This window comes from Carcharhinus amblyrhynchos, chromosome 5, assembly GCF_965287045.1.
Source record: "Carcharhinus amblyrhynchos chromosome 5, sCarAmb.v2.hapA, whole genome shotgun sequence".
Lineage (NCBI taxonomy): Eukaryota > Metazoa > Chordata > Chondrichthyes > Carcharhiniformes > Carcharhinidae > Carcharhinus > Carcharhinus amblyrhynchos.
The window spans coordinates 27,348,650-27,420,738 of NC_137328.1; positions in this window are offsets into that span (position 1 = coordinate 27,348,650).

A 72,089-nucleotide genomic window follows, 5' to 3' on the forward strand; every position below is an offset into this window, starting at 1 on the left:
TGGTGGATTGGTCATGCTAAATTGCCCCTTCGTGTCGGGGGAACTAGCTAGGATAAATGCATGGGGTTATGGGAATAAAGGCCTGAGTGGGATTGTGGTCAGTGCAGGCTCGATGGGTTGAATGGCATCCCTTTGCACTGTAGGATTCAATGATTCTATGAATTGTTGAGGAGAGGCCAGCAGCAGACAAGCATCAGGCCATGGATGCAGGCAAGCAAAATGATGTAAAGACTAGCATAGAAATTGGCTTAAAAGCAAGGTATGCTAGGATTCCTTCAATCTAGAACAGTCTGCCTGCAGACAGTCCTTGTGTAAAATTCGAGCTTAGACAATTGAAAACCAAAGATGCATGAGGACATGTTAGCATGTGTAAAAGAAAGTTGTACATTTCCTGAGAAACAAATCATCACAATATACATGGGGCAGACATGCATCCATGAAACAAAAGATTAAGTGCATATTACAAGCTGAAACTAGACATTTCAGTGTGTAGCACACAAACACAAAGGGTCCATCAATGAAACTCATCCACATCCATTGAAACTCATCAACGATGATGACTCCCACAGCTATCTGGACTACAGCTGTTCATATCCTATATCCTGTAAGGGCTCCATCTCTCTCTCTCAGCTCCTTCGCTTCCATCGCATTTGTTCTAATGATGCCACTTTCCACTGTGGTACTTCTAATATGTGCTCCTTTTTCCTCAACAGTGGATTCTCAGCTACAGGGCCCTCAGCAGCATGCAGTCCATCTGCCACGCCACAACCCTCATCCCTCCCCTTCTTCCCAGAACAAGGATTGAGTCTTCCTTGTTCTCACATTTTGCCCACCAGCCTTCACCTGCAAAGCATAATCCTCTGCCATATTCATCAAATCCAGGGTGATGCCACCACCAAACACATCTTCCCTTCACTCTCTCTGAGTGAGACTGTTCCCTCTGGAATAACCTAGACCACTCTTCCACTACCCAACACCTTTCCCGTCACTCATGGCACCTTCCCATGCAATCACAGAAGGTGTAACCCTTGACCCTTTACCTCTTCTATGTTCACCATCCAAGGTCCAAAACATTCATTCCAGGCTGAGCAGTGTTTCACTTGCAGTTCTTTCAATTTGGTGAATTGCATTCGCTGCTCCCACTGTGGTCTCTCTATATTGGGGAGACCAAGCATAGACTGGGTGATCACTTTGCACAATCAGGACCTTGACCTTCCGGTTGCTTGCCATTTTAATACACGATTCTGCTCCCATACCTACATGTCTGTCCTGGGCCTGCTGCAATACCACGATGTGGAGATGCCAGCGTTGGACTGGGGTAAACACAGTAAGAAATCTCACAACACCAGGTTAAAGTCCAACAGGTTTATTTGGTAGCACAAGCCACTAGCTTTCGAAAGCTAGTGGCTTGTGCTACCAAATAAACCTGTTGGACTTTAACCTGGTGTTGTGAGGCTTCTTACTGCTGCAATGCCCCAGTGAAGCTCAATGCAGACTTGAGAAACAACATCTCATCTTCTGGGTAGGCACGTTACAGCCTTCTGGCCCCAACATCAAATTCAATAATTTCAGATGATTTACTCTAGCCCACCTTGACCCATTTGTTTTCATTCTATACTGTTCTCTACCTTTTATTTCTTTCTTCATTTTTCTTCTCCCCCTTTCCCCTTACTTTATCTGCCTTCCCTTACCTTTTCTCTCCCTTTGCTTCCCCTTTTCTAAATTTTATCTCTGTTCCTGCCAGCTCCCCCCCCCCCCTCAACATTTTCAACTGTCACAGCTTATCTTCTCATTTTACCTTCTCTGCCGTTTGGCCATTCACACCGTTTATTCTCTCTGTGGACAGCCATTAACAGTCTTTTCCCCTGTTTCTGTGGCTATGACTCATCTTTCATTCCCTCACCCTGCAGTATAAATATCTCCCACTTTCTATGCCTTTTAGCCTTGCCAAAGGGTCATCTGGACTCAAAACATCAGCTCTTTTCTCTCACTACAGATGCTGCCAGGCCTGCTGAGATTTTCCAGCATTGCTCTTTTGGTATCAGATTCCAGCATCCGCAATAATTTGCTTTCAACGATGAAGTGAAATTAATCAGATCTAAGCACCGATAGGCCAAATCCTCGGAAGATTCCAGAAGGTAGCCAGATAAGTATAAGAAACATATGCTAGCAGCATTCGAGAGAGCCGACCTCTCCAGTTTGCCCCAGAAGCGCATCAAGACATGGCAGCGACAAGTGCAGCTCGCCTCCAGACCAGAGAGAGACAACGAGAAAGAGACAGACTTGAGAGTTTAATATACTGATGAACTCATGAGGATTCAGGGTAGTATACAAATTTCTAAATGATCAATTAGCTAAAGAGAGAGAGAGAATTGTTAAAGTTGTAAAACTTCTAATCTTTTACTGTTTGGAATAAAGTTGCAACTTGGTTATTGACTATTGGTTCATGTGCATAGTCCTTTTGCCTGATACATGCAGAAGTGTTTGAGTAAAATCCATTATACACTGTGCTGGTTGAGTGAGTCCGCAGGATATTAGAAATACCCCAGACAACATTCAGTGGCCACTCCCATAAAATGTATATTGTGGCCTCATAATTATGGTACTTCAGGGCAACCCAAAGATTTTGTACGTTCATACCTCATCAATTTGAGAAATTTAATTCAAAACAACCGTAGTTACCACCACAATAAATCCACAAGATTTGAGAAAATAATTTAGTTTGAAGTTTTCCAACTAAGATGTTCAAGGTGATGGAATTTGTGGTTTCGTAGCTTATATTTTTTTGACACAAACCCTTACTGTAAAAAGGAAACTGGAAGAGAAAGGCACAAAGACTGAAGCTGAAACTTGAGATTGGAAATCAAAAGTGATGAGAAGATTGAAACTTATTGAACCATATAAAATGGCGAAGAGCCATTCAGACTCTGTATTAATTATTGATCATGATGTGGGTATGCCGGCGTTGGACTGGCGTAAACACAGTAAAAAGTCTGACAACACCAGGTTTTAGTCCAACCTATTTATTTGATAATATACTCGCAAGCTTTCGGGTTAGCCCCTTCGTCAGGTGAATGGAGAACTCAGACTTTTTACTTAATTATTGATCCCAGTGGTGCATTACCAACAGGTTTAAGCAGATGGATCCAGAACCTGAAACATTTGCACAGTTTCTGTTACTTCAGGATAACGTTGTGGTCCAACCTCAACGGGTTAAGGACCAGCCATGGCTCACCTCCTAGGCCAATAACCACAAATAGGCTATTAATGCCTGTGGGAGAGAGCAAGCTCTACACCACATCATTAAAAAGTGTCCAATCCACAGACTCAGCAGAAGCCTATCTGCACTCAACATAGCAGGACTGGATGAAATTGTTTGTTTTAGGGGCATTGCATTTGCTAAATAAAATGATATTGGTGGATCTACACCATCTAAATCATCAAAAGCAGAGTTTAGGAGGTTCTGCATACATGTGCCTTTTTTTGTTGAAGACCATGCCATGGAATTAAGGTTGGTTGTGCACTGCTGCTGGCTGGGGATCAGATCAAACCCTGGAATTGAAGCAGATTTTGAAGAATTTTGTGACTTACATTGATATCATATAAGCTGAATGGACTTCCAAGCCAAATAGTAAGATCTGCTACTTAATATGCAGTTTATATTTTATAATGGACCGTAATCTGCCTGTTGATCCATTTTTAACTTGTGTTGACTTTGGGCTTAAAGCATGCATGATTATCTAAGATAATATTCTGCACTTGTTTTGTTTGACACTTGTGTGGTAAAAATAGTTTTGTTTTAAATTGTGGAATCTTGTGGCTTTGTTTTTTCAGGAATTAACTGAAATTTTAAGAAGTCTCTTGCTGAAATCATAACAAAACTGGGGGCTCTTTGCAGAATTTTGAATTCACAGACGGATGCGGGTGCTCAGATTTGCTAAAGTATGGCTAATAAGATTTCATGGCGAATTTTGTCATTTCTAGTGAAAGGCAGTAGAGCTTTGCCAATTGCTAAATGTTTTCAAGAGATAGAACATTTGTTCCTACGTGATTTGCAACAGCTAACAAAGGTGAATAACAAATGCAAAAAGCTGATATTAGTATTGAGAGCAGGGAATAATAAAGCAGAAATATTCAATGCACAACATTTGGAATTGAAAAAAAGCTGACAAAAGACAGTTTGAGTTAGCTAGCATTAAGTTACAGATGGAGCAGCTTGAAATGCAATCAGAAAAGCCAAAACCACAAACACAACAAGAAAAAGAAAATGAAAGAGAAATGTGAAAGTTTTAAATTGAACGGCTGGGAACCGTGCTCAGGCAGTGTGAAAACGCAGTGCCAGATGGTGGCTTCCATTGGAGAGGTACAGGGTGGGGTCAAGTCCATGCAGTGGGGTTCTGTGTCTGTGGGAGAGGGGTTCCACATGGGGGAAGGGGGGATGTTCCCTGAGAGGTCAAGGTTCCATGCCTTTGCGGGGGTGGGGGGGGGGAGATTCCTTGAGTGGGAAGCTTCATGTACATGTCGAGGAGGTGTAGTGCTTGAGGTGAGACTTCCATGTCTGTGGGAGGGGGTGGGCCTGTGTTTGTGGAAGGGATCCTTGAGGAGGGTTCCCTTTGGGGATTCTGTGGGATGGGCCTCCCTGAGGACAAGAGTTTGGCGTCCAGGAAATTTCCTTTTATCATTTTTATTCTTTTTGCATCCAGGTGCCCTTTAAACTCTCAGGAGCTGAAGTTGTAGGTGGGGTGAGTTAATTCAGAGCCCGCCCCACCAGCATAATGTTTTGGAACCTGCCTCCAGGATTTTCTTTTTAGTGTCTAAAAATTTGGCAGGAAAAGCCAAGGGTGTATATGGACGATACAACACTTTTCTCGCACAAGCTGAAAACAAATGAGAAAATTCCACACTGAGTTATTAGTTTCATTGCTGAATTCTCCTCAGTTTCTTTGTAAATTATAAGGTAAAACACTTTAAATGTGATCACAACTGTACCTTTGTACACCATAAAATATCTTTGCATCTAAGAAATCAATCTTAATTTGAAGACTTTCCTAAATGGTCACATCCTGTGTTAAAGATCCCAGAAACGCAATTGGCACTTGAGATCCTAACACTTGAATTTCTGAGATCTTTTTCTACTGGTTAGATAGACCTCACCTGGATGCTTGTAATAAAACTAGAACAAAGAACAAAGAAAGGTACAGCACAGGATCAGGCATTTCAGCCCTCCAATTCTGTGTCGATCAACTAAAACCATTAGGATTTACAGAGTCCATGTCCTTCCATTTCCATCTATTCATGTATTTGTCTAGTTGCCCCATAAATGCTGCTATCACATCTGCTCCCACCACTTCCCCAGGTAGCATGTTCCAGCCATTCACCACCCTCTGTGTAAAACAAACTTGCCTCGCACATCTCCTCTAAACTTTTTCCCACATATCTTAAACCTATGTCCCCTAGGGCTTCACTTTTTTATCTTAGGAAAGAGCATCTGACCATGCCATTCATAATCTTACAAAGTTCTATCAGGTTATCACTTAGCCTCTGTCATTCCAGTGAGAACCAACCAAGCTTATCCAACCTCTACTCATAGCTAATATCCTCCAGACCAGGCAACATCCTGGTAAATCTCTTCTGTACCCTCTCCAAATCATCCACAAGTGTGGCGACTAGAATTGTAAGAAACCTCACAATGCCAGCTTAAAGTCTTTAAGCTGGTGTTGTGGGATTTCTTTCTGTTTTACCCCAGTCCAACGCCGGCATCTCCACATCATGACTAGAATTGTATACAATATTCTAAATGAAGCCTAACTAAAGTTCTGTACAGCTGAAACATGACCTCCTAATTTTATGCTCAATGGCCCAACTGATGAAGGCAAGCATGCCATATGCTTTCTTGACTACCTTATCCATCTGCAATGCCACTTTCAGTGATCAGTGGACATGTATGCCCAGATATCTCTGCCTGTCACTACTCCAACTTGTTCTATCATTTACTGCATAATTCCTACATGCATTGGACCTTCCAAATTGCATTATCTCATACATGTCTGGATCAAACTTCATCTGCCATTTCTCTGCCCAAGTCTCCAACCGGTCTACATCTTTCTGTATCCTCTGACAATCTGCTTTATTATCCACAGCTCCACCAATTATTGTGTCATTTGCAAACTTACTAATCAGACCAGTTACATTTTCCTCCAAATCATTTATACATACTATGAACAACAAAGTTCCCAGAACTGATCCCTGTGGAACACTGCTAGTCACAGCCTTCCATTCAGAAAAGTACCCCTCTACTGCTATTCTGTGTCTTCTACAGCCAAGCCAGTTCTGTATCCATCATATCAGCACTCCTCTAATTCATCTTTCATGCTCATCTAACATGAGGTGTCTTGTCAAAGGCTTTATTGAAGTCTATGTATACAACATCTACTGCTTTCCCCTCATCTATAATTTTCGTCAGTTCCTTGAAAAACTCAATCAAGTTAGTGAGGCATGACCCCCCCCACTTCACAAAACAATGTTGCCTGTCACCAATAAGTCCATTTGTTTCCAAATGTGAGTAAATCCTGTCCCTAAGAATCTTTTCCAATAGTTTCCCTACCACTGACGTAGAGCGCTCGGCCTATAATTTCCCTGCTGTACTTCTTAAACAATGGAACAACATTGGCTATCCTCCACTCCTCTGGAACTTCACCTGTAGTCAATGAGGATACAAATATTTCTGTCAAGGGCCCAGCAATTTCCGTCCTTGCCTCACTCAGTAGTCTGGGATAGATCCCATCAGACCCTGGGGAGTTATCTATTTTAATGCTTTTTAAGATACCTAATATCTCCTACTTTTTGATATCGACATGACTCAGAATATCTATGCACCCTGGATGCCTCATCTATTGTGTCCTTCTCTTTGAATATTGAGGCAAAGTATTAATTTAGTATCCCACCCATTTCCTCTGGTTCCATGAATAGATTCCCTCCACTGTTCTTGAATGAACCCACCCTGTCCCTGGCTGCCCCCTTGCTGTTTACATACGTATAAAGTGCCTTAGGATTTTCCTTAATCCTGTTTGCCACGAACTTTTCATGACCCCTTTTAGCCCTCCTAACTTTTTCCTTAAGCTCCTTCCTATGTTCTTTATATTCTTCAAGGGCTTCATCTGTCCTATGCCTTTTAGACCTTACAGATGCTTCCTTTTTCTCTTTGATAAGGCCCATAATATCCGTTGTTATCCAGGGCTCGTGATATTTGCCATTTGTCCTTCATCCTCACGGGTACATCTGGTCCTGAATTCCAATCAACTGACATTTGAAAGACATGTTAGATGTCGATTTACCCTCAAACAGCCTCCGCCAATGTACATTCTCCAGATCCTGCCTAATGTTGTTGTAGTTAGTCTTCCCTCAATTTAACACTTTCGCCCGAGGACCACTCTTTACCTTATCCACAAGCACTTTAAAACTTACCGAATTATAATCACTGCTCCCGAAGTGTTCTCCTACTGAAACTTTGATCACATGGTCGGGTTCATTCCCCAGTACCAGGTCAAATATGGCTCCTTCCTGAGTTGAGGTATTTAGAAACTAATGCAAACAAATGGAAGTTCTGCAAAATATGGAACAAGCAAATGAAGTCTGATGTGGGAACCTTTGATTCATTATTATGGATTAACTTCAAACCATCCATTTTCTGATCTCAGACATTCTATGTGAAATAATTTTGGATGATCTCAGTTCATCTCCAATTGGGTTTGGCTAACAACAGAAATTTGCTGCAAGTTTTGCAATATTGAACATTTCCCTCAGGCTTGTCTTGATCATTGTGAAAAGGATATTTTGCTATGAATCTCATTGATGTTCAATATGAGGCCATCCCAAATCCTAGTAGGAATATGTGAAATGCCGGTTCTTGAGTACTTATGGTTGTAATTTGGTAAAATGTGAGGAAAAAAAGATGAAACCTGGAGAGGAAAGGGGTCAATCTTAGATCATCATCATAGAACCCTACAGTGCAGAAAGAGGTCCTTCAGCCCATCGAGTCTTGTTTTAAATTATGCAAGTAACAAGACATTTATTAAACTTTAAACATACAATAAGAAAGGCAACAGTAAAAATTAACATTTATAATTAAATAGAATAATGATTACTTAAGATAGTCTACTTAAGGATAGTATACTTAAATTACCCCTTAATCTTAACCTGTCTGCTCCCTAAATTCTGAGAACACACATTCATCAAACAACATCCCATAGGTTTTTACACTATGAACCAAATCCAGCAAATAATTATTACACAGGAGCTGTAGCCTTCTTTTGAGACCTGTCTTCTGGTTTAGAATAGAAATTATGGGGCCTAACTCAAAGAGCTTTCTTCTTTTTCTGTGTAACAGCTTGATTCTTTGATTTTGATTTTGCCTCTGTCTTCACAGTGGAGAATAATGAAAAATGTTAAAAGCTGCAGCTAATGCAGAGGAACTTGATGCAATAACCATCACTAGGGAGAAGATATTGAATAAACTAATGAGATTAAAGTCAGATAAGTCTCTGGGACCTGATGGCCCGCGTCCCAGGGTATTGAAAAAGGTGCCAGCAGGGATAGTGGATGCATTGGTTGTGATATTTCAAAATTCTGGTAACATTCTGATGGATTGGAAACACATTAAAGTGATGCCCCTATTCAAAAAGGGAGATAGGCAAAAAAAAATTGGAAATTATAGACCAATTAGCTTGATCTCTTTGGTGGGGAAATTGCTGGGATCAATCATTAAGGAGGAGATGACTGAATATTTGGAAAGACAAACCTTTTTCCACCATTGTCAGCATAGCTTCATGAAGGGTAAGTAACGCTTAGCAAACTTGACTGAGTTCTTTGAGGACATAACCAGCAAGGTGGACAATGGGAAACCTGTGGACGTGGTTTTTTAGATTTTCAGGTGCTTGAAAAGGCGTCACATAAAAGACTGATCCAGAAGGTGAGATTGCAGGGGATACAAAGAACAAAGAAACAGGCCCTTCAGCCCAACAAGCCCGCGCCGCCATTTCAACATTGTGAGTCCCCTCTCCACCCATGACCCTTATCTATTCTTATATTTGGTAGTAGAGTACCAGATTGGACTGAAGATTGGCTGACTGACAGAAAACAGAGAGTAGGGATAAACAGGCCCTTCTCTGGCTGGAGAAACACATGATGTGGGTATGCCGGCCTGACGAAGAGGGTGTCCCTCGAAAGCTTGTGAGTATATTATCGAATAAATAGGTTGGACTAAAACCTGGTGTTGTCAGACTTTTTACTGGAGAAACACAACCAGCGAGGTGCTGCAGGGATCAGTCCTCAGACTTCAACTGGTTATAATAACTATAAATGGTCTGCAAGCAGGGATGGAATTTAACAGCAGAATTTGTTGATGATGCTAAAATAGGTGAGAAAGCAGGTATGAAGAGAACATAAAGATTTTACAGACTGATATAGATAGGCTAGGAGAATGGGCCAACATTTGGCAGATGGAGTTTAATGTGGATAAGTGTGAACTTATCCATTTTGGCCAAAAAAACTAGAAAGGCAAATTACTAATGGAAAGCAGTTTTAAATGTATCTGGGCAGAGAGATCTGGGTGTTTTTGTTCATAAATCACAGAAAGTTGTTATGAGGGTACAGCATGTAATAAAAAAGACAAATGGAATGTTAGCATTTATTGCAAAAGGGCTTGAGTGTAAATGTAGAGAAATGTTGTTGTAATTGTATAGGGCATTTGGTGAGGCAACATCTGGAATATTGTGTCCAGTTTTGTTCTCCTTATTTGAGGAAGGATGTGCTGGAATTGGATGCAGTTCATCAGATTGATTCCAGGGATGAAAGGGTTTACACATGAAAAGAGATTAAACAGTTTGGGCTCATACTTGCTCGAGTTTAGGAGGATGAAAGGGGATCTGATCGAGGTATAGTTCTCCCCAGCAGGCAGAGCACAAATATGGCGTAGTTGCTCAGCTAGTGAATACAATATTGCTTGTTACATGTCCCTGTTGCCTGTGTTTGGGAATTCAGGACTAACAAAGGAATAGTTAAATACAGATATTTGTATGATGAGCATAAACAACTTATGAAAAATTTATTTGGTCCAACAAGTCTCTTGTTTCTTATCCCAAGTACATATACGTGAAAAGCAAATCCAAGAGACTGCAAACTGAGGTGCAATATTTTTATTTAATGTTGTTATAAAAATGTTCATTAGGGAATATTGTCAAGTTTTGGGAAAACACGACTCATTTATTTACAGGTTAAAACTATACAGAATCTTGTAGCCTTATAGTTGGAATCAGCTCCCAAGATGACTAAGTACACAGGCCCATGCTGACCAGGGCGATGTCCCACCTTGCTCCCTGATTGGTTCCCTGGGTCATGTGATCCTTACTTTGCAGATTGATCCTTAAAGAGACAATCACTACATCGCTCCTCCTCTTAAGTCCTATTGTATAAAAGTCAATACTGAAATTTGCAGGGCCCAAGAAAAGTAAATATCTAGTACATGATTTTAGTCAATTATAAATCAAATCCTTTAAGAGTTTCCAAATCTTTCCGGAGTGGCGTAAGTCCTCTGTCTGGGGCACGTCCACATAATTGCTGTCAAGCGAAACCACGAATGGTACTTCTTTATTTTTGTTTCCATGGAGATGTTAGCTGTGCCCGCCACACGACGACCAGATACTTGAGCGCTAAAACAGTTGGCAACATTTTCTGATGCCAAAACTGGCTGCTGGGGCATCTCTTTTCTTCAAATCATATGTGTTTTTAGATGATCATTCCTTCTTCATCCACTTGATAAGGTAAGGATCCAGTTTTAGAGACAAGTATTCCAGGGAGCCAACTCAACCCATTACCAAAATTCCTCATGTAAACGGCACCATCCACCATTAGTGACCATGTTGACTTACATGAATCATGGCTTACATTCTGACTGCTTTGACTGGTCTCTCCCCTTCCCTGGCAAATTTGTAAACATGAGGCTCATCTTGTTCTGAGATGACAATTCATTAACAATTGAAGTGCTCTTATAGCCAAGAAGGAAGCATGAGACTCTGGTCTCCAGAGTTAGAATCATAAGATCCCTACTGTGCAGATGGAGACCATGGAGTCCAAACTGACCATAATCCCAGCCAGCCCCTATCCCTGTAGTCCCACATATTTACCCTGCTAGTCCCCTGAAACTAAGCAGCAATTTAACATAGCCATCAACAAAACCTGTACATCTTTGGACTGTGGGAGAAAATTGGAGCACCTGGAGGAAACACATGCATACATGAGAAGAATATGCAAAATCCACACAGTGACCTGAGCTGGGAATCGAACGCAGATCCCTGGTGCTGTGAGGAAGCAGTGCTAGCCACTGTGCCACTGTTGCTCATGACTGCTTCTTTCAGCCAGGGTTTAAAGTTTGGATGGCTCACTCAGCTAATCCATTGGGTGCTGGGTGGTAAGGCACAATTCTAATGTGCATTATACCATTGAGTGTGGTGAAGTTTTGAAGCCTGTGAATACTGTTCCATTGTCAGGTTCAATGGTTTTATTTATTCCAATGGTGGAAAAACATTTGCGTAATCTTTCAATGGTATTGTGCCATTCATTTCAAAATGACTTCAGTTCGAAAAGATCCATCTACTCATAGTCTGCATCAACAATGAGCAGAAACATTGTGCCCATGAATGGACCGACATAATCAATATGCACATTTTCAATTGGCTGGCCAGGCCATTCCCAAGGCTGCATTGGGGCTGCAGCAAGCAACCTTTTTGCAACTGGCACTGTTCAGATAGCTTGGTTCAGCTCTTAATGTTAGCATCACTGGCAGATAACCACACATAACTTCTGGTGAGCATCTTCATCTTTGAGATGCCTGGATGAACACTGTAATTCCATTAGAAGCAGCTTTCTGTCTGGTACAGAGATGAATACTCTTGTTCTACAAAATACGATGCCATCCTGGCAACTCAATTCATCCTTGCTGGTAACAAATGGTTTCATTTCTTCAGAAACTGGCTCATTAGCCCAACCTGCACGTGTCTTGTGTTTCACTTTGGACATCCTGAGTTGTCCAATATCTGATTTGCTTTGCCAAGACTGCTAACAAGTCCAAAAAATCAACACCAATTTTTCTGTGGTACTGGAGCGGCTGTAACACATTATAAAGGTCAGCAGCTAAGTGCAACTGCAATCACTATATAAGTTCCAGGTCAGTGCTTTAATGTAGTAGGTTTGATATGCCATTGGAACTGGAGTGTTGGGCTAAATTCTTGGCTTCAAAACAGGGGCCACCTTGCATGGCTTTGTCCTTATTCCAAGGAACAGTTTTGTTGAATTGATGGTGGGATGAGAGCTTTGGACTAAGTGTAAGCCAGTCACTTCACAGAAACACATAAACATAGAAATTAGAAGCAGAAGTAGGTCATTCAGTCCTTCGAGCCTGTTCCACCATTCATTTTGATCATGGCTGATCATCAAAACCAATATCCTCATCCTGCCTTCCCCCCATATCCCTTGATCCTTTTAGCCCCAAGAGCTATATCTAATTTCTTCTTGAAATCACACAACATTTTGGCCTCAGCTACATTCTGGGGTAGTGAATTCCACACATTCACCATTCTTTGGGTGAAGACATTTCTCCTTACCTCAGCCCTAAAAGGTTTATCCCTTATCCTCGTACTGTGACCCCTAGTTCTGGACTCCGCCATCATCGGGAACATTCTTTCTGAATCTACCCTATGTTATAAGCTTCTATGATTTGATTTCATTTATTATTGTAACGTGCACTGGGATACAGTGAAAAATATAGTTTCTTGCGCTCTATACAGGCAAATCATACTGTTCACGAAATACAAAGGGGTGAACAAAAGGATAGAATGCAGAATATAGCAATGCAGTTTCAGGGAGGGTGAAGAGAAAGATCACTTAATATGTGATAGGAGCATTCAAAAATCTGATAATAGCAAGGAAGAAACTGTTCTTGAGTCTGTCGGTAAGGTTCTTTAAACTTTTGTATATTTTTCCCAATGGAAGAAGTTGGAAGAGCATATATCTGAGGTGTGTGGGGTCCTTGATCATGCTGGCTGCTTTCCCAAGGCAGCAGGGAGTGTAAACGGCGTCAGTGGATGGGAGGCTGGATTGCATGATGGACTGGGCTATGTTGTAGTTTCTTGTTATCTTGGTCAGAGCAGGAGTCATACCAAGCTGGATACATCTAGATAGAATACTTTCTATGGTGCATCTGTAAAAATTGGTGGGAGTCGAATTGGACATGCTGGATTTCATTAGCCTACTGAGAAAGTGGAGGTGTTCCTTAACTGCGTGGAGGGACTAGGACAGAGTTGTTGGTGATCTGGACACCCCTAAACTTGAAGCTCTCAACCATTTCCACTTCATCTCCATTCATGTAGAGAGTGGCACGTCCTTTATTACATTTCCTGAAGTCAATGATTATCTCCTTCGTTTTACTGACGTTAAAGCTACGGGAGAAAAAAACCAGAGGGCATGGGTTAAGGGTGAAAGGAGAAAAGTTTAAAGGGAATACTGGGGGCGGGGTGGGGGGGGTCAGTGTGCTTCTTCATGCAGAGAGTGGTGGGACTGTGGAATGAGCTGCTGGATAAATGCGGGGTCACTTTTAACATTTAAGAAAAACTTGGACGGGTTCATGGATGAGAGGGGTGTGGAGGGATATGGTCCAAGTGCAGGTCAGTGGGACTAGGCAAAAAATGGTTCAGCACAGACAAGAAGGACCAAAAGGCCTGTTTCTGAGCTGTAAATTTTCTATGGTTCTATGATTCTATTATTGCCATTGCACCATTTTACCAGATTCTCTATCTTTTTCCTATACTCCATCTTGTCATTGTTTGCAATCCGATCCACTACAGTGGTATCATTAGCAAGCATGAAAATGGAGTTGGAACAGAATTTAGCTACACAGTCATAACTGTATAAGAAGTATAGTATACTCTGAGCTATCCCACAAGGGCTGAGGACACAGCCTTGTGGGACATCAGTGTTGAGGATAATCGTTGAAGAAATATTGTTGCCTATCCTTACTGATTGTGGTCTATGGATTAGGAAGTCAAGGACCTAGTCACAGTGGGAGGAACCGAGCCCTAGGTCATGTAAATTGGAGATGAGTTTTGTTGGAAAAGTGGTGTTGAGGGCTGAGCTGCAGTCAATAAATAAGAGTTTGATATAAGGTTCCTTGTGGAGATCCCCTCCCATTCTTCTAAAATCCAATGAATATAAACCTAACTGATTTAATCTCTTCTTATAGATTAGACTTGCCATGTCAGGGATTAGACTGTTAAATCTTTGCTGCACTCCCTCTATGGAAGGACATTCTTTCTCAGATAAGGATACCAAAACTGCACACAATACTCCAGGTGTGGCCTTACCAATGCCAGATACAATTTCAATAAAACCTCCTTGAATTTATACTCAATTCCTTTTGCCAACATAGCATTTGCCTTCTTTACTGCCTGCTGTATCTGCACATTTGCTTTCAGTGACTGATGCATAAAGACACAAAGGTCTCGCTGCTTATCCATCTGTTTCATTTTACAACCATTCCAATAATAACCTGCCTTCCTATTATTGCTACCGAAGTGGATAACCTAACATATATCCACATTATACTGCACCTGCCATTCACATGTCCACTCACTCAGCCTGTCCAAATAACACTGAAACATCTCTTTATTCTCCTCACAGCTCGCCTGCCTACCCAACTTTATATCATCTGTAACTTTGGAAGTGTTACATTTAATTCCCTCTTCTAAATCATTAATATATAATGTGAACATTTGGGGTTCTAGCACAGATTCCTGCAGTCTATTTAGCCTCTCCTTATAACTCAATCCATCAAGTCCTGGTAGCATTCTACTAAATCTTTTCTGCACTCTTTCTAGTTTAATAATATCATTCCTATAATAAGGTGACCAGAATGGCACATATTATTCCGAGTGTGGCCTTACCAATGTCCTGTACAACTTCAACAAGACGTCCCAATTCCTGTATTCAATGTTATGACCGATGAAACCAAGCATGCCGAATGCTTTCTTCACCACTCTGTCCACCTGTCACTCCGCTTTCAAATACTGATGAGAAATATTAATTTAGTATCTCACCCATCTCTTGAAATCTTGTCTTTGAACTTTTTCTGGGTAACTATTTGTGTATGAGGTCATGAATTTTGGTAGGAATAACAGCAAAATGGACTGTTATTTAAATGGTAAAAAATTGAACAATGCTGTGCAGAGAGACCTGAGTATCCTTGTGCAAGAATCTCAAGGAGTTGGTTTCCAGGTTCAGCAGATAACTAAGAAGGCAAATGGAATTTTGTCCTTCATTGCTAGAGGGACAGTGTTCAAAAACAGCGAGATTATGTTGCAGTTGTATAAGGTGCTAGTGAGGCCACACCTAGAGTACTGTGTACACTTTTGGTCTCCTTACTTGAGAAAGGATATACTGGCACTGGAGAGGGTGCAGAGGAGATTCTCTAGGTTGATTCCGGAGTTGAGAGGGTTGGCTTATGAGGAGAGACTGAGTAGACTGGGGCTATACTCATTGGAATTCAGAAGAATGAGGGGAGATCTTATTGAAACATTTAAGATTATAAAGGGGATAGATAAGATACAAGCAGAGAGGTTGTTTTCACTGGCAGGTAAAACTGGAACTAGGGGGCATAGCCATAAAATAAGGGGAAGCAGATTTAGGACTGAGTTCAGGAGGAACTTCTTCACACAAAGGCCTGTGAATCTATGGAATTCCCTACCCACTGAAGCAGTTGAGGCTATCTCATTGAATGGTTTTAAGGCTAGGATAGATACATTTTTGAACAGTAAAGGAATTAAGGGTTATGGTGAGTGGGCAGGTAAGTGGAGCTGAGTCCATGAAGAGATCAGCTATGATCTTATTGAAGGCGGAGCAGGCCCAAGGGGCCAGATGCCTGCTCCTGCTCCTAGTTCTTATGTTCTTATGTTCTGATGTTTACTTATCCAACTTCTGGGCAATTGCTGTACAAACTTTATCTGTGAACCTCCAAAGGTTTTGGATACCAGGGCACTGAAGTACTGGATTACTGGGGTACCCCAACACCCTCCCCCCACCCTTCAATACAACACTGGGGAGGTTGGAAGATGCAAAGAATCAGTCCAGGAAATTGAGTGAGGTTCTCAGTCTCAAGAGCTTGTATTGTTCAGTTGCAAATGGCTCTTAAATGGATCCTGCCACTGCTGTAGTATCTCACCTCCCACTAAACAGTACAATATTTATAAAGGGCCATGGGTCACATTGTTGTCACCACCTCTATCATTACCAGAGCTGTAATGTACTCTTTTCCAACACCATGATGTGTTTTCAACAACATACTGAAAAAAATCATTTAAAGTAAGAAATAACTTGACTGAAAGTAAAGATATTCAGGAACAGATTTTGGATTCGCCGTGATCTCAAAATAATTTTACAGTCAGACTATCCAGACACTACAGAAACTGTAATTCACATCTCATCTTTCTGATCAAAATACATTGCTCAGCAGAATCCGATGTGCAAAATAAGGTATCAGCTTTTTTGTTGATAACTGAAAATCTACAGCCACTTTATTTTTGACCTTAAAAGTACTTAATGGGTTGCGTGCTGCCAGCTGCCATCTTTCATCAGAATTCCTCCATTTCTTATCACTCAAATTTCAAGGAATAATTCATTGAAAGTTAATGAGCTTTGCATTATCATAATTTGTACAGTTTGATCCCTTTACTAGACTTCAGATTCCGATCTTTTGATAGCATTCCCGATTAGGAAATGTGAGTACTGTGCCAACAAACAAAGTGTTTCTCCTGTTCAGAACACATGAGAAACGTCCTTCACATTACGTTGTGCAAAATTATTAAAATTTAAAAGTCCCAAAAAATATTGATGCCAGTGAACAGTGCCAAATTCACTCTGGGAGGGATTTTCTAGCCCTTCCTGCAAGTGGGATCTTCTGGACTTGCTGATGGCAATCCCTACGGACTGTTTCCCGGTGGCAGGGTGGGTGAACCATATAAAACACTGTAGTCCTCAAGGGGAATGGTAGATCTTGCCAGTGCCCAATGGTAAGCGGCCTCCATCGGGGAGTCTGGAAAATTCCATCAGACCTTTGCAGAAATCTGTCTGAACTGCAAAAAATGATAATTGCCCCATCCACCATTGCAGTCAACGTGATCGAGATTCTGAAGGATTTTGATCATTATCATATGGCACCTGCTCAGAAGAAGAAAGAATGATATGGCTGTCCTGATATTGATCTGATTTATGCCCATCTGTCATCATAGATCTGTCAGGATGTGAGTAGGACTATTTCAATTACATCCACAAAGATTTCTTGTGACCCAGACCAATCAGAAATAGGCTTTAAGCTTCAGTAAGGTTGACCATACCATACCAATCAATGGATTCTGATAAAAATGAATTTTTTATTAGGTATCTATTTTCTCCACATATAGAAATCTCACTTTAGCTGAGTTGAATCAGGCAATTTTATACAAATATATAACAGAGTGGTTTATGTGCCACTCAAGTGGATAGAGCCATGAAGAAGGCTTATAGTGTGTTGACGTTTATTAACAGGAGGTTTGAGTTTAAGAATCGTGGGGTTATGCTGCAGCTATACAGGACTTTGGTGAGACCACATCTGGAATATTGTGTGCAGTTCTGGTCACCTCACTATGAGAAGGATGTGGAAGCATTGGCGAGACGGCAGAGGAGATTTACCAGGATGCTACCTGGTTTGGAGGGTAGGTCTTATGAGGAACGGTTGTTGGAGCTGGGGTTTTTCTTTTTAGAACGGAGGAGGATGAGAGGCGAATTAATAGAAGTTTATAAGATGATAAGCAGGCTAGATGGAGTGGATGTGCAAAGACTATTTCCTGGGGTAGATATATCTGTTACTAGGGGGCATAACTATAGGAGTTCATGGTGGGAGATTTAGGAGGGATGTCCGGGGAAGATTGTTTAGTCAGAGAGTGGTTGGGGTGGGGAATGCACTGCCTGCTGTGATAGTGGACACTTTAGGAACTTTCAAGCGGTTATTGGATAGGCACATGGAACACACCAGAATGATAGGGAGTGGGATAGCTTGATCTTGGGATTCGGACACAGCTCGGCATAACATCGAGGACTGAAGGACCTGTACTGTGCTGTACTATTCTATGTTCTTAACATAAAGAGCAAAAGAGAGTGAGATCAGAATCTCAGATAACAAAGAAGAGAACCTAGAGACAGGCAGCAGAATCAAAAAGTGTGTGAGAGCGAAAGACCCAGAGACTGAAAGCAGATTTCAGAAGTGCGGATGTAGGGAGAACCTGGATACAGACAGCAGAATCTAAAAGAGCAGGAGAGAGGAGGACACAGACAGATAGCAGAATCTAAGAGAGAGTGGGAGAGGAGAACCCAGAGACTGAGAGCAGAATCTAAAAGAGTGATAGAGAGGAAAGCCCAGAGTCAGAATCTTGAAGAGTGGGACAAATAAGGACCCAATGAGAATCCGAGAGAGCAGGAAAGAGGGGAGTCGAAGATTGATAGAAAATTTCAAAGTGCAGGAATGGGGAGGACTCAGAGACAGAGAGCAAAATCTAAAAGAGCAGGAGAGAGGAGGACCTGGAGATTGTAAGCAGAATCTAAAAGAATGGGAGTAAAGATGACCGAGTGACTGACAGCAGATTTTAAAAGAATAGCAGAGAGGAAGGTTCTATTATCTATGAGATTTAATTATGGAATATAAGGAGACCACGAGGTAAGTGAGTGTAAACTAAGCAGAATATTTATTAACACATTGTACATGTGGACAGTCAGCACAAGGCTGACCTGGCATGCTCCAGTCAGGGTGCAGCTTGATTCCGGAGTCACCTGGCCCATTTTCTTCAAAGGTGCATGTCCCCAACATACACAACAGTCCTCCTCTCATAATTCAAAACCTCCTATATAATGTATATACATTTTTAACAAAACTATATAATGATTGAACCAATCATATACACACATACACAATTCAACAAGATACAAGAACATGAAGATGCACCTGAATTACAATATCACCATCCACTTAAATGTCTACATTGACATAATCAGTCTAACTTAATGATAATGGTCCCTGGATGAACATCTCCTTGTCTCAAGTCTTCCTGAGGCAAGAGGATGTTTATCCAGGGGTTTTTGAAGGGGTAACCAAGAAGGTTGATGATGGCAGTGCCGTTGATGTTGTCTTAATTGGGCTTTAGCAAGGCCTTTGACAAGCTACCACATGGTAGGTTGCTGCATAAGGTTAAATCTCACAGGGTCCAGGGTGAGGTAGCTAAACAGATACAAAATTGGCTTGATGACAAAAAGTGGTTGTAGAGGGTTGTTTTCAAACTAGAGACCTGTGCCCAGCGCTGGGCCTCAGGAATCAGTTCTGGGTCCAGTATTATTTGTCATTTATATTAATGATTTGGATGAGAATATAGGAGGCATGGTTAGTAAGTTTGCAGGTTACACCAAGATTGGTGGCAAAGTGGATAGTGAAGAAGGTTATGTCAGATTGCAATGGCATCCTGATCAATTAGGCCCGTGGGCTGACGAATGGCAAATGGAGTTTAATTTAGATAAATGCAATGTTTTGCATTTTGGTAGATTGAACCAGGGCAGGACTTACTCAGTTAATGGCTGAAATGGTTGCCACAAGAGGACACAGGTTTAGGGCACTGGGGAGTAGGTACAGAGGAGATGTCAGGGGTACATTTTTCAATCAGAGGGTGGTGGGTGCATGGAACCGGCTGCCGGCAACAATAGCGGAGGCTGATTCGATAGGGTCTTTTAAGAGAGCCTTAGATAAGTACATGGAACTTTGTAAAATAGACAGTTATAGGTAAGCCTAGTAATCTCTAAGGTAGGGACATGTTCTGCATAACTTTGTGAGCCAAAGGACCTATATTGGACTGTAGTTTTTCTCTATGTTTCTTTCTATTTTTGAATAGTAGGGTGCTCGGAAGAGTTACAGAACAAAGAGTTCTAGGCGTATAGGTTCATAGCTCCTTGAAAGTGGAGATACAAGTGGACAGAATGGTGAAGAAAGCATTCAGCATGCTTGGTTTCATTGGTCAGAACATTGAATACGTCTTGTTGAAGTTGTACAACACATTGGTAAGGCCACACTTGGAATACTGTGTACAGTTCTGGTCACCCTATTATAGAAAGGATGTTATTAACCTAGAAAGAGTGCAGAAGAGATTTAATAGGATGCTAATGGGACTTAGTCGTTTGAGTTATGAAGAGAGGTTGGATAGATTGGGACTTTTAGAACATAGAACATAGAACATAGAACATTACAGCGCGGAACAGGCCCTTCGGCCCACAATGTTGTGCCGACCAGTCTTATTTTTAAAAAAAAACATTGACCCACTAATCTAAACCAATCCCTTTTCGTCCATAAACCTATCCACCAATCTTTTAAACGCCCCCAAACTAGGCGCATTTACAACTGCAGCAGGCAGGGCATTCCAGTCCCTCACCACCCTCTGGGTAAAGAACCTGCCCCTGACATCCGTCCTATAACTACCCCCCCTTAATTTAAAGCCATGCCCCCTCGTGCTAGATTTCTCCATCCGAGGAAACAGACTATCACCATCCACCCTATCTAAACCTCTAATCATCTTATATGTTTCTATAAGATCCCCTCTTAGCCGCCTTCTTTCTAGTGAAAACAACCCCAAATCCCTCAGTCTCTCCTCATAGGACCTCCCCTGCATACCAGGCAACATCCTGGTAAACCTCCTCTGCACCCTCTCCAAAGCCTCCACATCCTTCCTGTAATGTGGGGACCAGAACTGCACACAGTACTCCAAGTGCGGCCGCACCAGAGTTGTGTACAGTTGCAACATGACGCTGCGACTCCTAAATTCAATCCCCCTACCAATAAACGCCAAGACACCGTACGCCTTCTTAACAACCTTATCTACTTGATTCCCAACTTTCAGGGATCTATGTACACATACACCTAGATCCCTCTGCTCCTCCACTCTATTCAAAGTCCTCCCGTTAGCCCTATACTCAACACATCTGTTATTCCTACCGAAATGGATTACCTCACACTTCTCCGCATTAAACTCCATCCGCCACCTCGCGGCCCAGCTCTGCAACCTGTCCAAGTCACCCTGCAAACTTCGACACCCTTCCTCACAATCTACCACACCTCCGACTTTGGTGTCATCAGCAAACTTACTAATCCACCCAACTATACCCTCATCCAGATCATTAATAAAGATTACAAACAGCAGTGGCCCCAAAACAGATCCCTGAGGCACACCACTCGTAACCGAACTCCATGATGAATAACTACCATCAACCACCACCCTCTGTCTCCTATCTGCTAACCAATTCCTGATCCAAGTACCTAAATTACCACCAATCCCATACATCTGCATTTTCTGCAGAAGCATACCATGGTGAACCTTATCAAACGCCTTACTAAAATCCATATATACCACATCTACTGCCTTACCCCTATCCACCTCTTTGGTCACCTTCTCAAAGAACTCAATAAGGTTAGTAAGGCACGACCTTCCCGCTACAAAACCATGCTGACTATCTCTAATCAATTCATTACTCTCCAAATAACTATAAATCCTATCCCTAATAATTCTTTCTAAAACCTTGCCCACTACAGAAGTAAGACTCACTGGTCTATAATTCCCGGGGAAGTCTCTGCTCCCCTTCTTAAACAATGGGACAACATTCGCTGTCCTCCAATCTTCCGGTACTATACCAGAGACCAACGACGACCTGAAGATCAGAGCCAGTGGCTCTGCAATCACCTCTCTTGCCTCCCATAGAATCCTAGGGTAAATCCCGTCTGGACCAGGGGACTTATCTATTTTCAACCCATCTAGAATATCCAACACATCCTCTGTATCAACTACAATACTTTCTATTTTACACCCCTTCACCCCAGTGACCTCCTCAGCTACATTCATATCGTCCTGCGTGAACACCGAAGAGAAATAATGGTTCAATGCCTCTCCAATCTCTTCCGGTTCCACACACAACTTCCCCCTACTGTCTGTAACTGGCCCTAATCTTGCCCTAACCAACCTTCTGTTCTTGACATACCTATAGAACGCCTTAGGATTCTCCTTAATCCTATCAGCCAAAGTCATCTCATGCCCTCTTCTAGCCCTTCTTAACTCCCTCTTCAACTCCCTTACTCCCTCTTCAACTCCCTTTTTCTCTGAAGAGTAGAAGGCTGAGTGGTAATCTTATAGAGGTCTATAAAATAATGAGGGACATAGAACAGCTAGATAGTCAATGTATTTTCCCCATGGTAGGGGAGTCTAAAACTAGACAGCATAGGTTTAAGCTGAGAGGGGAGAGATACAAAAGATTCCAAAGGGGCAATTTTTTTCACACAGAGGGTGTTGAGTGCCTGGAACAAACAGGTAGTAGTTGAGCGGGTACAAATTTGTTTTTTAAAAAGCATTTAGTCAGTTACATGGGAAAGATGGGTATAGAGGGATATGGGCCAAATGTTGGCCATTGGGACTAGCTTAGGGGTTTAAAGAAATGGACAAGTTGGGCCAAAAGGCCTGTTTCCATGCTGTAAACCTCCATGATCCAATCCCATTCCCCAAACTGGCTGGATCGCCCCAGCTGAACCTGGATCCCAACACCTCCACCACCCCTCTCCCTTCTCCCCATCAGACCTACCAACCCACCTCTCTATGTCCTTTGATATCTGGCACCCACACTTCGTCACAATGCTGATCCTCCTCAACATCTCCTGATGCCCAACTGCTCATTATCCACCTGACCTACGATTCTCCTCTTGCCCCAAATCCTATCAACTAACTTCAGATTCTTATCTTCCCCCAGCCTGTTATTTTGAATCACACCTTTAAACTTACCTGCATTATGTCAGCTTGTGCAGTATAAAGGGGGCATGTCCTCCATCACTTCAAATCTCTTTGACTTTGACGCTGGGCCCCAGACGTAGCCATGCTGCCTTAATTGCCTTGATCTGACACTGATTGCCATTTTGGAGAAGTTAACTCTGGTTCTCTCTCTATAGATACTGCCAGACCTAATGAGTATTTCTGGTACTTTTCTGTTTTTACCCATGTGAGCAGAACTTTAATACAAATGTCTGCAGTTACAGCTTCTTTTCAGTTTCACTTTCTCTATAACCACACCTATAGTCTTCACAAACAATACATTATAAAAAGAGTCCCTATACACTCACATAGTCAAACAATTGAGCACAATGGGTTGGACTTTTGCAGTCAGGAGGACTCCAAGGACCTTTAGAATGCAGAAATCCCACCCCCATTCCTGACAAATCCCATTTTTGCTGGGAGCATGGGCATGACTTACATAAACAGGAAACCCAAATCCAAATCACTCAGGATGATTTCAAACTAGTGCTGAGTTGAAACTTGACCCATTTTTGCTGTTCCAAACAAACCTAACATGTGGTCGTGATAAATTTATGGAGTTACATAAATGCCTTTTAAGGTGAATAAGGTCTGTCTCATTGTCATGACGTTAAATTGTTTCAGTCATCTGTCCTTTAAACATGATAAAGGTAGGTTGAAGCTGCCAGCTAGTCTAATGAAACTTTACCATTCTGTTTTGATGAAGGGAGCACCTGGACTAGGTTAGAAAAATAATTTCCATGTGTTCCTGCAGTTTCAATGAAGTTATTTGTTGATATTTCCCAAGGGTTGTTCTTACAACTCAGATCATTATAAAAGCATGGCTGAGTTTCAAAAGCTTAAAAAGCATTTTACTTAGTATGGGCTGGGGGCACCGAGTTGATATTTTGAATGTGAACAAAGGACATTGAATTGAATCGTCTGCCATGATCATATTTACTGACAGATAGGCTCAATGGAGTGAATGGCCTATTTCTGCTCCTGACAGATTAAAGAAGATATTAAAGGATTTGATGTCTCTGATGTAGTTACTGAAAGTATACTGGACAGAATTCTCCCATCCCACCTGCCACTGAAATTTTAGTGGGTTGGCGGGGGGGGGGCAGACCATGTAAAGGTCCACTGAAGTTGGACTGAAATCTCCGGTTTTCAGGCGAATGCAGCTGGAGAATCCCACCCATTGTTTAAAATCTTTGAATGGGTTTCATGCAGTGGAGATTTTTCTCAGTATCAGGTGTGTTTGAGTAGGAGCTCAGTTAGATTGTTAGATTTTGTTTCACCTCCATATTGCGAAAATCTGGCCATCATCTTTTTGCCTGGTAAAACAAAGAGACCTTATTTTAAACAAATCCAATCTTCATGATTTTCTCGTGCATGTTTGGTTTTACATTTTTGCTTTATCTTGTTGTTTTCTGGTTTCTGCTTTCACTCTAACATTCTTGTTAAATAGCAGTGATGGTATAGCAATAATCAGAGGCATGTGAAAGTGATGGCAAGTCATTAATTTGGCTAGTATCTTTCTGGTCAGAATGTGTGGCATGTGCAAAAAGATTGTTCAAACGTTTCCCCATGCAAAAGTCCAACCTATTGTGCTCGACATATATTAGCTCTCAGACTGCCTTTCAATACCCTGTTGAATCTTTTGATGCTACAACTCAACATGGTTCCTATCACAATATCAGATGGTAGTAAATTCTGTAGTTTTATATGAACTCCATGAACTGACTGAAAACAAATTGTGATACATTGTCTGTGGTGATTTTCTCTTGCAAACCTCATTTTGTAAACAATTTATCCAGAGTGTCCGTGACCCAAATGACGGTTATGGAATTTGTTGTAATGACTTCAGTCCATTTGTTAAGTTGACCATGAACAACAAACAACAATGTTGACTGCAGAGTCTGCTACATTTTTCCAAAAATATCTACTTGGATTTGTTGTCAGAGTTTAGCTGACCATGGGTCCATTTGTAGAGATGCAAGTCTCAGCTTAACAGAATTTTCACTTGGTGCACAAGCTAAACAACTTGTAATGGATTCTCTTACTATTGCTAGCCACCAGACTGCTTCACAGAATTGTTGTTTCAGCTTAAAACACCTGTATGTCCTTCAACGGGAGGGATACAATATTCATTGCTGAAGCACTTTTGGAATAATCGCTCAGGGGCCATGTGATACTGTTGGCATTGAACAATGAAAGTGTATTGTGTACTCTATACTATGGGATAGTTCATCCATTTCATGAAGCCATTGGTTTTTACGTACAGGCTTACTTTATGCAGTACACAGTCTGCCTTCAATTCTTCTCGTGTAACAAGATTTGCAATTGTAAGCAAAATCATGTAACCTTTAATGTTGCAAGTCACTTCACAATTTCTAATACTGTCTGCAATAGTAGTATAGAATGCATCTCCCAACTGCATGAATCTGTGAGATACTGAACCTCAAATGAATAAAGATGAAGATGAAGACAATCTGACCATCTGTAGATGTGCCAAAGTTGTTGACAAGGTCCTGACACAGCTAACAATGTAGTCAGTACTTGTTCATTAGTGCAGAGAGAACTTTCTACCATTGAGATACATGTGCCAATGTTCACAAGTGTAATATAGGCCAGTGCTTTGTGCTCTTCAGAACAGTATTTGTGTTCAGCTTCTGATAATGGACCTGACATACACGCAATTGTTTGTCCACTTTTTTTTAATGTAGTGAGTGAACGGCTCCAATCGCATTTCTGATGTATTTGTTATAACATCTATTTTTACATGTGGGATAAAATACACAAAGGTTGGTAAAGTAACTATCTTTATCTTTAATGTATCAAATGTTGTCCTCTGTACACGTGTCCATTCCCATTGTACATATTTGCAGAGTAGCTTTTGAAAAGGCTCTGCAGTCTTGGCTTACTTTGTGATAAAGGTTAATAGTACCAGGAAGAATGATGCCAACTCTTCCACATTAGATGGTGTTGGAAGTGCATGGTGTTGCCCAGTGTAGGTTTTACTCCAGCTGCTGGCATTTTGTACCTCAGAAAGTTGATCTCAGACCTGTGCCATTGATCATGTTAATGTGCGCTATGGTAAAGCCTATATTATCAAACAAGTTTACCCCATAGGCTACATTTACAAAAACGTGAACCTATCCAGGTTGATGTTTCTGTAGTGCATTGGAATTGTGAATATTCTCAAAACCAGTGTCATTGAGTCATCATAAGCTTATAGAGCACATGTAACAAAAGAGAAGAAAATAATTATGGTTTTATAACAATTATTGAGTTTATAGCTCAATTCAGATACTTTTGCCCCAACATCGATGTGGAACCACACTGAGTTGTCTGCAATCTTGACTGAGCATTGCTTAATAGACCTGGAACTTTACCTTCTGCAATGGAAAGCAGATCCCGTTTTTCACTCTTGGAATTAGATTTTTCCATGTATCAAACTAAGGAAGGCTTCTTCTTCATTTATCTGCAGAACTTTGCAAATAGGTTAATTTTTGAGCAGAAGGCACACTTTTTTCCTCAAGCTGAATGTGACATTGTGAATCAATAAACCCTGCCCCCTCCTAGTATTTGACACATTTTTTGGGATAGGTAACTGAGTCGAAGCTAAACTTGAGGGAACTGATGAAAACTCTTTGCATCAGTGCAAAAGCAGAAAAGAGCTTGTTGGACAATTGACGCTGAATCTGTGGGTGGATTTCTGTGAACCTCTTCGAATCAAACAAGGTAGATAGTGTTCAATTGCCAGACTTCGATCATCATCAGAAAGTTTCACTTTCTTACAGGTCGCTACTGCATGCAGATTGTCCACGCCCATCACAAACGACAATGGCTGGCACCCCAAAATTCATCGATCCCATGGTGAAGAAGGGAAAAGTGCTAAAGCCAGTAAGTTCAAACTATCTTCTGTAACTGTACCCACAGACTTGGACTAACTGAACACAGCACAGGGAAAGGACACATACACAATCAAAGACTGAACAATTAAAGACATAGTTTAACAATTATAACTCCTTCCTTCCCACCCGCCTAAATTTACAACAGTTCCATCAGGAAGCCTGAAGCAATTTGTATGTGGAATGATTTTTGTGGGGCCTTGAATAGAAAGAGGCTGGTAAGAATGACGATTCATTATTGAACAGCAAAAAGATTAAATTGGCCATTTTCAAGTTGACAAGATGTAACCAGTGAAGTGCCTTAAGTATCAGTGCTGGGACCTCGGCTATTTACAATCCATATTAATAAAGCGGCAGAGAGTAATGTATCTAGGTTTGCAGATGATATATAGCTAAGTGGGAATGAAAGCTGTGAGAAGGCACAATAAAGCTGCAAAGAGAATGTGTAGAGGTGTGAAGTTATTCACTTTGCTCATAGAAATAGCAAAACTGAATTTGCTTTAGAGGGTGAGGTCTGTCCTATGATGTGAGGTTAAATTGGGTCTATATTCTCTGAAATGAATGAGACGTGATCTCATCAAAGCATTCAAAAGTCTGAAAGGACTGACCAGGAATGACATTGAGACTCCCCTGGCTGTGAAACCTAGACACTGGAGCACAGTCGCAGGATAAGGGAACAAGTATTTAGGATTGAGGTCAGGAGAAATTTCTCCATTTTCCGAAAAAATTGTCTACCCCAGAAGGTTTTGGATGCTCTACTACTGAAGATGTAGATCTGGGGTAGACAGAATTTTAGACTCTCGGGGATACAGGGAGCAGATGAGAAAGTGGAGTTGAAACCATGATCACATTGAATGGCAGGGCAGATTCAATGGACTGCATAGTTTTCTGTTTCTATTGATTTTCTAAGACTGAGCTTATATTCAGTATAGCAGTGCAATAATCGACAGTCAAGAAGCAACGTTAGTGCAAAAGCAGATAAGAGCAAGAAGCAATAACTGCTCGTCACGAAAATTAAACAAGAAGCAAATGCTGAAAATGCAATTGTCTTAAAACCAGGAGACATGAAAGGTATGTTTCACATTCCTATCCAAACAGTGGCATTGATGAACAGCACCACAACAAGTGCACTAATAATGTGCTGAGGAATTAACCAATGGTAGTGTTGAAGTAGTCAGTTAAAAATTAGCATTTGACCTGTGCAAATCCTTTCCTGTAGCAAATCGAAATGGAAACCTGATCAATAATACAAGAAAATGTTGCAAGATGGCAAGGTACCTTAAAAATAAAACAGTTTTAAGTACCACACTATTCTTCAACAGACCGCATACCTGAAGCATCTCTGGGGGTCTGTTGTGGGTGACAAGGTAAAGGAAGAGGTGATTTTTTTGAAAAAATATATTTATTAGTGTTACATATAGGCTTGCATTAACAGTGCAAAGAAGGTACTGTGAAAAATCCCCTAATCACCACGCTCTGGCACCTGCTCGGGTACACTGAGGGAGAATACACCTAACCAGACTGGAAACCGGAGCACCCGAGGGAAATCCAAGCAGACACAGGGAGAACGTGCAAACTCCGCCAGGAATTGAACCCGGGTCCCTGGCACTAACCATTGAATTTTGCATGAGGGTAGCACTTTTAGTGCCTGGTGCGACCACTCTTCTCAGTTTGTGGGAATGTGCTAGTCGGATAGCCTCTGAGCCACATAATATTCAAAACCAGGGATTTGGTCAGTGGACAGGCACGGTAGCGCAGTGGTTAGCACTGCTGCTTCACAGTTCCATGGTCCCGGGTTCGTTTCCCGGCTCAGATCACTGTCTGTGTGGAGTTTGCACATTCTCCTCGTGTCTGCGTGGATTTCCTCTGGGTACTCCGGTTTCCTCCCACAGCCCAAAGCTGTGCAGGTTAGGTTGATTGGCCATGCTAAGAAATTGCCCCTTAGTGTCCTGGGATGCGTAAGTTAGAGGGATTAGTGGGTATAATGTGTAGGGATATGGGGGTAGGGCCTGGGTGGGATTGTGTTTGGTGCAGACTCGATGGGCCGAAGGGCCTCTTTCTGCACTGTAAGGTTCTATGATTCTATGACAGTTCCTGTTAATTTTCATAGAATCCCTGTCATGCAGAAGGGGGCCAACTGCATCCACACTGATTGTTCTGAGACAAATTCATACAGAGTTGCATTACTGCCTGTAATGAAGGTCCTGTTAGTTGCATTGGTGGAGGGTGAAGCACATCAAATAAATACAGAAGCCTTGTGTGACTGGTACAGAGCCGAGAGATGGAAGATCAAGGCTCAGAGAAGTGCTGCCATAATGAGCATCAGCAACATGTCTTTCCGTGATTATGAGTGTTATACTAAAGAACAGCGTAGCTCAGAGAACACAGGGATATGTTGCAGGGAAGTCGATGGGCACCTTCAAAATTTCATGAACTCCCTTAAACACCCCAGAGAATGTCTTGACACAGTTTCTTTTTCGTCAAACTGTAGATGAAGTTCACAACACTGTCAATGAATCCCAGATGTTACAGCTTCCTATGATATTCCTGTTTCATCCTTCTTCATAGAATCATCGAAACTCTAACGTGCAGAAGGAAGCCATTTGGCCTATCGAGCATGCACCGACAACAACCCCACTTAATACCTAATTCCCCATTAATTCCCTGACAATTCCCAGATGCCATCTCCCTGGCCCTGCACTCAACCCTGGAACATCTAGATAACAAAGGCACCTACATCAGATTCCTATTAATCTACTACTGCTCAGCCTTCAACACCGTTATTCCTATGAAACTCATCTCCAAACTCTGTGGTCTGCAACTCAGCTCCTCCCTCTGTGACTGGATCCTGAACTTGCTAACTCACAAACTGCAATCAGTAAGGATAGTTGACAACACCTCCTCTACGATCATCCTCAACACTGGTGCCCCACAAGGCTGTGTCATTAGCTCCCTACTATACTCACCTATGACTGTGTGGCCAAATTCCCCTGCAACTCGAATTTCACATTTGCTGATGACACAGTAGTGGGTCGGATCTCAAATGATGATGAGACAGAGAACAGGAATAAAATAGAGAATTTGCTGAACTGGTGCAATGACAATAATCTCTTCCTCAGTGTCAACAAAACTAAGGCAATAGTTATTGACTTCAGGAAGCATAGTGGAAAACATGCCCTGTCTACATCGATGGGGACAAAGTAGAAATGATCGAGAACTTCAAGTTTTTAGGTGTCCAGATCACCAACAACCTGTCCCAGTCCCCCGTGCCAACACTATAGTTAAGAAAGACCAACAAAGCCTCTACTTTCTCAGAAGATTAAGGAAATTTGCATATCAGTTACCATTCTCACCAACCTCTACAAATGCACCATAGAAAACATTCCATCTGGTTGTATCACAGCTTGGTATGGATCTTGCTCTGCTCAAAACCACAAGAAACTACGAAGGGTCATGAATGAAGCCCATTCCATCACACAAACAAACCTCTCATGCATTGTCTCTGCCTACACTTCCTGCTGCCTCAGAAAAGAAGTCAGCATAATTAAGGATTTCATACACCCCAGACATACTCCTTCCCACTTTCTTTTTCAGGAAAAGGATACGAAAGGCTGAGGTCACGTACCAGCTGACTCAAGAACAGCTTGTTCCCTGCTGCCATCAGACTTTTGAATGGACTACCTCGTAGTAAGTTGATCTTTCTCTACAGCCAACTACGACTGTAATGCTACATTCTGCACTCTCTCCTTTCCTTCTATATGAATGGTATGCTTTGTCTGTGTAGCCAGCAAGAAACAATGCTTTTCATGTGTGCTAATACATGTGCCAATAATAAATCAAATCCAACACTAAGGGTCAATTTAACATGGCCAATCAATCTAACCTGCACAACTTTGGAATGTGGGAGGAAACTCGGAACACCCGAAGGAATCTCACGCAGACAGGGGAGAATGTACCAAGGTTCTCCTCCTGTTCGACAGCTTTCCTTCCTCACTGGAGGCTAAGATACATCCTTCCCCACCTCCCAATGATCAATGACTGCTCAGTCAGAGTTTAGAATCACTCAGCCTCATTTCACCAACCCTATGCGTCACTTTACATATTGCAGGTGTACAAGAATGGGGAGGCAGCTACAGGGTGAGAAGGGCTGGGAGTCAATAATAAGGTAGTTCCCTCAGGATGGGCAGGAGGGTGGATGGTGCTGGGAGCAATGATGGTGATGAAAGGTACTCATGCCCCACACACCATTACCATTATGGTGCAGTGTGGGGGTAGGATTCCTGTGCCATCATTCTTGTATGCCACCTCAGGCACTCAGTCAGCTCATGCACTCCCTGGTTTCCCCATTTCTTCTCCTGCTCAGTCTCTTTGCAGCCCTTTTACCATTGTTAATGCAGAGCTGTGGGAAGGAAGAATAAAACATTATAATGGTGCAGCATATTCATTCTTCAAATTACAGAGGAAATGGGCGAGGTATTAAATGAGTACTTTGTGTCAGTATTCACCAAAGAGAAGGACTTGGTGGATGATGAGTCAGGGAAAGGATGTATAGATAGTTTGAGTCATATTAAAATCAAAAAGGAGGAGGTATTGGGGTTCTTGAGAAACATTAAGGTAGACAAGTCCTCAGGGCCTGATGGGCTATACCCCAGAATACTGAGAGAGGCAACGGACAAAATTGCTGAGGCCTTGAGAGAAATCCTTGTATCCTCACGGGCTACAGGGGAAGTCCCAGAGGATTGGAGAATAGCCAATATTGTTCATTTGTTTAAGAAGGGTAGCAAGAATAATCCAGGTAATTATAGGCCAGTGAGTCTTACATCAGTGGTAGGAAAATTATTGAAGAGGATCCTTCGAGACAGGATTTATTCCCACTTGGAAATAAGTGTATGTATTAGTGAGAGGCAACATGGTTTTGAGAAGGGGAGGTCGTGTCTCACGAACTTGACCGAGTTTTTCCAGGAAGTGACAAAGATGATTGATGAGGGAGGGCAGTGGATGTTGTCTACATGGACTCAGTAAAGCCTTTGACAAGGTTCCCCCATGGCAGGCTGGTGCAGAAGGTGAAATTGCATGGGATCAGAGGTGAGTTGGTAAAGTAGATACAAAACTGACTTGGTCAAAGAAGGCAGAGGGTAAGAGTGGAAAGGTGCATTTCTGATTGGAGGGCTGGAATAAGTTGTGTTCCTCAGAGATCAGTGCTGGGACCTTTGCTGTTTGTAATATATATAAATGATTTGGAGGAAAGTGTAACTGGATTGATTAGTAAGTTTGCAGATGACTCAAAGGTTGGTGGATCTGCGGGTATCGATGAGGACCATCAGAGGAGACAACAGGATATAGATCGGTTGGAGACTTGGAGATAGTTGGCAGACTGAGTTTAACTGGACAAATGTGAGGAAGGTCTAATACAGATAGGAAATATACTATAAATGGCAGAACCCTTAAGAGTATTGATACGCCAGGGGATCTGGGTGTACAGAAACACAGGTCACTGAAAGTGGCAATGCAGGTGGAGAAGGTAGTCAAGAAGGCTTATGGCATGCTTGCTTTCATCGGCCAGGGTATTGAGTTTAAAAATTGGCAAGTCATGTTGCAGCTTTATAGAACCTGCACTGGGAATATAGTGTTCAATTCCGATCGCCACACTATCAGAAGGATGTGGGGGCTTTGGAGAGGATACAGAAAAGATTCACCAGGTTGCTGCCTGGTAAGGAGGGCATTAGCTATGAGGAGAGGTTGGAGAAACATGGTTTGTTCTCACAGGAGTGACAGAGTTTGAGGGCCACCTGATAGAAGTCTACAAGATGATAAGAGGCATGGACAGAGTGGATAGTCAGGAGCTTTTACTCAGGGTGGAAAAGTCAATTCCTAGGGGGCATAGGTCTAAGGTGCAAGGGACAAGACTTAAAGGAGATGTATGAGGTAGTTTTTTTATACAGAGAGTAGTGGGTATCTGGAACTTGTTGCAGGGGGAAGTAGTGGAAACGGATACGGTACTGACTTTTAAGGGGCATATTGACAAGTTCATGAATAGGATGGGAATAGAGGAATATGATGCCCGAAAGGGTAGGGGGTTTTAGTTAAGACGGGCAGCATGGTCGGTGCAGGCTTGGAGGGCCAAAGAGCCTGTTCCTGAGCTATATTTTTCCTTGTTCTTGGTACTCTCGGCACTGCTGACTGTCTGTCCCAGTGTCCTCCTCTAACCACCTCTGTTCCTGACTTGGCCCAAAAATTCAGCCCCTTCTGTTCAAAGGTTTTTAACAAAAGAGATTTCGTTATTAACTATTCCACCCTAATTTACAACAATCCACAAATATCAAAATATAATTAAATCATCTTTTGAACTAAGAGCTATCCAACATGCCATGCAAACTAAAAATACAACTGATTCCTAAACCAGGGCGAGTAAGGTCCCAGGTGTAACTACTCTCCGTTTAACTGGAACATTCAAGGCTATCTGGTCACCTCAGGAGAGCTAAGGGAAGGCAGAGCGGTAGGGATAGGAGGTGTCATAGATCAATGAAAATTTAATGGTCAAAGGCCATACCTTCTTTTGAACACTAATGTCTGACTGAAATGGGCTGAAGTTCTGTGATCAAGAGGGCAGAAGACTACTTATGTGAGACAATAAGCTGACCAAAAACTGCACTTCAAGTGTGGATTCAAAAAAAGATTAGTAACCAGGGTGATGTCAGGTGCCCAGCAACAAAGTACAAGAGTCAGCACTGGTGAAGAAAATATATTGAGTGATGTGCTTGAAAACAATGTTTTGATACAGCAAGTACACCTCCACAAAAACACAGATATCATATTTAATATTTAGCAGACAATCAGCAATTACATGTAACCTAGTAATGGACAAACCTTGAAGCACAGCACTTATAATGTTATTAGATTTGACATTTTGATGAGGGGTTAGAATTAGACTGCAGTACTTCAGAAGGGAAAACAAAGTCTCAGTATTCGCGAGAGAGAGAGAGCAAGGGGAAGACTAAATATGAGACTCTGTTATAAAATAAAGCAACTATAGAGTCATGGCTTGTTTATTTCAGAGAGATATTGAAGAGATTCAGCTGAAAGGCATTGTGCTGAGAAGCAGTCACATTACGTGCACCCCTTGCCCACCATAGTGATGAGAGAGCTAAAGGAAAGAATAGCCAACAAATAGAAGCTGCAAACAATATATCAGTTGAATATAAAGGTCAGCTGAGGATGATATAATGGATGAAGACTTTCTCTATGCATTATGTGGAATGAAATCATAATTCTATTTTGAAAAAGATGAACACTTTGTGGTAGGGTGGCAACTTAGTTTTAGATCATATCCATAATGGGCACAAACAGATAGAAATTAGTTTGTGTCTATTTTTGATTGTTGTATCAGTGCCTGAACACCTGAGAGCTGTGAATAAGGGAATATTGGCCTGTGCCTCAGCAGTACATGGAATGCCAGCACTAATCTTGATGTTCTTTGGCAGTTTGACTAACGGGGGCCAAACTATTATACGTCTGTTGTGTAATTCAAATATATTCTGCGCTTCATTAAGGTGGGGTGAACTTTTGCTTCCGAACATTGAAATTTGCCGTGGAAACGTCAGGTAAAGTAGTTGACATCCATGTTCACAGATGCTATCCTGCAGTTCACCCAAGAACATATTGGCCATGGAAGGAGAATTTATTATATGATTTGATAGGCTGATAATCAGCGTGGAAATCCTTCCAGCACCTCAAGACTATTCTCCAAAAAAAGAGTGTGAAGTTGCATTAAAAGAATGAGAAAAAAGGTGAAAAATCTGTAGATAAGTGACTTTGTAGCACTTGTAAGATAAGGCAGTTGAACCAACATAGGAGAATAATGCAGTTAACTAACAGCAGTTCCATTAAATATTCAATATCATTATAAGTTACTGAGGAAGGCTCTAACTTAAACCTAGCAGTATTCACTCATCAACTCTGAGCCATTCTCAAATTTCCCCTCCTTCACTCTCCTGAACCACATTTCAATCTACCCACACCTGCCACAACTGTTATTCTGCACATTATTTCCTTATACTGCTTTAACTTTCCGTCTAAATAAAGATCATTCAATCATAGAATCATACGGCATAGAAGAGGGCCTTTGGCCCATTGATTCTGCATCGACACATTAGAAACACCTGAACTCCTACTTAATCCCATCTTCTGACACTTGGGCTATAGTCCTGAATGTTATGATGTGTCAGATGCTCATCCACATACTTTTTAAAGGATGCAAGGCAATCTGCCTCTACCACCCTCTCAGACACTGCATTCCAGACCGTCATCACCCTCTGGGTAAAAAAGGTTTTCCTCATACCCCCCCCCAAATCTCTTATCCATCACCTTGAACGAATGACCCCTCGTGACTATTCTTCAATGAAGGGGAACAGCTGCTCCTTATCCACTCTGTCCATGTCTCTCATAATCTTGTACACCTCAGTCAGGTTGTCCCTCAGTCTTTTCTGTTCCAATGAAAACAACCCTGGCCAAAACAACCTCTCTTCGTGACTTATATGTTCCAAATCAGCCAGCATCCTGATAAATTTCCTCTGCACCCATCCAGTGCATTCGCATCCTTCTGAACATTCACTCATCAGTATTCATTCACAGTATTCACTCATCAACTCTGAGCCATTCTCAAATCTCCCCTTTTTCACTCTCCTGAACCACATTTCAAGACATTCTGCCTCACTGTTAAGCACCTGGCCAGTCACAGAGTCATCCACAAAATGTCATCAATGTCATTTAAATGATGAATAATAGGGGGCGCTTTGGTATGCCACTGGACACTAGCTTCCAGTCACTAAAGCAGCTTATATCACTTTCTGTCTCCTACAACCAAGCCAATTTTGAGTCCACTTTATCAAATTACCCTGTATCTCATGTCAATTTACTTTCTTTACAAGCCTCGCAGGTGGGAAATTGTCAATGGCTTTGCTGAAATCCCTATAAAGTACATCAGCTGCAGTACCCTCGTCTACACACCTGGTCACCTCCTCAAAAAATTCAACCAAATTTGTTAAGCATAACCTTCCTCTGACCAAGTCATGCTGACTATCCATATCCCCAAAATATCACAAGATTATCACTAACATACTCTTTCAACTAAGGTTGAAAGAGTGCAGAGAAGGTTTACAAGGATGTTGCCAGGACTTGAGAAACTGAGTTACAGAGAAAGGTTGAATAGGTTAGGACTTTAGGTTAGAGGGATTAGCAGGTAAAATATGGAGGGATATGGGGGTAGGACCTGGGTGGGATTGTGGTTGGTGCAGACTCGATGGGCTGAAGGGCCCCTTTCTGTACTGTAGGGCTCTCTGATTAACTTCTATGATTAACTTTATTCCCTGGAGCGTAGAAGAATGAGGGGAGATTTGATAGAGGTGTATAAAATTATGATGGGTATAGATAGAGTGAATGCAAGCAAGCTTTTTCCATTGAGGCTAGGGGAGAAAAGAACTAGAAGACATGGGTTAAAGGTGAAGGGGGAAATGTTTAAAGGGAATACTGGGCGGGGGAGGGAGGGAGGGCTTCTTCACACAGATAGTGGTGGGAGTGTGGAATGAGCTGCCAGATGAAGTGGTGAATGCGTGCTCACTTTTAACATTTAAGAAAAACTTGGACAGGTACATGGATGCGAGGGGTGTGGAGGGATATGGTCCAGGGGCAGGTCAATGGGACTACGTAGAAAAATGGTTCGGCACAGCCAAGAAGGGCCAAAAGACCTGTTTCTGTGCTGTAGGGTTCTGTGGTTCCATGGTACTCCGTTCCCTGGTGTAATGGAGAAGGCTACCTCATCCTGAGGTATATATCCACCTCCTATCGCCACTCGAGACAAGTTCCTGACGATAACAGGCAGAGATGAGTGTGACCCGTGGCCATGTTGCAAGAATGGTTCACAAAGTTTTTGTACATCTGACCCATTTTTCTCCTCATTTCAATATTACCCTACTCACTCTGCGTGACCAAATTCAGCGACTGTCAGCTGTTCATCTCTCTGTGCTTATCCTCAGCATTAATTGCTTCTTTCCTCCATTTCAATTCAAGACATTGTATAGTATGAGCAGAGGGACGGCAAACCTGCATTGACTTTGAATACCTTGCTGGTCATAATAGTAAATTGCTGAATGAAAGCAGAGAGCCAACACATGCAACCATTGTTAGAAAATAATTTCAGCCAGAAGCACGCTGTTATTTTGCAGAACCTGCTAAAACCAGCAAGCACGGAAACTCCTCTTTGTCTGAAGCTATTGGTAATGCTGTTTTGAAATCCAGAGTGCCCAAACAAGCTTCACTGAAAGAAAACATTTTTCAAAACTACAGGCAGAGAAAAAAATAATAATCCCTCTTCTGTTTGAGTGCCAGGCTTAAAGGGACAAATGCTGGCACAAAACTGCTTCTTTTGACATTTCCTGCAGACCCAATTGCTTTCATGAATCAGATCCACATTTGCAGCAGGGGACCACTGAAACTGATGAGGGCAGGAAGAAAAGAAGGGAAAAAGGACAGCGGCAAAGCCATTTCAAAGAGAAAAACATGGTCCTTTCACAGCGATAAGAGGGCAACAATATTTAAAGCAATAACTGCAGGAGAAATATTAAGTCACCATGGATCAAAAATCCAACTTATCAACTTGGTTTGGACCAACCCCCGGGCCAAGTCCATTTGGCATTCTTGAGAAGCTACTTTTCACATTACTTGCGTACGTCTGTTCTCACTAAAAAAACAGAGGAAAACTGGATTATTGCCTTTTATTCATTGCTTTGATAATCTTGCTAATCACATTGTCCTAATGCAAGACATTGATGGAACTACCTTGAAGAATTATTAACAGCCTTTGATAAATATTTTAATCTTCAAGCTAAGGTGAGTTGAGAGATTTGAAAGAGACATAAAAAATCCCCAGCAAAACAACAAAAAGACAAAAGGAAGTACCTGAACAACTTCCTCAAGGGCATCAGAGTGGCACAGAGCTTTCAGGAAACCCTAGTAACATACATTTATGGGAACCCTGAGACAGAAGTCCCAAACGATTTGCTTTTTGAAAACAGGGACACGTTTCCAGAACTGGGCCAGTAGTTGATACTGAATAACAAGCATAAAGCCCTGCAGCATGTAGATCGAGGAAAAACAATCAGATTTTTATTGTCGCAGAGCTGAGTTGGAAAAACTCAATCTGAGGTACAATCAGACACAACATGTAAGGCAGTCATATAGCTCATTGCCTTTAAAAATTACTTGATGACTCTATACGAGGAGTTGGAAAATACTTTGAATGCTACTTCAGAAAGAGCTGTGTTGGAGTCATCAGTAGGGATTAAAAAGATCGCTGAAAAGCAGAATGTGAACACAAGGGATGAACAAGAAAATAAATAGTTGAAATAACAAAGAACAAAGAAAATTATAGCATAGGAACAGGATCTTCAGCTCTCCAAGCCTGTACCGACCATGCTGCCCGACTTAACTAAAACCCTCTACCCTTCAGGGGTCCATATCCCACTATTCCCATCCTATTCATGTACTTGTTAAGATGCCCGTCAAAAGTCACTCCTGTATTCGCTTCCACTACCTCCCGGGGCAACGGGTTCCAGGCACCCACTACTCCCTGTAAAAAATCTACCTCATACATCTCCTTTAAACCTATGCCCCCTAGTAATTGACTCTTCCAGCCTGGGAAAAAGCTTCTGACTATCTTCTCTGTCTATGTCTCTCATAATCCTGTAGGCTTCTATCAGGTCACTCCTCAATCTCTGTCACTCCAGTGAGAATAAACCAAATGTCTCCAACCTCTCCTCAAACGAATACTCTCCATACCAGGCAACATCCTGGTAAATCTTTTCTGTACCCTCTCCAAAGCCCCCACGTCCTTCTGGTAGTGTGGCGACCAGAATTGAACACTATATTCCATATGCGGCCTAACTAAGGTTCTATAAAGTTGCAACATGACTTGCCAATTTTTAAACTCAATACCCTGACCAATGAAGGCAAGCATGCCATACGCCTTCTTGACTACCTTCTCCACCTGTATTGCCACTTTTAGTGACCTGTGCATCTGTGCACTCAGATCCCTTTGCTTATCAATACTCCTAAGGGTTCTGCCATTTACTATATATTTCCTATCTGTATTAGACCTTCCAAAATGCATTACCTCACATTTGTCCAGTTAAACTCCATCTGCCATCTCTCCACCCAAATCTCCAACCGATCTACATCCTGGTAGAACAAAGAAAATTACAGCACAGGAACAGGCCCTTCGGCCCTCCAAGCCTGCACCGACCATGCTGCCCAACTTAACTAAAACTCCCTACACTTCCAGGGACCATATCCATCTATTCCCATCTCATTCATGTACTTGTCAAGACGCTCTTTAAAAGTAACTGCCATGTCCGCTTCCACTACTTCCCCGGCAACGAGTTCCAGGCACCCACGACTCTGTGTAAAAAATCTGCCTCATACATGTCTTTTAAACCTTGCCCCTCGCATCATAAACCTATGCCCCCTAGTAATTGACTCTTCCACCCTAAGGAAAAGCTTCTGACTATCCACTCTGTCCGTGCCTCTTATAATCTTGTAGCCTTCTATCAGGTCTCCCCTCACCTTCATCGCTCCAGTGAGAACACACAAAGTTTCTTCAACCTCTCCTCTTAGCTAATGCCCTCCATACCAGGCAACATCCTGGTAAATCTTTTCTGTACCCTCTCCAAAGCCTCAACATCCTTCCGGTAGTGTGGCGACCAGAATTGAATACTATATTCTAAGTACGGCCTAAATAAGGCTCTATAAAGTGTCAACATGACTTGCCAATTTTTAAACTTAGTACCTCGACCAATGAAGGCAAGCATGCTGTATGCCTTCTTGACTACCTTCTCCACCTACATTGTCACTTTCAGTGACTTGTGTACCTGTACACCCAGATCCCTTTGCCTATCAATGCTCCTAAGGGTTCTGCTATTTACTGTATATTTCCTAACTGTATTAGACCTTCCAAAATGCATTACTTCACATTTGTCCAGATTAAACTCCACTTGCCATTTCTCCGCCCAAGTCTTCAACTGATCTATATCCTGCTGTATCCCCTGATGGTCCTCATCGCCATCTGCAAATCCACCAACCTTTGTGTCGTCCACAAACTTATTAATCAATCCAGTTACATTTTCCTCCAAATCATTTATATATATTACAAACAGCAAAGGTCCCAGCACTGATCCCTGAGGAACACTGCTTGTCACAGCCCTCCATTCAGAAACTCACCCTTCCACTGTTACCCTTTGTCTTCTTTGACTGAGCCAGTTTTGTATCCACCTTGCCAGCTCACCTCTGATCCCACACGACTTCAACCTTCTGCACCAGTTTGCCATGAGGGATTTTGTCAAAGGCCTTACTGAAGTCCATGTAGACACATCCACTGCCCTACCCTCATCAATCATCTTCATCACTTCCTCAAAAAACTCAATCAAGTTCGTGAGACATGACCTCCCCTTCACAAAACTATGTTGCCTCTCACTAATACATCCACTTATTTCCAATTAGGAATAAGTCCTGTTTCAAATAATTTCCCTACCACTGATGTAAGGCTCACCGGCCTGTAATTACCTGGATTATTCTTGCTACCCTTCTTAAACAATGGAACAATATTGGCTATTCTCCAGTCCTCTGGACCTCCCCTGTAGTCAGTAGACTTCTCTCAAGGCCCCAACAATTTCCTCTCTTGCCTCTCTCAGTATTCTGAGATATATCCCATCAGGCCCTGGAGACTTGTCTACTTTGATGTTTCTTAAGAACGCCAATACTTCCTCCTTTTTGATCGCAACATGACTCAAACTATCTACATCCTTTCCCAGACTCATCATCCACCAAGTCCTTCTCTTTGGTGAATACTGATGCAAAGTACTCTTTGATAGAATCATAGAACCATAGAAAATTACAGCTCAGAAACAGGCCTTTTGGCCCTTCTTGTCTGTGCCAAACTATTTTTTGTCTAGTCCCACTGACCTGCACTTGGACCATATATCTCCACATCCCTCTCATCCATGAACCCGTCCAAGTTTTTCTTAAATGTTAAAAGTGACCCCGCATTTACCACTTTATCCAGCAGCTCATTCCACATTCCCACCACTCTCCGCGTGAAGCCCCCCTAATATTCCCTTTAAAATTTTCTCCTTTCACCCTTAACCCATGCCCTCTGGTATTTTCTCCCCTCCCCTCAGTGGAAAAAGCCTGCTTGCATTCACTCTACCTATACCCATCAAAATCTTATACACCTCTATCAAATTTCCCCTCATTCTTCTACACTCCAGGGAATAAAGTCCTAACCTATTCAATCTCTCTCTGTAACTCAGCTTCTCAAGTCCTGGCAACATCCTTGTGAACCTTCTCTGCACTCTTTCAATCTTATTTACATCCTTCCTGTAACTAAGTGACCAAAACTGTACACAATACTCTAAATTCAGCCTCACCAATGCCTTATACAACCTTATCATAACACTCCAACTTTTATATTCGATACTTCAATTTATAAAGGCCAATGTACCAAAAGCACTCTTTACGACAACCTGTGATGTCACTTTTAGGGAATTCTGTACCCGTATTCCCAGATCCCTCTGTTCAACTGCATTCTTCAGAGTCCAATCATTTACCCTATACGTTCTACTTTGGTTTGTCCTTCCAAAGTGCAATACCTCACACTTGTCTGCATTAAATTCCATTTGCCATTTTTCTAGTTGGTCCAAATCCTTCTGCAAGCTTTGAAAACCTTGCTCACTGTCCACTACACCTCCAATCTTTGTATCATCAGCAAATTTGCTGATCCAATTTACCACATTATCATCCAGATCATTGATATAGATGACAAACAACAATGGACCCAACACCGATCCCTGCAGCACACCACTCATCACAGGCCTCCACTCAGAGAAGCAATCCTCCACAACCAATCTCTGGCTTCTTCCATTGAGCCAGTGTCTAATCCAATTTACTACCTCCCCATAGCGACTGAACCTTGCTAACTAACGTCCCATGAGGGACCTTGTCAAAGACCTCACCCATTTCCTCTGGCTCCGCACATAGATTCCCTCCCTTGTCCTTGAGTGGGCCAACCCTGTCCCTGGCTACCCGCTTGCTCTTTATATACGTGTAAAAATGCGTAATCAGAAAAGAAATGTTTATTAAGGAAACTGAGTAGCAGGGATGTCATAAATCACAAGCTTCAGCTTATGGAGCACAGTCTAGAGTGCTGGAAGAGCTGACAGTGAACTCAGCTCATGGGTTGGTGGGTACATTATTCATTGAATAGAGCTCATTGAACACAGAAATATCAAAGGATTGGAAGAAAGATTATGTAATTGGAAAAACTGGGAGTACTATTACAATGTATGACAGCAATTACCAAGGCAAATTGAAAGTTAAGCATACAATTAGATCTATGAAGTGTAAAACACTTTCTAATGTACTGGTAAGATCACTCCTGAAGTAAGGTATCCATTAATCTCATCATGGTATACAGATTATGGGGAGAGACTGGCATAGTAGTATTGCCACTGGAATAGTAATCCAGAAGAACAAACTAATACTCTGGGGATCTGGTTCAAGTGGGAGATATAGGAGGGATGTCCAAGGTAGATTCTTTACTCAGAGAATGGTTGGGGTGTGCAATAGACTGCCTGCTGTGATAGTGGAGTCGGACACTTTAGGAACTTTCAAGCGGTTATTGGATAGGCACATGGAGCACACCAGAATTATAGGAAGGGGATAGCATGATCTTGGGATTGGGCATAGCTCGGCACAACATTGAGGGCCGAAGGGCCTGTACTGTGTTGTAATGTTCTATGTTTCTATGTAAGTCTTACCACAGCAGATGGTGGAATTTGAATTGAGTTAATAAAACCAGGAATTGAAAGATAATCTTATAGATATAAATTGGTGTAATATGGGTCAGGATTACAAAGTCTTGACCAAGGATGGGAACCGAACATCCAGGGGTATTCAGTATTTAGGAAGGACAGACAAAAAGGAAAAGACAGTGGGCTTGTGTTGCAAAGAGGAAATTAACACAATAATGAAGAAAGATATTAGCTGTGGCGATATGGAATCTGTATGGGAAACACCAAGGAATAAAAAACATTCGTAAGGCTTGTGTGTAGTTCCAAAAATAGTAGTGGTGATTTTGGGTATGGCATTAAACAGGAAATCAGAGATGCTAGGAATGAAGGAACATTTGCAATTATGGGTAACTTTAAGCTGCATATAGATTGGGCAAATCAAATTAGTCATAATACTGTGAGGGAAATTTCTGGAATGCATATGGGACGGTTTTCTGGACCAATACATTGAGAAACCGACAAGGGAACAGGCCATTCTAGACTGGGTATTGTGTAATGAGAAATGAAGAATAGGCAAAATAATTTGTGTGAGGCCCCCTGAGGATGGGCAACCATACCATGATGGAATTTTTCATCAAGATGGACTTAGTGACTCAAGTGACTTAGTTCTTTCTGAATCTTGAGTCCTGATTCCAAATAAGGAAACTACAATGGTATGAGGCACAAGTTGCTTATGTTGGATTGGAAAACATTACTTATCAGCATGACGGTGGATAGGCAATGGCAAACATTCAAAGAGTGCATGTGTGAACTGCAACAATTCTTCATTCCTGTCTGTGCAATAACAAGAAAGGTGGTCAAACTATGGCTTACAAGGGGAATTAGAAATATTATTAGATTCAAGGAACAGGCATACAAATTGGCAGGAAAACAACAAACCTGAGGATTAAGAACAGCTTAATATTCAGAAGCGGAGGACAAAGGGATTGACTAAGTAGAGTAAGAGAGTAGTATAAAGAACATAAAAACTGACTGTAAAAGCTTCTATTGGTATCTGAAGAGAAAAAGATTGGTAAAGATAAAGGTAGGTCCTTACAGTCAGAAACAGGAGAGATTAAAATGGTGAACAAAGAAATGGTTGTTTGAACGCAAGAAGTGGGGGTGTGGGGATGGCCCTGGCGAGAAGTTCGTATACATCAATATGTTGAAGACTTCAGAGAAGATGTTGTAGCTTCTCCGCTCCGGGGAAGTACTGGACAATGAAGGGTACTCTGTCCACCGTGTCCCATGTTTGTCTTCTGAGGAGGTCAGTACGGTTTTTCTCTGTGGCGTGTCAGAACATTGTCTGCAGCAAACTACCCAGCCTTCAGGAGAACAGTGACCACAACACCACACAACCCTGCCACAGCAACCTCTGCAAGACGTGCTGGATCATCGACACGGATAACATCATCTCACGTGAGAATACCATCCACCAGGTACACGGCACATACTCTTGCAACTCGGCCAACGTTGTCTACCTAATATGCTGCAGGAAAGGATGCCCCAAAGCATGGCACATTGGGGAGACCATGCAGACGCTACGACAACAGATGAATGAACATTGCTCGACAATCACCAGGCAAGACTGTTCCCTTCCTGTTGGCGAACACTTCAGCGGTCACGGGCATTCAGCCTCTGATCTTTGGGTAAGCATTCTCCAAGGCGGCCTTCACGACACACGACAGCGCAGAGTCGCTGAACAGAGACTGATAGCCAAGTTCCACACACATGAGGACGGGCTCAACAGGGATCTTGGGTTCATGCCACACTATCTATAACCCCCATGACTTACCTGAAATTGGAACCTCTCACTTACTGTCCTGTGTGGAGACAATACACATCTCTTTAACCTATGCCTAATGCTATCTCCACTCACATTGTTTGCATCTTTAAGACTTGAAAAGCAGGTTAACTGTAAAGACTCGTGTTCTAATCAGTATTCTGTAAACTGCGAGTACCTCTATATGCTCTTCTCAGATCAGAACCTTCCACAGACCTGACGAAGGAACAGCATTTCCGAAAGCTTGTGGGTTTATTATCAAAGAAGCTGGTTGGACTTTAACCTGGTGTTGTGCGACAGATAAATCCCCAGAGGAAAGCAGTATCAGCCCCATTTATTGCACCACAGTTGGCTCTGGAGAGGAGTACTAAGTGTGGGAATGTGGCAGTTGTAGGGATTCAATTGTAAGGGGAATAGATGGTCATTTCTGTGGCCACAATGGAGACTCCAGGATGTTATATTGCCTCCCTAGTGCTCGGGTGTCTCAGTGCAGTACAGGACATTCTGGAGGGGAAGGGTGAGCAGCCAATGATTGTGGTACACATCAGTACTAATGACATGGGCAAAAAAAAGATGAGATCCTATGAGCCGAAGGCAGGGAGTTAGGAAGTAAATTGAAAAGTAGAACTTCAAAGGCAGTGATGTCAGGATTACTACCAGTGGCACATGCTAGTTAGAGTAGAAATTGCAGGATATATCAGGTGAATACATGGAAAGAAAAGCTTCAAGGGGCAGAGTTTCAGATTCCTGGGACACTGGGACCTGTTCTGGTGAAGGTGGAACCAATACAAATTAAATTGGTTATATCTGAGCTGCATCATGACTGATATCCTTGGGTGAGTATTTGCGCGTGTTGTAGGGGAGGGTTTAAACTGGCAGGGGAATGGAAACCCAAGCAGGGTGACAAGTTAAACAAGGACAGTAATAAAATTAAGAACAGTAAAATGAAAAAATGTAAACAGGGTAATCAACAGCAACAGGCAAATAGGGCCACAATGTAAAGGAAAGTTAGGGTGATTAAAAATGACAAAAAAAAGCAAGCCTAATGGCTTTTGTATCTTAATGCATGAAGCATTCGGAATAAGGTAGATGAACTGACAGTGCAAATCAAGGTAAATGGGTATGATTTCATAGCCATTATGAAGACATAGTTAAAAGGAGATCAAAACTGGAAACTTAATATCCAGGGATATTTGACCTTTCAGGAAGACAAGAAGGAAGGAAAAGCTGGTTGGATAGCACTGTTAATAAGAGATGAAATTAGGTCAGTTTAATCTCAGACGATGTAGGGTCCATTTGGGTGGAGGTGAAAAATAACAAGGGAAAGAAGACATTGGTAGAAGTTGTGAACAGACCACCAAAAAGAAGCCACACTGTAGGTAAGGTTATAAATGGTCAAATAACAGCATGTAAAAAGAATAGAACAATAATTATAAGACCATAAGATATAGGAGCAGAATTAAGCCATTTGGCCTATCAAGTCTGCAATGCCATTCGATCATGGCTAATACATTTCTCAACCCCATTCTTCTGCCTTTTCCCTGTAATCTTTGATCCCATTACCAATCAAGAACCTATCTCAGTGTTAAATAGATTCGAAGATTTGGCCTCTGCAGCCTTCAGTGCAATCAATTCCACAGATTAACCATCCTCTGGCTGAAGAAATTTCTTCTCATCTCAATTCTAAAGGGTCGTCCCTCTATTTCGAGGCTATGCTCTCAGACTCTACTCTCTCCTACTAATGGAAACATCTTTTCTATGTCCACTCTATCCAGGCCTTTGAGTATTCTGTAAGTTTCATTGAGATTCCCCCTCATCCTAAACTATGAGAGGTTTTATTCTTCATGGTGATTGGGTTAATCAAGTTGGAAAAGGTCAGTACGACAAGAAATTCATAGACTGTATTAGGGATATTTTCGAGAGAAATATGTAAGGGAGCCAACCAGGGTACAGGCCATCTTGGATCTGCTAATGGGTAACGATACAGGTTTAATAAATGACCTCAGAGTAAAAGATCCTCTCAAAAGTAGTGATCATAACATGTTAGAATTTAATATTCAGTTTGAGAGTGAGAAACTTGGGTCAGAAACAACTGTGTTTGGCTTAAATAAAGGGAATACAATGAATGAGGTAGAATTAGCTAAATTGGACTGGACAGATAGGTTGGGAGGAAATATAGTAAGCAAGCCCTGGCAGACATTTGAAGAGTTAGTTCACTACTCTCAGCAAAAATAGATCCCAGTAAGGAGGAAAGATTCAAAGAGAGGGACAAACTAACCATGAGAAACCAAAGAAGTTAAAGAGAATGCCAAGTTGAAAGAAAAAGCATACGAGGAGGGGAAACATCAGTGATAACACCAAAGACTGGGTTAAATTCAGAACCCAGCAAATGGGGACAAAAAGAATAATAAAGAGAGACAAAAAAAACTATGAGGGAGAACTAGTGAGGAAAATAGGAACGGTCATTATGAGCCTCTTTAAACACATAAAAAGGCAGAGAGACGTCAAAGTGAACATAGGCACCTTAGAAAATGAACCTGGAGAGTTATGAGGAACAAGGAAATGGCAAAGGAGTAGAACAGATATTTTGCATCAACCTTTCCAATAGAAGACACTTCAAACATTCCATTAATACTAAAGAATACAAGGTAGGAATAAAGTATTATCACCATCACTGGAATAGTATTAGACAAATTAATGAAGTTAAAGACAGATAAGTCTCCTAGTTCTGATGGCTTGCATCCTAGAATTCTACAAATGTAGCTCCAGAGATAATGGATGCACTGGTTGTAATTTTCCAAAAATCTTTGAATTTTGAAGAAGTACCAGAGGATTGGGAAACTGCCAGTATGACACCCCTATTCAAAATAGGTGGGAGGTAAAAAGTAGATAACTATTGGCCGGTCAGCCTAACATTTGTTGTTGGCAAAATATTGGAATCAATATTGGAAGGATAGACTATGAAGCTAAACTAGCACGAAATATGAAAAAGGATAGTAAGAGTTTTTATAAATATATAAAGAGGAGGAGGCTGTCTAGGGTGAATGTTGGACCCTTAGAGGATGAGAGGGGGGATTTAGTGGTGGGGGATGAGGAAATGGCTGAGGCCTTAAATAAGTTTTTTGCCTCGGTCTTCATGGAGGAGGACGTGAATAGTTTGCCGGGTATTAAAGATAGAAGGATGGTAGGAGTTGTGGGCCTGAATGCGATCACAGTCACTAGAGAGGTAGTGCTTGATAGACTAGCAGGACTGATGGTGGACAAGTCCCCAGGACCGGATGGAATGCATCCCAGGGTTCTGAAGGAAATGGCAGAGGTGATAGTGGATGCCTTAGTGATTATTTTCCAAACCTCGCTGGATTCCGGGGAAGTGCCGGAAGATTGGAAAATGGCTAATGTTACGCCGCTGTTTAAAAAGGGTAGCAGGCAAAAGGCGGGGAATTATAGGCCAGTTGGTTTAACGTCTGTTGTAGGAAAAATGCTTGAATCCGTCATCAAAGAAGAAATAACAAGGCACCTTGAGAAGAATTGTCTGATAGAGCAGACGCAGCACAGATTCGTTAAGGGGAAGTCGTGTCTGACGAATTTATTGGAATTCTATGAGGATGTGACTAGTGCGGTGGACGGAGGGGAACCGGTGGATGTGGTGTTTCTTGATTTTCAGAAGGCGTTTGATAAGGTGCTGCACAAAAGGTTGTTACAGAAGGTTAGGGGGCATGGAGTTGGGGGTAAAGTGTTAGCGTGGATAGAAGATTGGCTGTCTAATAGGAGGCAGAGAGTAGGTATCAATGGGTGCTATTCGGATTGGCGTTTGGTGACTAGGGGAGCGCCCCAGGGATCGGTGCTGGGGCTTCAGCTATTTACCATTTATATAGATGATCTGGAGGAGGGAGCTGAGTTTAGGGTGTCGAAATTTGCTGATGACACAAAGGTAAGTGGAAAAGCAAATTGTGCGGAGGGTGTAGAAAGTCTGCAGAGGGATCTAGATAGGCTGAGCGAGTGGGCGAGGACCTGGCAGATGGAATACAATGTTAGCAAGTGTGAGGTTATCCACTTTGGCAGGAATAATAGTAGGAAGGACTACTACTTAAAGGGCGAAAAGCTGCAGCATGCTACGGTGCAGAGGGACCTGGGGTTCCTTGTGCATGAGTCGCAAAAACCCAGCCTGCAGGTGCAGCAGGTGATCAGGAAGGCGAATGGGATGCTGGCCTTCATAGCGAGGGGGATTGAATATAAAAGCAGGAAGGTCTTGCTGCAACAGTACAGTGCACTGGTGAGGCCGCAGCTGGAGTACTGTGTGCAGTTTTGGTCGCCGCACTTGCGCAAGGAAATTTTGGCCTTGGAGGGAATGCAGAGGAGGTTCACTAGGCTGATACCGGAGTTGAGGGGGTTGAGCTATGAGGAGAGGCTGGGTAGACTGGGCTTGTACTCGTTGGAGTTTAGAAGGATGGGGGGGAGAATCTCATAGAGACGTATAAGGTGGTGAAGGGGATGGATAGGGTAGAAGTAGAGAGATTCTTCCCGCTCAGAAAGGACAGCAGGACTAGAGGGCACAGCCTCAAGATAAGGTGGGGTGCAGTTTAGAACGGAGTTGAGGAGGAACTTCTTCACTCAAAGGGTGGTGAATCTCTGCAATTCTCTGCCCGTTGAAGTAGTGGAGGCTACCTCGCTAAATATATTTAAGACGCGGGTAGATAGGTTTTTGGTAGGCAAAGGAATTAAGGGTTATGGGGAGAAAGCAGGAAGGTGGAACTGATCCACTTCAGATCAGCCACAATCTTATTGAATGGCGGGGCAGGCTTGAGGGGCTAGATGGCCTACTCCTGCTCCTATTTCTTATGTTCTTATGTTCTTAATTATTATGAAAGTAATAGCAGCACATTTGGAAAATCATAAACTAATTAAGCAGTGTCAGCATGGCTTCATGAAAGGGTAATTGTGTATGACTAATTTATTTTTTTTAAGGAAATCTCAACCAATGTGGATAGCAGGGGACTAGTAGATGTGTTTTTGACTTCCTTGCAACTGTACAAGGTACTGGTGAGATCATGTCTAGAGTAATCTAAGCAGTTTTGGTCCCCTTATTTAAGGAAATATATTATTTCATTGGATGCTGTTCAGACAAGGTTCACTAGCATGATGTCTGGTATGGAGGCATTGTCTTATGAGGAAAGATGAAGCTGGTTGGGAATGTATATATTGGAATTTAGAAAAATGAAGGAGGATCTCACTGAAACATATAGCATTCTTAAGGGGTTTGAAAAGGTAAATGCTGAAACAATGTTTCCACTCATGGGCGATTCTAGGACCAGAGGGCATAGTCTCAGAATAAAAGAGCATCAATTCAAGGTGGAGATGAGGAGGAACTTCTTCTCTCAGAGTGCTGTGAGTTTTTGGAACTCCTTGCCACAGAGGGTTGTGGAAACAGAGTACTTGTGTATATTTAAGGCTGAGATAGATTTTTGATCAGTAAGGGAATCAAGGGTTACGGAGAAAGGGCAGAATTGATGCATTGGTGCTCATTTTACAAAATTCTATAGACTCGAACAGTTCCTACAAATTGGGGGATAGCTAAAAAAAGGGAAATAGAGAGGAAACAGAGAATTATAGACCAGGAGAATTACAGTCAGTAGTGGGGAAAATCCTGGCGTCCTTTATAAAATTTAATGCTAAATTGTCTCTTAATGTCCAAAGAAGTGTAGTTTAGGTGATTAGCCACGGTAAACATGCAGGATTACAGGTACAGGGTGGCGGTTTTGGGGAGGTTGTGTCCAATGAGGGGCATACACACGTTGGGTCGTACTGGGGCTGCTCTTGGTTGTTCGAGATTTGCCTAGTGCTTCATGTCGTTAGTGTGTGCCTAAACTGGGCAAGATACTGGGCAAGACGACAGCTCAGTGACTATCACTGTTTGCTGTGCAGACACATGGATTTGGGCCGGTGTCTGTGGGAGTTTGCGCATTCTCCCCGTGCTTGCGTGGGTTTTCTCCGGGTGCTCCAGTTTCCTCCCACACCCCAAAGATGTGCTGTTAGGCTGATTGTCAGTAATAAATTGTCCCTAAATCAGTTTCCCTCAATCTGGATGGCCATAAAACATTAGACAGGGGTTGTGGGTAGAGAGGTGGACTGGTGGTGTTGAGATGGCGGCGTGGGCTCGTTGGGCCAAAGGGCCTGTTTCCCGGGCTGATTTTTGTTCTTTGTTCTTTGTTCTTTGAGGTGGGGACGGGATAGCTGGGTAAGATGCTCTTTCAGAGAATCAGAGCAGACTCAGTGGGCTGAATGGCCTGCTTCTGCATTGATTCTATGGATTCTATTATATGGATTCTAACAGGACCAAACAGGCTAGATACAGAAGAGATAGTCCCAATCGTGGGGGAGGACAGAACAAGGAGTCATAGTTGAAAAATATGAAGCAAACCATTTAGGACTGCAATGAGGAGAAATTTCTTCACCCAGAGAGTAATGAGCCTGTGGGATTTGGTACCACATAAAGTAATGGAGGCCAAAACATTACATATTTTTATTACCTGTTTACATTACATGAGAACCTAGAAACTATCATTATCATGAAAGAGGTAGTGTTGGGCAAGTTAATGGGGACTAAAGGTAGACAAGTCTCCTGGTCGTGATGGAATGCATTCCAGGATACTAAAAGAGATGGTGGGAGAAATAGCAAATGCACTAGTGATAATTTACCAAAATTTGCTGGACACTGGGTGGTTCCTGCAGATTGGAAAACAGCAAATGTGACACCACTGTTTAAAAAAGGAGGTAGACAAAAGGAAGGTAGCTATAGGCTGGTTAGCTTAACTTCTTGAGTTGGGAAAATGCTTGAATCTATCATCAAGATAAAAAAGCGAGACATCTGGATATAAAATGTCCCATTGGTAAGACGCAGCATGGGTTCATAAAGGGCAGGTCATGTCTGACTAATTTGGTGGAATTCTTTGAGAACATTACATGTGCAGTGGACAATGGGGAATCTGTGGATGTGGTGTATCTGGATTTCTAGAAGGCGTTTGACAAGGTGCTGCACCAAAGACTGCTACATAAGGTAAAGGTGCACAGTGTTACAGGTAATGTATTAGCATGGATAGAGGATTGGTTAACCAACAGAAAGGAAAGAGTGGGGATAAATGGGTGTTTTTCTGGTTGGCGATCAGTGACTAGTGGTGTGCCTCAGGGATCAGTGTTGGGACCACAATTGTTTATGATTTACATCGATGATTTGGAGTCGGGGACCAAGTGTGTCAAAATTCGCAGACAACGCTAAGATGGGTGGCAGAACAAAGTGTGCAGGGGACACTGAAAGTCTGCAAAGGGATATAGATAAACTAAGTGAGTGGCCAAGGGTCTGGCAGATGGAGTACAATGTTGGTAAACGTGAAGTCATCCATTTTGGTCGGAATAATAGCAAAATGGACTATTATCTAAATGGTAAAAAAAACTGCAACATGCTGCTGTGCAGAGGGACTTCAGTGTCCTTGTGCAGGAATCTCAAGTAGTTGCAGGAGGTAATTAAGAAGGCAGAAGGAATTTTGTCCTTCATTGCTAGAGGGAGGGAGTTTAAAAACAGCGAGATTATGTTGCAGCTGTATAAGGAGCTGGTGAGGCCACACCTGGAGTACTGTGTACAGTTTTGGTCTCCTTACTTGAGAAAGGATATACTGGCACTGGAGGGGGTGCAAAGGAGATTCACTAGGTCGATGCCGGAGTTGAGAAGGTTGGCTTATGAGGAAAGGCTGAGTAGACTGGGATGTACTCATTGGAATTCTGAAGAATGAGGGCAGATCTTATCAAAACCTTTGAGATTATGAAGGGAATAGGTAAGATAGAAGCAGGGAAATTGTTTCCGCTGGCAGGTAAAACTGGAACTAGGGACCATAGCCTCAAAATAAGGGGAAGCAGATTTAGGACTGAGCTGAGGAGGAACTTCTTCACACAAAGGGCTGTGAATCTGTGGCATTCCCTGCCCAGTGAAACAGTTGAGGCTACCTCATTGAATGTTTTTAAGGCAAGGATAGATAAATTTTTGAACAGTGAAGGAATTATGGTGAGGGGGTGGATAAATGGAGCTGAGTCCACAAAAAGATCAGCCATGATCTTATTGAATGGTGGAGCAGGCTCAAGGGGTCAGATGGCCTACTCCTGCTCCTCGTTCTTATGTTCTTATGTTTTCAAGATGGAATTCGATATAGCACTTCAGGTGAAGGGATTCAAAGGATATTGGAGGAAATTGGGAACAGTTGGATAATCAGCCATGATCATATGAATGAGGGACCAAACTCGAAGGACAAATAATCTGCTTCTGCTCCTATTTTCTATGTTTCTATGTCTCAGTAATGGTGAACATGGTTCTATCATAAATTGTCATGAAACACATTCAATGTCCTTTCAGGAAGGAAGTTTGTCCTCCTTCCCTGGTCTGGCCTATGTGTGACTCCAGACCCACAGCAAATGTGATTGACTCTTAACTGCTACAGTTAGTGATGTGTAATAAATGCTGGACTTGTCAATGACATTCACATCCCATGAAAGAATAAAGGAAATAAGAAATGAAGGAAAAGCTAGCTATGGTGGCTTCAGGACTAAATCGGTCCTTGCTAAGTTTGAGTGGGCAAAGATAGACATGATCCAAGAAAGAATCAAAAGGTGAATTTGGAGATATTAGATCGAAATTTCTCAGCCAAATAGGTTCAAGTGCATGCAGGGTGGAATGTTCCAGAGAATGATGCCAAGTCAGCATCCCAACATCACCCCACACTCTTTCTGCTTTACTCTGGCACACTCCAAATTCTGTACGGGACCCCCTTCAGTGGGAAATCAAAAGGGACTTAAGAGTCATTTTATTCATTAATTCCTTCTTTCCCAAAAGCATATATTTTTAATGCCCTGTCTACAGGGTGTCTGAGGCAGGGGCACAGCAGGAAAAACTTGAAACTGACAAGCTGGGAAAGCTTTGATTAGTTACACTGCCAGTCATGCCACTTGATAGCCTGCTGTTCAAAGCACTTCTTCTCCCGGAGAGTGCTATCACTGCTGAACAGGTGACTGCCAACTTCTTAGACAGCACCTCTCCCGTCCAGCACTTCATTCGCTTTCAGCTGTATTCCCCTGCTGCCAACCTTTCATCTTTGGAACCAACTAATGCAACCCCAACTCCACCCTTTCCATCACTGCTGAGGGACATGAGCAGAAACCACACCATTGCCAGTAGCTCAAGTGTAGCAAGAGCAGCACCAGTATATAGCATCAGCTGCCTTCTCCCCAACCCTTTCTTCCTCCACTGGTAGTAATAAAAGAGGGTACAATTTTATCATTTAAAAAGCATTTAGACAGTTACGGAAGTAAGATGGCTATCGAGAGATATGGGCCAAATGTGGGTAATTGGAATTAGCTTAGTCATTTCAACAAAAGGGTGGCATGGGCAAGTTGGCCATTCTGAAGGGTCTGTTTCCATGCTGTAAGCCTCTATGACTCTATGACTCACTGACAAATGGAATGGACACCAGGTTCCAAGAAGATAATTGGCTGGAGGTGAGTGCTCTGATAGGGATCTGAGGTGCATGCAAGGAGATGGATGAGTGTAAGATGTGTTGTCCTGAGAAGTTCTATGCAGGGAACATCAAAAACAGGAATGGACCATGTGCCCCCTGAACCTGCTTAGACATTCAATATAACCATAGTTTGCCTCAATTACATTTTCCCATGTTGTCCCCGTGTACGTTGATGAAGGTGAGACCAAACATTTGTCTGTCTCAGCTTAAATATGTCCAAAATGGAGCATCCAATGCAATCACGTCTTCTGATAGTGTGGTGACCAAGACTCCATCTGTGGCCTATCCAATGTTTTATAAAGTTGTACCAAGACCTTCCTATTCCTATGTTCTATGCCCCTGCTAATGAAGACAAGCATTCTGAAGTCCTTTCCCACCCTGTCTACCTGTGTTGTCAGGTCCCTTTGCTCCTCAATTGTGTATATCCTACAAAACATGTTTGAAGACCCATCCAAGATGTCTATCCTTATTGCAGTAATTGACTCCTTAATTAATAGTGGTGCATCCCTTCCCTTTTTGCAGCCTTGAAATAACTCCTCAGAGGCCAATGTCCCTTTATTCACAAACCCAATTCCACTCTTCAAAGTGCTTCAAGTACAAAGTCAGAATCCAGAGTGACAGTAGACAGGATACGCTTCATTATATACACAAGTCATAGAGTCATAGAGGTTTACAGCATGGAAATAGGCCCTTTAGCGCAACTTGTCCATGCCGCCATTTTAAACCCCTAAGCTAATTCCAATTGCCTGCATTTAGTCCATATCCCTCTGTACCCATCTTACCCATGTAACTGTCCAAATGCTTTTTAAAGGCAAAATTGTACCCACCTCTACTACTACCTCTGGCAGCTTGTTCCAGACACTCGCCACCCTCTGTGTGGAAAAGCTGCCCCTCTGGACACTTTTCTATCTCTCCCCTCTCACCTTAAACCTATGCTCTCTAGTTACCTCCCTTACCTTTGGGAAAGATTTTGACTATGTAGCTGATCTATGCCCCTTACATGCTCCAGAGAAAAAAGGTCTTCGTCTAGGCAGCCTCTCCTTATAACTCAGACCATCAAGTCCTGGTAACATCCTAGTAATTTTTTCTGCACTCTTTCTAGTTTAATAATATCCTTTCTATAATAGGGTGTAGAATTGTACACATTATTTCATGTGTGGTCTTACAAATGTCTCGTACAACTTCAACAAGACGTCCCAACTTCTGTACTCAATGTTCTGACCAATGAAACCAAGCGTACTGAATGCCTTCTTCACCACTCTATCCATCTCCAACTCCACTTTCAATGAGCTATGAACCTGTACCCCTAGATCTCTTTGTTCTGTAACTCTTCCCAGTGCCCTACCATTAACTGAGGAAGTCCTGCCATGGTTCGATCGACCAAAATGCATCACCTCGCGTTCATCTAAATTAAACTTCATCTGCCAGTTGTCAGCCTACTGGCCCAATTGATCAAGATCCCGTTGCAATCCGAGATAACCTTTTCGTTGTCCATTATGCCACCAATCTTGGTGTCATCTGCAAACTTACTAAGCATGTCTCCTAAATTCTCATCCAAATCATTAATATAAATGACAAATAACTGTGGACCCAGCACTGATCACTGAGGCACACCGCTGGTCACAGGTCTCCAGCTTGAAAATCAACCCTCTACAACCAACATCTGGCTTCTGTCATCAAGCCAATTTTGTATCCATTTAGCTACCTCAGCCTGGATCTTGTGAGATTTAACCTTATGCAACAACCTACCATACGGTACCTTGTCAAAGGCCTTGCTGAAGTCCATATAGACAACATCAACTGCACTGCCCTCATCTATCTTCTTGGTTACCCCTTCAATAAACTGAATCAAATTTGTGACACATGATTTTCCACTCACAAAGCCATGCTGACTACCCCTAATCAGTCCTTGCGTTTCTAAATTCCTGGAGCTCCTGTCTCTCAAAATACCTTCCAACAACTTACCCATTACAGATGTGTGGCCCACCAGCCTGTAGTTCCCAGGCTTTTCCCTGCAGCAGTTTTTAAACAAAGGTACAACATTTGCCACTCCCCAATCTTCAGGCACCTTTGTGACTATGGATAATTTAAATATCTCTGCTAGGAGACCCACAATTTTCTCCCTAGCCTCCCACAATGTCCTCCAATGACAGTCTTTCTTTGGACAGACAACACACCACCACTCTTTTTGGCCAACCAAATAAACTCAATCAAATTAATGAAGGGGCAAATTAAAATGGGCAGCTCCCCCAAGTGGTGGTGGTAGGGGGTGGAGCTGCCAAAACGAAGGACAAATTGGAAAGAAAATGTAAAACATCAAATCAAAATGTGATTAAAGAGGTCAATAATGCACCTGATCCCTGCAATGCCCAGCGGGCATGTTTTTCCCTTCATGCAGGAAACTCAAACTTCAAAAGGTCAACCTCATGGGCCTCACTGAAGTCATTACACTCAATTAAATTAATTACACAGGATCTCCCACCAACAAATCTGTGCTGACTATACCTGACCAATTCCTGTCTTACCAAATTTTGATTAATCCTGAACCTCAGAATTTTTTCCAATAATTCCCCTATCATTGACATTAGACTAACAGACTTGTAATTACCTGATCCATCCCTGCTGCCCTTCTTGAATATACGTGCCACATTAGCTATTCTCCAGTCATCTGGCACTTCACCTTTGGAGGGGAAACTTCAGTTTAGGGAAAACCAGACACGTCAGGAGCACTATTTTCAAAGGAGGTATAATCAGAACTTGTGGACAGAGGCAGAGAAACTGAGAGAATGAGATGGAGTTCTTTCAGGAAGCGGAGTGTGAGGAACTGTAGTCAAGAACTGTAGTCAAGGGTTTATAATAAATAGACAGTGCATCATCAGAATTGGAGACAGAGGGTTCAAGGGAGGAAAGTGAAGTATCAAAGATGGCCCATGTGAAGGTGAGACAGGGGGAGAAATTGGGAGCACGATCAATAAATTTATCCAGGTGCAGATGTTAGGGAAGTTTTTCTGGGCAGTAGTATTAGTAAGTTTGCAGATGACACATAGATTGACTGGGCGGTTAAAAATGAGGTTTAGTGTCTTACATATAGAAAATATCGACAGGATGGACAAATGGGCAGATAAGTGACAGATGACTTGGAATTTCACTCTGAAAAGTGTGAGGTGATAACATTTGAAATGAGCAATTTGACAAGAAAACGTTCAATGAACGGCATGACACTAGGAAGTTCTGAGGAACAAAGGGACTTTATCATATTTGTCCAGTGATTTCTAAAGGCAGAAGAGCATGTTGGTCGGGTGGTGAAAAAGGCATATGGGAAATTTGCCTTTATCAATCAAACCATAGATAACAAAAAACAGAGAGGTCATGTTGGAGTTGTATGGGACCTTGGTAAGGCCACAGCTGAGTAGAGTGTGGAGTTATGATTGCCACATTATAGGAAGGATGTGATTCCACTGGAGTGGGTACAAAGGAGATTCTCTGAGATGCTGCATGGGATGGAGCATTTAAGTGAAGAGAGATTGGATAGACTTGGATTGTTTTCACTGGAGCAGATAAGACTGAGGGGTGACCTGATCAAGTTATACAAGATTTTAAGGGGGCATGAATAGAGAGCTGCAGCTCCCTTTAGTTCAAAAGTCAGTCACAAGAAGACAAAGTTCAGTGTTCAGGAGTTTTCTGGAGGGTGTGAAGAAATACATTTTTACCCAGAGGGTGGCAACAGTCTGGAATGTGCAGCCTGGGAAGGTGGTAGAGGTGGATTGCCTCACATCCTCTATAAAATATCTGGATGAGGACTTGGCACATCATAACATTCAAGGCAATGGGCCTAGTGCTGGCAAATGGGATTAGGTAGATAGGTTAGGTATTTCTCACATGTTGGAGCAAGCTCAATGGGCTGAAGGGTCTCTTCACACTGAGTCTGTGAAAAAGGTGTGGGAGGTGGCTCGAGTGGGACTGGAACCAGGATTATGCCACCTACCCCAAAAAAAGACATAACTAGGGCATGAACCCCAGTTAACTCTATTTCTCTCTCTACAATCGCTGACAGACCTGCTGAATTTTTCCAGCACTTTTTGTTTTTGTTTAAGATTTCCAGCATCAGCAGTATTTTGTTTTTAATATAATGATTTATTACTGCTAAATTAACCTCACCACAGTACATTTGAAAGAAAATTAAAGTTGAAATTTAATTGTGAGTCTCTGCAAGAGATAATCCAATCTTTATGTTCATTTTGCAAACGTAACTGTATTAGAATTCAAACCTGAACAATACAATGTCAAGTGAATGACATAAACTTATTAAGACACAGAAGGAGGCTATTCTACCCATTAAGTCCATACCAGCTCTCTGTGGAGCAATCCAATCAGTTATATTACCCTTTGAATTTCAAAGAGGATCTCACATCATAAGTGATTATAGTTCATTGTGTCAAAATGTTTCCCTAACAAATGGAACTATTTATTTTTCTTTAAATACTTGAACAAACTCATGTTAATTTAACCAATTCATTCCAAATACAACCATTGGAAACTTTATAACTTCCTCAATAAACTGTGGCCTTTTCAACTTGATAACTATCTCCATGATACATTCCCACCTCTAATGTATTCTTCTTATTTCCACTTAGCATTCAAATACATTTTTCTCACATTTTTGATTTGAAATTGAAATTAATTTTTTCCCCAAAGACTTTGGAAAATTACTGCAAAATTATTTTTTAAAAAATCACTTTGAAAAATGCGAATCACGACAAACAGTATGAAATGAGAAAAGGATTTGACTGTTCAGGATAGACTTTCATGTTGGACTAAAGAAGTGTGAATCAAGCCATTTCTCATCGCCTTAACTCATACCTGCCATATTTTTCTCTCTTGGAGACATGGATGGGTAGGATTCAGGTTTTCCAGTCCGAAGGCAATGTTGGAGGAGTGTGGGTGCCGAGGCAAGCTGGTGGGAAGGCCCACCTCAGTTTGTTGGGACATTAAGCCGATTCTACAGCATAGTTACTATCCCCTCTAATCCTCAACACTCAACTGTCTCAACCCCTGCTCATACCATGCCACCTTTTCATTCCCTCACATCCCTCATGCCTCCCTATTCCCCCTTAGGCTCTGCAATACACCTTAAATACCCTCATGCACCCATGCACTCTCCATCAATGACCTTACTTTCATTGTGAAGTTAACAGTGGGGATGTTCACTGATGATTCCGTAACATTCAACACAATTCAAGACTTCTTAGATACTGAAGCAGTCCATGTCCAAATGAAGCAAGACCTGGACAATTTTAAGGATCAGGCAGTAATATTCACTCCACACAAGTGCCAATCAATTATCATCTCCAACCAGACAGAATCTAGCTTTCATCCCTTGACATTCTAAATACAACAATTGGAAACCTTATAACTTCCTCAATAAACTGTGGCCTTTTCAACTTGATAACTATCTCCATGATACATTCCCACCTCTAATGTATCAGGCAGTAATATTCACTCCGCACAAATGCCAAGCAATTATCATCTCCAACAAGACAGAATCTAACTTTCATCCCTTGACATTCAAAGGCATTACTATGTCTGAATTCCCCCCAAACAAAATTCTGGGAGTTACCATTGACAAAAAATTTATTGGACTAGCCACATAAATACTGTGGCTACAAGAGTAGGCCAAAGGCTGGGAATCCTGTGACAAGCAGTGCATGTCCTTACACCCCAGAGCTTGCCCATCATCTACAAGGGATAAGTCAGGTGTGTGATGGAATATTCACCTTTTGCCCGGATAACTGCTACTCCAAGAACACTCAAGAAGCTTGACACGAGCAGTACAAACCAGTCCATGAGATTGGCTCCACATCCATAAGCATTTGCTTCTTCCATCACTGACATGAAGTGGCAGCTATGAGTGCCATCCACAAGATTCACTGAACAAGTGTCTTCCTCTGTGTGAGGTTTGACTCAACCAGCAGAGAGTTTACTCCAGATTCCCATTAACTCCAGTTTTACTAGGGTTCCTTGATGCCAGTTCAGTCAAATTCTGCCTTTATGTCAAGGCAGTCACTTTTACCTCACCTTAGGAATATTTGGACCAAAGTTGTAATGAGGTCAAGAGCTGAGTAGACCTGGCAGAACCCAAACCGAATGTCAGTGAGCAGATTATTGCTAAGCATGTTCTCCTTAGGCAGCAACTTTCAAAGCCAAAAACACTACCATCTAGAAGGCCAAGGGCAGCAGACACATTGGAATACTGCCAACTGGAAGTTCCCCTCCAAACCACTTACCAACCCGACTAGGAACTGCCTTACCATTTCTTTACCATCACTGGTTCAAAATCCTAGAACTCCCTCCCTGACAGTCCTGTGGATGTATCTACACCAAATGGGCTGTTCGTGGTTCAAGATGGCAGTGTAAAGTTTAAAGTTTCAAAGTATAAAACTCTTCAAATAAAACACCCTAACATCCAAATTTTTAATTTCTAACAATAGGGTCCACAGTTGTACTTGACCTACAAGGTAAAGTATCCAGTATTCATGAATCAAGTACCTATGGCTCTATTCTAAGTAGCATTTACGTAGCAACATTTCACATACTCTAAAAAAAACTTTCCTTCGTAAAAAACACATTCAATAAAGTGTAAATTCCCTCATGTGGTCAATTTGTTGTAAAAAACAAATGTTAATCCACTTTACAAAGACAGGTAATTATTTAATAACCTCTTAAAACTCCAATCAAAATATGAAAACAGTTTGCCTCCCCCACGCATTCCCCTGTGCACCCCCCACATACACCCCATGCACCCCCATGCTCACAGCCCCCTGTGCTCACTCCCCTGCACACCCCTCCCTGTGCACCACCTGCCCTGTGCACCCCCCCACATGCATGCCTCCACCCTTCCCACTGTAATAAGTAGTTCTTGAGCTCAAAATTCAGCCAATCATTCATAATAGCCCCAGCTATCAAAACAAGTCCTGAGAAATCTCATCAATACAATGGATTGAATGTGAGATACTTTATTAAAGACATTCTAGGTGGTTAATTTCAATTTCAAAGCAGATGCTCTGCCAATTAATGATGGGAGCAGATGTTTAGTTTTTTCAACAGCAGGGTTATCTTGACATTTACATTCCTAAAACATGACAGGAGAGTTTTCTAGCACACATTTCTACAGTATTGAAGGCATTGTTACTTTCTCCTTTGGTAAAAGTACTGCAATGAATGTCAACACTGACACAATGATGGTCAATTTAATGGTCAACTTATCTTTGTAGTACAGAATGATGTAATCAATCACTGTGTTAAAAAAAATCTAAATTACAATACAATACCTGATAGTGGTATTTCAAGATGTGAAAAAAAATTAATATTTACCTGTCAGAATGTTCAGATTTTCCCAATGGTCACAAATTCTCAAGCTTGCTGATTTTTTTTTAGGAACTCCAAAATCGACACAAGCACACAAAAGCAGTGAGGGGAAAGAAATTCAAACTTCCTATGGGCCTCACAATGGCCACTCTTGATCTCAAAATAGGCGCATGCAGGTTTTGTATTCAAAGCCCTCCCGGCCCACTAAAAGGTCATGCAGCAACTGCATGGAGTCAGAAAGATACTGAAAGTTGCAATTCACAGTTAAAACACCTATTTTGTTTTTCTTTGCCAAAGCCGAATTCACCTCTACCTGGAGATGAAAACCTGGCCTTTAATTTCAAACTCACAGTTTGCTATCCAAAAATACTAATTACAGCAGAACTGGCAAGTATATGATTAGAGTGAATGCAACTTAAGTCTTTGTGCTGAAATCCATAAATGTATTTCGATATTGGTAAAGTTACAAAATTAGAACCCAGATTGTAGATACATTTCATATTTTTATTGTTCATGGGATGTGGGCACTGATGACAGGAGTGGCATTTATTGCCCATCCAAGGTTGTCCTTGGGATGATAATTGTAGGCTGCTTTCTTGAACTGCTGCAAACGATGTAATGTGGAGAGCATTTTATTACAAATCAGCTGTTTGCTTGGTCAATGAAGAAATAATGACAATGGTTTATTGTAGATATGAACAGGCCAGGTAAGGATGGCAAGTTTGATTCCCTCTTTAATTGTGTTTTACGCACAAATAGGGGTCTGGTCTTTCACTCTCAGATGTGACCTCAAATCCAACCTAGATAAAACAGGAAAAAAGTTTATTATGTCTGTTGGCAGCCTATGAAATAATTTTAAGCAATTTATACATATATAAAGAGCTAGAGGGTAACCAGGGAGAACATAAGAAATAGGAGCAGGAGTAGGCCATCTAGCCCTTCAAGCTTGCTCCGCCACTCAATAAGATCATGGCTGATCTGAAGTGGATCAGTTCCACTTTCCCGCTTTCTCCCCATAACCCTTAATTCCCCTGTGTATCAGGGGAGGGTTGGCCCACTCGAGGACAAGGAAGGGAATCCATGCGTGAAGCCAGAGGAAATGGGTGAGAAATTAAATGAGTACTTTGCATCAATATTCACCAAAGAGAAGGAATTGGTGGATGATGAGTCTGGGAAAGGATGTGTAGATAGTTTGAGTCATGTTGAGATCAAAAAGGAGGAAATATTGGGGTTCTTGAGAACATTAAGGTAGACAAGTTCTCAGGGCCTGGTGGGATATACCCCAGAATACTGAGGGAGGCAAGAGAGGAAGTTGCTGGGGCCTTGAGAGAAATCTTTGTACCCTCATTGACGACAGGGGAGGTCCCAGAGGATTGGAGAATAGCCAACATTGTTCCTTTGTTTAAGAAGGGTAGCAAGAATAATCCAGGTAATTATAGGCTGGTGAGCCTTACATCAGTGGTAGGGAAATTATTGGAGAGGATTCTTTAAGACAGGAATTATTCCCTCTTCGAAATAAGTAGATGCACTAATGAGAGGCAACATGGTTTTGTGAAGGGGAGGTCATGTCTCACGAACTTGATTGAGTTTTTCAAGGAAGTGACGAAGGTGATTGATGAGGGTAGGGCAGTGGATGTTGTCTATGTGGACTTCAGTAAGGCCTTTGACAAGGTCCCTCATGGTAGACTAGTGCAGAAGGTGAAGTCGCAAGGGATCAGAGATGAGCTGGCAAGGTGGATACAAAACTGACTCGGTCAAAGAAGACAGAAGGTAGCAGTGGAAGGGTGCATTTCCAAATGGAGGGCTGTGACAAGTAATGTTCCTCAGGGATCTGTGCTGGGACCTTTGCTGTTTGTAATATATACAAATGATTTGGAGGAAAATGTAACTGGATTGATTAGTAAGTTTGCTTATGATACAAAGCTTGGTGGATTTGCGGATAGCGAGAAGGACCATCAGAGATACAGCAGGATATAGATCAGTTGGAGACTTGGGCAGAAAGATGGCAGATGGAGTTTAATCCAGACAAATGTGAGGTAATGCATTTCAGAAGGTCTAATACAGATAAGAAATATACAGTAAATAGCAGAACACTTAAGAGTATTGATCGGCAAAGGGATCTGGGTGTACAGGTACACAGGTCACTGAAAGTGGCAATGCAGGTGGAGAAGGTAGTCAAGAAGGCATACGGCATACTTGCCTTCATTGGCCGGGGTACTGAGTTTTAAAATTGGCAAGTCATGTTGACACTTTATAGAACCTTAGTTATGCCGCACTTGGAATATGGTGCTCAATTCTGGTCGCCACATTAACAGAAGGATGTAGAGGCTTTGGACAGGGTACAGAAGAGATTTACCAGGATATTACCTGATATTGAGGGCATGAAGAGTGGTTGGAGAAACTTGGTTTGCTCTCACTGGAGTGATGGAAGTTGAGGGGAGACCTGATAGAAGTCTACAAGATTATGTGAGGCATTGACAGAGTGGATAACCAGAAACTTTTTCCCAGGGTGAAGAGTCAATTACTAAGGGGCATGGGTTTAAGGTGCGAGGGGCAATGTTTAAAGGAGATGTATGAGGCAGATTTTTTACACAGAGAGAAGTGGAACACAGGGAGGTAGTGGAAGCGGATACGGTAGTGACTTTCAAGTGCCACCTTGACAAGTACATGAATAGGATGGGAATAGAGGGATATGGTCCCCAGAAGGGTAGGGGGTTTTAGTTCAGTCCAGCAGCATGTTTGGTGCAGGCTTGAAGGGCTGAAGGGCCTGTTCCTGTGCTGTAATTTTTCTTGATTTGTTCTTTGTTCATCCCAGTTCCTTACAAGTATAACAAAATTGATGCAAATTGGATTTTGGTTATGGAAAAATGAGCATGTTATTTTGAGACAACAGGGACACTTTCCAAAGCTAGGATGCTGACAGCCTTGGGTTAAATAGATGTAACTTTACATGGTATTTAATGAGATGGAAGTTCGTGATGATGATGATCAGAAATGGAACAAACTCCACTTTCTCTGGCTGCTTCTCTTAATGAGCACAAAGTTCACCAAATAATTATCAGAAAAACTAGTGATAGTGATTCTCATGATTTCATTTTGAAAATGTGTCATCATTCTGTTGCAGTGTAAAACTTCAAAGCACAGACAGGGATTTAAGATAAAAGTAAAAGACTTGCTTCTTCCCCTGCCCTGGAGCTGGGCGATTACAAGCACCTGATGATATGGACAAGCATCAAACAGCAATTAATTGCCAATTGATCTCAGCCTATATTTAAACTACTGTCCCAAGGAATATCTAGACTTAAAGATTGAAGACCAGATCAGTAGTTGAACATGACAATTTAATCAAGATTTAAAGGAAATTAGAATACCTTGCATTTGAATAGCATCTTTCACAGTCTCAGGAAGCCACAAACCCCTTGACAGCTAATTCAAAGCAGGACAAATCCATCTGATCAACCTACTCTTGATCATCAATGAAGTCATGGAATGTGTCATTGGCAGTGCTCCCAAGCAGCATTTACCATGCAATAACCTGCTCATTGATGCTCAGTTTTGAGTTCTGCTGGGGCCATTAGGCTCCTGACACCATTGTAATCTTGGTCTAAGCATACACAGAAGAGCTGAACTCAAGAGGTGAAGTGAGAGTGAACAAAGTATAGTAAAGCACAGGAACAGACCCTCCAGCCCACCAAGTCTGTGCCAACACAGCTGCCTCTCTAATCTAATACTTTCTTGTCTCCACATGGTCTAATATCCCTCTATTCCCTGCCTATTCATGTTTCTATTCAGATTTCTCTTGAACGCTGTAATATAACCTGCTTCCACCACTTCCTCTGACAATGCATGCCAAGCATTCATCACCCCTCTGAGTGAAGAACTTATTCCTTACATCCCTTTTAAACTCTCCCCCTCACTTTCAGTTTATGCTCCCCAGTAATTGACCCTTTGACTCTGGGAAAAAGACCAAGCCTGCCATAATCTTGTAAACCTCTTTTAAGTCTCCCCCTCATCCTCCAACATTCCAATAAAAACTATCCAAGTTTGTTCAACCTTTCTTCATAGTCCATATTCTCCAAAGCAGGCAATTGGCAAATCTCTTCTGCACCCTTTCCAATGTATCAAAATCCTTCCTTTAGTGTGGCATCCAGAATTTTACACAATTCTCCAAATGTGCCCTAACCAAAGTCTTATACAACTGCAACATGATTTTCTAATTCCTATACTCGATGCCTCATCCGATGAAGGCCAACATGTCATACACCTTCTTGACCACCCTTCTTCCTCATTTACCACCTTCAGGAAACTGTGATCGGCATGCCTAGATTCCTCTATATGCTAATATGTTTTAAGGGTTCTAACACTTACTGTATACTTCCCTTCTGCAGTAGACCTTTGAAATTGCATCGCTTCGCATTTGTCCAAGTTAAATTCCATCTGCCAGCTTTCGGCCCTGGTCTCTCCAACCAATTTATATCCTGCTGTATCCTCTAACAATCCTCCTCACTATAATCTGCAAATATACGCATCAGACCACCTATATTTTACTCCAAATCATTTATACATATTACAAACATCAGAGGCCCGAGCACTGATCCTTGTGGAACACCAGTTGTCACAGACCTCCAGTTAGAAAAGTACCCTTCCACTGCTACTCTCTGCTTTTCATGCCCAAGTCAGTTTTGTATCCATCTTACCAGCTCACATCAGATCCCACATGACTGCACCTTCTGTATCAGCCTGCCATGAGGAATCTTATCAAAGGCTTTACTAAAGTCAATGTATACAATGTCCATTGCCCTGTCCTGGTCAATTTTTCTTGTCACTTCCTCAAAGAATTCAATCAAGTTTGTGAGGCACAACTCCCCTTCACAGCTTATTGCTAATAAGCCTATTCTCTTCCAGATGTGAGTACATCCTGTCTTTAAGAATCTTCTCCAATAATTTCCCCCACAGGCCTGTAATTTCCTGGATTGTCTCTCCTGCCTTTCTTAAACAGAGGAACACTGTTAGCTACTTTCCAACCCTCTTGTACCATGCCCGTGGCTAAAGAGGATACAAAGATTTTGGCTAAGGCCTCAGCAATTTCTTTCCTAGCTTCTCTCAGTATTCTGGGATAGATCCTATCTGGCCCTGGGACTTGTCCACCTTAATGTTTTCAAAACCTCCAGTACCTCCTCCCTTTTTATCTCAAGGGTGGCTGTAGAGGGTTGTTTTTCAAACTGGAGGCCTGTGACCAGCAGTGTACCTCAGGGATCAGTGCTGGGTCCGCTGTTATTTGCCACTTACATTAATGATTTGGATGAGAATTTAGAAGGCATGGTTAGTAAGTTTGCAGATGACACCAAGATTGGTGGCATAGTGGACAATGAAGAAAGTTATCTCCGATTGCAACGGGATCTTGATCAATTGGGCCAGTGGGCTGACGAATGGCAGATGGAGTTTAATTTAGATAAATGCAAGGTGATGCATTTTGGTTGATCGAACCAGGATAGGACTTACTCAGTTAATGGTAGGGCATTGGGGCGGCTTACAGAACAAAGTGATCGAAGGGTACATGTTCATAGCTCCTTGAAAATGGAGTCACAAATGGACAGTGTGGTGAAGAAGGCACTCGGCATGCTTGATTTCATTGGTCAGAACATTGAGTACAGAAGTTGGGATGTCTTGTTGAAGTTGTACAAGACATTGGTAAGGCCACACTTGAAATACTGTGTACAATTCTGGTCATCGTATTATAGAAAGGATGTTATTAAACCAGAAAGAGTGCAGAAAAAGATTTACTAGGATGCTACCAGGACTTGATGGTTTGTTACAAGGAGAGGCTGGATAACAGGGATATTTTTCTCTGCAGCATATAAGGGGCATAGATCAGCTAGACAGTCAATATCTTTTTCCCAAAGATAGGGGAGTCTAAAACTAGAGGACATAGGCTTAAGGGGAGAGATACAGAAGGGTTCTAAGGGGCAATTCTTTCATACAGAGGGTGGTGAGTGTCTGGAACAAGCTGCCAGAGGTAGTAGTAGGGCAGGTACAATTTTGTCTTTTCAAAAGCGTTTAGACAATTACATGGGTAAGATGGCTATCGAGGGATATGGGCCAAGATTGGGTAATTGGGATTAGCTTAGTCATTAAGAAAAAAAGGGCAGAATGGACAAATTGGGCAGAAAGGCCTGTTCCCATGTTGTAAAACTCTATATTCAATCTTAAGGTCATGAGTGGAGCTATTCACTGATGATTTCACAATGTTCAACACCATTCATGATTCCTCATGAATGCTGAAGCAAACCATGTCCAAATTCAACAAGACCTGGATAATATCCAGGCTTGGGTTGGCAAGTGGTAAGCAACATTGTTGTTACAAAGTGCCAGGCCAATGATCATTACTAACAAGAAAGAATCTAACCATCACTCCTTGATATTGAATGGCATTAAATTTGCTGGATCTCCTATTTCAACATACTGATAGTTACCAATCACCAGAAACTGAACTGGACTGGCCATATAAATACTGTGTCTACAAAAGCAGGTCATAGACCTATGGAGAGTAACTCATCTCCTGACTCCATAACACCTGTCCACCTTTTACAAGGCACAGGTCAAGAATGCAATGAAATAATCTCCACTTGCCGGGATGGGTGCAACTCTAAAAACACTCAAAAACCTTGTCATCATCCAAGACAAAACAGCCCATTCACAAAAACTTCACTCCCTCCAACACCAATGCAGTATTACCCATGTGTACCATCTACAAGACGCACGACAATAACTCACCAAGGCTCCTTAACAATACTCTTGAAATGCACAAGTCCATTTATAAGATCAAGGGCAACAGACATTTGGATATAGCCCCACCTGGAAGTTACTCCTTGATGCCACTCATCATGCTGATTTGGAAAAATATTGCCGTTCTTTCACTGGTATTTGGTCAAAATCCTGGAGCTCTCTCCCTCATAGCACTGGGAGTGTAGCTACACCACATGGACTGCAGCAGTTCTTGAAGTCCCCTACCACCACTTTTTCAAGATCAATTGGGAATGACAATAAATGATGGCCTTTTCAGCGATGCTCATATCCCATGAATGAATAAAAAAATTAATATCCAGCACAATGGAAAATAGTTGTGATTCCTGGAGATTAATCACCTCAGTCCAAGGACATCGCTGCAGGAGTTCCTCAGAATGTACTATAGCTGCATCCATCTTCAACTGCTTCCCTCCATTAGAATGTCAGAAGTGGAAATGTTCACTGATGATAGCACAGTGTTCAGTATCATTCATTACTTCCTCATTACTGAAAAGGTCCACGTCCATATGCAACAAAACTGGGACAGTGATCAGGTTTGGGCTGACAAGTGGCAAGTAACATTCATGTCACAAGTACCAGATAATGAGTACCAAAAATACCATGTCTCCAACATGGCATTATCATCACTGAAACCCACACTCACAACATCCTGGGGTTACCATTGACCAAGGAACTTAACTTCAACTACAAGTGAGGGGAAAGGAATTTTGTGACAAGTAGCTCACCTCCTAATTTCCCAAAGCCTGACCATAATGAACAAGTCAGGATTGTGGTAGAATATTCTCCACTTGCTTGGATGACTAAAGCTTCGTCAACACTCAAAGAGTTTGACACCGTCTGCAGGATTGATACCCCAACTGCTACCTTCAACATTCGCTCCCAGTACCACTGACACATAGCAGCAGGCATGTCTGGTGTACACAAGATACCTTCAACTGCACCTTCCAAACCTGTGACTTCTATCATCTATGAAAAAAACTGCAGCAAATGCAATGGGAACACCACCAATTGCAAGCTCCCCTCCAAGTTACACACCATACTGACTTGGAACTATATCATCGTTCATTCACTGTTAATGTGTCAATAACACCAGTAAGAAGCTATATATTGCCTTTATTCTAATGAAACAACCCAAGGTGCTTCACAGGAGTACTATAAAATAAAATAGCCACATGAGGACATACAAACATATGAAGAAGGAACAGCAGTGGACCATTCGGCCCTTCGAGCCTGCTGCACTATTTAATATCATAGCTGATCTGACAGTAACTTTAAAGCTGCATCCCAAATACCCCTGATAACCATGAATCTATCCACCTCTGCTTTCACTGCCTTTCAGGAACAGAGTTCCAAAGACTCACAACCCCCTAAGAGAAAAGATTTCACTTCATCTCCATTTTGAATGGGTGACACCTTATTTTCAAACAGTGACCCCCCAATTCTAGATTCACCCAGAAGAGGAAACATCCTTTCCGCGTCCCCTCTGATAATACCTGTCAGGTATTTAGCTTTCAATCAAGTCACTTCATGCATTTTCATGCAGTCAGGTTGACTCTGTGGAGAGGCAAAAATAGGGATCAGGAGCCAATTCTGGAATTGATTCCAATTTATACTAATGCATTTTAATGGTGACCTGGTTCAGGTCATGAACTCAAATGCTGTGTTCCCAACACATCCAGTTCCATTGTGGTGAGAAGTGTGTCCTTGTCCTCATGCATTTTCATGCAGTTGGGCCAGTTTTGAAAAGTTTTGTTGTCAAAGCACCTCAAAAGTGCCGTGAACTATTGCCTGGACAAGTAAATCCTTTAAAGGTTCACCCATCCATGATCCTTCATTCCCTCCAAGCCATCTCATGCCCTTCTATCTGGCTCCCAATGCCCCTCGTACCTTCTATGCCATGGGATGCAGCTCCAATCACTCCATGGCCCCTCATACCTTGCATTCCAAGCTATGGCACTTCCATCTCCATTCACCCACTGTATAGAATCAATCAACAGAGGTTGTAGGACATTTTACAAACATTAACAAAGCAGTCATGTTTCCATGAACTTCTACTGTGTTAAAAATTCCTTTTTACTACGTGCTATTCCTTTTAAAGTCTCAATTACAGAAATCGCAAGCGCTGTGATCCTCTTTATTTTGTGTAAATAAACACTGTGAAATTGATAATACAGATCACAAAGCCAGAGATGTCAATCAAGCATGTCATAGGACAGAGAATCTGTGCATTTTTGTGTTCATTCAAGGGATGCGGGCTTAGCTAGCTGGCCAGATATATTGCCTGTCTTTAATTGCCCTTGAGAAGCTTGTGGTGAGCTCCCTGCTTGAACTGCTGCAGTTTATATGGATGCTGTTAGCGGGGTGGGGAAAGGGGGGAGAGATGGAAGAGGACAGATCAAGGATTTTGACTGAGCAACAGTGAAGTAATGGGAATATATGTTCAAGTCAAGATATTAGGAGACTTGGAGGGGAACATCCAGGTGGTGGTGTTTTCATGTATCCGCTGTCTTTGTCCTTCTAGGTTGTCATGGTCATGGGTTTGGAAGGTGCTTTCTAAGGAGCCTTGATTCTTATAGTGCATCTTGTTGGTGGTACACATGGCTGCTATTGTGCTTCAGTGGTGAACGGTAATCCCCAGAAAGTTGAAAGTGGGGGAAATCAACAATGGTAATGCCATTGGATACCAAGGAATGATAGTTAGATTCTCTCTTGTTGGAGATGATTATTGTCTGGCACTTGTATGACACAAATATTACTTGCCACTTGTCACCCCAAGCCTGGATAATAAGAACATAAGAACATAAGAAATAGGAGCAGGAGTAGGCCATCTGGCCCTTCGAGCCTGCCCCGCCATTCAATAAGATCATGGCTGATCTGTTGTGGCTCAGTTCCACTTTCCCGCCCTCTCCCCATAACCCTTAATCCCCTCTCTTATCAAGAACCCATCAACCCGCTTCTTAAAAATATTTAGCGAGGCAGCCTCCACCACTTCAACGGGCAGAGAATTCCAGAGATTCACCACCCTTTGAGTGAAGAAGTTCCTCCTCAACTCCGTTCTAAACCGCCTCCCCTTTATCTTGAGGCTGTGCCCCCTAGTCCTACTGTCTTTTTTGAGCGGGAAGAGTCTCTCCACCTCTATCCTATCCATCCCATTCATCATCTTATACGTCTCAATGAGATCTCCCCTCATTCTTCTAAACTCTAACGAGTACAAGCCTAGTTTATTCAGCCTCTCCTCATAGCTCAATCCCCTCAACTCCGGTATCAGCCTAGTAAACCTCCTCTGCACTCCCTCCAGGGCCAAAATATCCTTGCGCTGGGCTGCTTCAGTGTTGCCCTGCAGTCATTATGGTGTCATCAAGAGATTTCAGACTTTGTTCAGAACAAAGGCACTTATTGATAAAAGAAACTTGGTGCAGGATTTTGCAACCCTTGGCTAGCCTGGAGCAACAGCTTCAGTCTTTACGTACTTACAGCATGACTTCCAAATGACACCCTGCCCAAGACAGGATTCCACCCCGTGATGTAATCACTCACTCTCAGTTTCCATTGGTCTCTCAAGTCAGGTGATTCACTTCTCTTGTACTGTCTTCAAGAGGCATCACAGACAAAACATTTAGTATCTCAAGGGTTGTGAATGGTGCTGAACATTATGCAATCATCAGCAAATATCTCCAGTTCTGGAGTTAGTACAGGGGTGGCACGGTAGCACAGTGGTTAGCACTGCTGCTTCACAGTTCCAGGGACCTGGGTTCAATTCCCGGCTCAGGTCACTGTGTGGAGTTTGCACATTCTCCTCGTGTCTGTGGGGGTTTCCTCCAGGTGCTCAGTTTTCCTCCCACAGTCCA